Below are 72,089 nucleotides of genomic sequence, written 5' to 3'. Positions count from 1 at the left end.
CAGAAGCTTGAAGAGGAATATAATCCTTACATTCTGGAGCTGGAAAAACTGTCAACCACTGACATGTTGCCCTTGGGTGTTGAGGAGCCTCAGTAAATCAAGACTACCTTCTTTGGCATTATTGACTTTTACTTTATGCGTGTGTGTGAGTGTATATAGACTTGTAAATAGCGAATTATCTAAATTTAATTATCTGTAATCTAGGATATAAAACCCACAGTTGAATTTCTGAGATAATTTAATGCCAAAGAATTCAGAGCTGTTAATTAACTTCCTTTCGAGGGTAGATTCAGTGAAGGTGCTTGGCTCATCCAAATGGAATACAGAATGAGTCAGGAATTGAATCTGGTCTGTTTGTATTTTCATATAGCAATACTGTAAAGAAATCACCTTTAGCTTAATGCCAGACTGTTAAGTCTCTGCTCCGTATAAGCACAGAGTCTCCAATCACTGTTCTCATAATTTCCTATAATTATATCACTTAAGTCTGGATTGATACAAATGAACTGCCTTATACTTGTAAGTGGTATTTTTTTCTCTGTATGATAGAATGTACAACTCTGCATAAAATAGTAATATGAGATGAAAAAAGAGAAGGGAACACCACTGATTTTCTCCCAGACATTATTGTAAATATATATAAAATATGCTAATATATAATGATTCTGTTTGGATATATGCAAATGAGCAAAACAAAAATGCAATACTGCCACCTGGTTTATTTTGTGATGGAGCAATTTGGTGTAGGTCATGGGTGTGTAATTAAAAGATGGTAGAAGCAAAGTGGAATTATTAAATACATGGAGAATAATCATTAATTTATTGGTACTGTATTTTCCTATTCTGTCCCATTATAGAACTTCTGAAGGGCTGCGTACAGCCTTGGAGCCTACAAATATATTTATTGCAAATATCCTGAATGAGGTCCTCTCAACTGTCAACTAAACCTTCAACAGTTTATTAAATATTGATGGTAGATTACAGTCATGTGTGGCATGGTGGCCTAGTGGTGAAGATGCTCATCTCCCAATCCTAGGTCGCGGCAGATATTTCTCTCCTAGGGTGCAAAGAAAAAAATATCTGCTGTAAACTTCACGTGGTGTTAGGGAGAGCATCCAACCAGTAAAATGCTCAGCTCCATCGCCCTGACTCTACCCCAGATTAAGGGATTACAGGTTTGTAAAAGGGAGCTTGGTGGTAGATTATAGTCAATAGATACAGAAAAGGTTCATCGTAAGATAGCTTACTTTTTGTATACAGAGTAATTTCTTTGTTAATGGCTATCTTTAGAAAGATAGCAGGATTCTGTTGTGCAGAAAGAGGGCAGCAGTGCAAGACAAGAAGCAGGCGATGGGAAATGACCGAGTTTACTAAGCATTCTTTTCTACAGTTTTGCTCATATATCCATCATAAAGGCACAATTTAATCTAGCAGAGAGAGAAAATGTGAAGGGTCATTGTGTGAGCAGCTGCCGGTTGCATGAGGAGAGCTTTGCGTGTGTGCATGTGCTCACCCGCCACTTGCGCAGCCCGGTTCCAAACAGGTCACACAGCAGCTGAGGACCCCTGTTCTAGGATGTAAAAAAAAAAAAAAATCCAGTCTTTTGTAGTAGCTTTCCAGACCCCAAGTAAACTTAGAAGCTGGAAAGAGGTTAGCCTGATCTATCAGCATAATTTTGTTTTCTCCAACGGAGCCAGAGGTTTGGTTTTAACCAGCAGAACCAATTGTGTGGGAATTCGACACCCCTTGCTCAGAAGATTTAGCCATTTTTATTTTTGCCAGAGGGATATGGAGGAGAATTCCATTTTGGACCATTTTATGATAAGCTTTCCAATATTTCTGTGTCTCGAGACAACTGAATAATTGTACAGCTGTAAAACAAGTTTGTTTGCAGTATGCCTCTTATATTGCAAAAAAATGTTTGCACTAAAATAACATCAGGTATTGATGCTATTACTGGGCAGTTTCAGAGAGAAAATGCTGCTTTGCTTATGTACTTTTGTGTGCCTTTTAAAAAGTGTGGAAATTTTTCACTGTAATTTTCGTAACATTCCAGTCATACTTGCGATTTACTAACCTAGGTGTGATTTCCAAATGCTATTTGCTCCTTTATTAGTGATTACATTCGATAAGTACTGATAAGGGAATTCGGTTAAAGTTTTTATATCTTCCTTTATCTGCATAAAATACAGATATATAGGTGCTTGGTTCAACAAAAACTGATATAATAAAAATCTTTCTTTATTATCAATGCAGGGTATTGGGGCAAGTTGTCTTTTGCCAAGGAATGCACTTAACATTTTTAAAGAACAGTGGGTTTTTTCATTGTTCATCAAATTTTGAAAACATATCTTTCTTACTTAAAAAGTTGTCAGGGTTTTAGTAACAGTTTTATGTTTTAATGTGCCTGAAACTGCACCACTAATTTTGAACAATTGTGGTTGGATGCAAAAAAAAAAAGAGAACTGGAGGTCGTCTGTAAGCTACCTCGATCTATAATAAAATATCTTAAAAGTCACTGCTGTGTGTTATAACACTGGAGATAGCATAAGATAGCTCGAACTTTGGTTTGTAGTATTTTTCTAGTCAGAAACATTTTCTACATTTCCTAGCAAATGAAAGTTATCATTTCTGGCATTATTTAAGGTAGTTTTCTATTCTATAGCAAGAAGTTGGGAATTTTCATTGGGTTCTCTGTATATTGAAATATGTAGTTTTGAAGATGGAATGGGGGAACAGGAAAACCCTTCATCTTAGCATGGGTCCAGAATGGGGCTAGCATGTGTGCCTCAATGATTTGGTAAGATTACTGATAATTGGGAATATTGTAATTTACCTTGTGGCATCACTATGAATTTCTGCATATTCTGTAAGAATTCTGCGAATTCTGCTAACAGAAATTTAAAACCCAGGGAAGCAGATTTCATTTTGTTTGACTTGAGTGGATGACTTGATTTAATATGTGGTTGTATTCCACACATCCATAGAAGACTGATCACACAGTATGTTTTAGCAACTCTTCTACCAGGTTTCCAAGTGAAGTTTGTAAACTGAAGCAAAGTGTTTTGCATGTGAATTAGCGTAACTTAGCTCTGAGCAAGATAATTGTGCAATTTTAGCTAGTCGTACTCCATCTTCACCTTTAGGTATAGTGTAGTTGTGGCAGTTACGGAGTTTTCATTTACTTTCTCAAAATATATATTTAACTGTTAAAAGAAAACTGTTTTGTATTACTTGATTCAGCAGATCAGTCATTTTAGGCTTCAGAATGACAACGTGATTACAAAAATCCACTTAAAGAAATAATTGAATGTTTCAGAGGTTATTTGCAGGCATAATCCATTTTCCTCAAAGTGTCCCACAGGCAAGTAACCAACTAAAGTGAAAGAACTACCTTGCCTGAATTATATTGTGTTAATAAATATATAGTGCAGTGAAATTCCATGTACTTCACAGTTAGCCCAGCTGGAATTGTTCTTTTGAATAGGCAAAAACCAAAGTCATTGGTCATGGAATTCATTAAATATCAGGTAATGCAGTCATGCACATCATGTAACATTGTTTTTCTTTTTCTCAGCATGGGGATATTTACCGAGTACTTGATAGCAGCACTTCAGTACACACTGTTCATATCAGCTGGTAAAGCAACAGGCTATTTTCACTGCTGTCTTCTGCTCTAGAATGATTGATGCACAGGTCATACCTGATCTAGTTCGATGTCAGAGTATCTTTTTCAAGAACAATTTTAGCATCTCACACTGTGCCATTTTTGTTGCAACTGTCCTAAACAAATATGAACCAGAAGAAGCCTTTTAATTATAATGAGTCAATATACAGTAATAAATTTAATAGCTTGTCCCTGAGCTTGCTGATCATAAATCTTACTTTCTACATGGAATTAAGAGTTTGCATGTTGACCTCAAATTCTCAATTTCAGTTCAGTCTTTATTATAGTCACGGACCACTACAGCAACTTCTCAATAAACTGGTAAGTATGCAATTCATAAAAGTGCACTTTGAACTACTACAGTCATATTAGATTGCTGCGGGTCCTTTGAATTGGCTCTGTGAGCATTCTGGAATAAGGATTTTATGATGAAAGTGAGCTAACAATATGGGGTTTCTTCAGTGCATTTGCTGCTTTTGGCAATATGAATACGGTGGGAGTGCCTAAGGGTGAATCATGAAAGTACAAGAAAGATGATCTGGATATAGAAAAACATCCGAACTATCTCTAGCAATTGCCAATGTGGCAATTGAGAAAAGTTACAGGTTGGTTTGCCAGGTTTCAAACTAACTAATATGAATTTAGAAGTGGTAACTGAGCAGCCCAAGACTTCCCAAATAAGATTGTACTTTGTGACTTGCAGTGTTTCTGTTTTGTGGCAAAAATGCTAACAGGGCTGCACTAAGACAGTTCTGACCATTTCTTCTAGGCACCCTGCAAAAATGAAATGCCCTTCCTTCATCTAAACAAAATGCAAATCCACCTGCCCTGTAGGTAACACCTACCAATGTATTTTTCCAATTTTCCAACAGTTTCTCATGATCACCAATAACACTTCTCCAGCTAGCAAACTCTCTTGACCAGGTGTCTTGATAGTTGCTACCTAAAAATAGTAAGCAATGGAGGGAGGGATTTGGGTTAGGTGCTTATTAAACACTCAAAATATTTATATTTTTTAAAATTATATAATCTGTTCCCTTATAAAGATCTAGGGCAAAGCATATGATGCTATGAAAATATTTAACATTTACATAGCAGTTCAAATAATCGACTAGCAAGGATGTTGCTTATTTTGTAAGCTTTATTTAGATAAAAAGGGAGTTATCTAAAAGCAACTTAGTATATTGTGCAATAGCATTGATAGAAAAATATTTCTAGGTAGAGCCCAGGCACCCACACGTGCTCATTTCAGCATTTTTATTTTGTGTTAAATTATCCGGAGGCTGCCAAGTTTTCTTCTGCCTCAGCAACAATGCAGCTGCATCCTTTAACCACAACTGCTAATTTTGCATAGATGCTAATTTGCTCGTGTTGGAACAAGTCAGCATTCTTGACTTCATTAATCTGTGTATTCCAGCTAGGTCCCCTTTAAGTTACCTGAAATGAGCAGCCAAGCTAGCCCATTAGGTTTACTCAGCTCATGACTTTATGCTTCGGGGCTCTTTGTGAGTAGCATTGGTTTTAGAGCTCTGTGTGACATCTTGAAATCTGGAGGAAAAAAAAGTCACTGCCCAACAGAGACCCGTTACCTTCTACAGTGATAGAAGAGGTAGAAGCTTTGTTCCCAGATTTTGAGATCAGCAGGCAAGTGTATTCTGAATTGTGTGCTATGGCATCTTTCACCCAGCTTAAGAGATGCACTCGCCCATTGGACAGCACGTGGGTTTGCTCTTTCACACAGTTTGCCATTTTTTGCCCATTTCTTTTCCATACAAAATGTGCGTCTCTGGACCCTGTGGAAAAGTGGTCAGTCATACAACTAGGACAAATGCAAACTCAAAGATATTGCAAAGTCTCCCTGGAACAGGCGGATACTCTATATTTTTGCACCTTCTAGAAATCCTGAGATCTTCCAAACCAAAGTCTAGTGAAAAATCGGTAAAAGAAACACTGTTTCCCAGATATTTTGGGGATTAACTGAACATCCAATGGAAATGCCCTTGCCGCCCTTCACTCACCTGCATGATGTCATAATCCCATTGGCATGCCTTCTGCACTCATTATCTTCTAGATTTCTTAAAAACAGCTTTGAAAGGTTAGGGTTAGGTCCAAGCTTATTTCATTAGTTGAACTATAACTGGAAAGTATTTTTCCCCTCTGGAAACCAGTTGCTCCATAAACTGACAGGAGCCACCATCCAAAAGCCATAATTCGATGGTGCTTCCCTTAACACTCAACAGCTTTCCACTGTTATCATCTGAAGACTTCAGTTTAGCTGTAAGCATTCTTTCTCCCGATCATTTCTTGAGCCCTTCAATTGAGATAATATAATAGACGTATATCCTACCTTTAATCCAAGAGCTCAATATGGAATACTGTACAAGCAAGCCACTTTCAATCTATCCTTTCTCCAAAGGTGCAAGGAGAAAGACATATTGAAGATGTAGTACAGTGGTGGTGAACCTATGGCACGCATGCCAGAGGCGGCACTCGGAGCCCTCTCTGTGGGCATGCGTGCCGTCGCCCCAGCCCTGCTTCCCCATGGCCCCCTCCTCATCAGCAGACTCCCTGGAGGAGAATCGCCCCCAGGTGCGGCCCACTCAGAGCAGCGCAGCCAAGGACATAGCCGGGCAGCAGGACACGACTCCGCCCTCACACCCCATAGCATGCAGATGATGATGCGGGGTGTGGGCGGAGGGCGTGGCTGCCATGGTGCTGCAGGGCTGCCTGGGTGATCATCTGCAGGCCATGGAGGCGGTGCATGTCCCTGCAGGTGGGCGGGGCAGGGGGTGGGTGGGGGCAGAGCAGGCAGGGTGGAGGCGGAGCAGGGGTGGTGGTTTGTGGGCACTAGGTCTATAAAAGGTTTGCCATCACTGATGTAGTAGAACGAGCACAAAATCTAAAGCTAGAAATGACAGCTCAGATCCTCACAACTCCTCCGAAAAGTGCTACCAAATCATCCTTTTTATATATTTAATTTTATTGTCCTGAATTAGTTTCTTTTGTCTTGACCCCACATCTGTTTTGGTAAATATGATCCCTGATATACTATTTTAAAAAAATCAGACACTGAAATAATCCTCTAAGCAGAATTTTGAATATATATAGGCAAAATACGAACACACTAATCATGGAATCGGGTTGAAATCATTTCTCATTTTCTAGTATTTTGGGAGAGGTTTTCACCTAAGCTTTGAGAATTGAAGAAAGAAATTCATGTTGAATGTAAACCATTGCATTGCGATTCCAATGGCACCACAATCTCAGGTTATTTTCACACATTGTCAGTGCTCTTGGAAGCCATTGAAAAACAATTCATTCCTAAAACTCCTTTCTCAGGCAAGCTATCCCAAAGAAACATCTTCTGATCCAGCCCGCAGATAACTTCTGCAGCCGACGCCCTTCTGGTAGCTTCCCAAACAGCATCTTTGGCTGTGAATGAAGAAGGGCTAATCAGGCAGCTTTCCTCATTTTCCCATGAAGGTTTCAGAGTCTCCAAAACAGGATTTTCCCCTGTTTCAGCACAAACCAATTTCCATTTTCTCAGTAGCAGCAATTTTCTTTTTCTTTTGACTTTAGATGAAGGTCTAATAAATACTATTTTTGATTCCATAAATACATTCCTCACAACGATTATAAAAAGAGTGAGCACAATTAATACCCAAAAAATACTTCACACTGACACGTAACCATTATCTCTTCTGCAACTTACGGTATTCCAGATATATTAGTCTGCAACTTCCCATGTTCCTAAAACACCATAGGTAATGGCCATGGGTTTTGTGGTTGGCAAATAGTATGTAAAAAGGAAAAGTGCAATGAACTTTTTTTTTTAAAAAATGTAAAATTCAACATGCAGAAAAATATTGGTGAACAGTGATTGTGTATACTCAGATCTCTAAGCCATACTGGCTAAATTGCTAAAATTCCTAAAATGTTTTGTATTTACATTTCTATCTGCAGTAAATGTTTTGGCAAATTAAATAGACACCCAAAGAGTTGATATAGAAGTTAGTTGGTATTGTGTTTGAATGTATGTTTGTAAGATATAATTCATCTTGATCAGGGGTGTCAAACGGCCAGCCCGTGGGCCGGACGCGTCACGTGGAGCCGCGCCCACCCCATTGCCGGCAATGGCAAAACCGGCCCAATATGTTGCGGGATGTCACGTGACCTCGCGGGTTTGACATGCCTGTTCTTGACGAATGGCATTAGTAGAAATGATTTTATAGATCAGGACATGGCAATAAACCATTAAGCTCAAACCACTTGCATGGCCTTGAATACTTGTATGTTTCATTAAAGGAAAATCAATGTTACTTACTCTCATTTTTCTTCATGTTTCAACGATGCTTGTAGAATTAAAAAAAATATTAATGGTTATCAAATGCAGAAATCACGTCAATTTAAAATACTCATTAAAGTGATATCTCAAATTATAGGCCTGGAATGCCTACAGACCATCCAGATACTGCTCAATGACTCTCAGCAAAAGGAAAACATGTCAGTATATTTCTTCTAGTGTTTACTGGCATATGTACCCCACATTTCCTTTGCAGGTACATATGCTGCATGAAATAGAAAACAGGAGGGGGAAAAGGCTTCTGATCTGAGGGTAATAAATTTGCAGAATATGGAGGCATACGCTTTCAATATAAAACAGGCACATTTATAGTCCTTTAGGCATTAAATCAGTGCTGAATTTAAATACAAAGCTGATTATATCTAAAAGTCTATTAGGGCTCCAGCATTGCACACCAACATCTGAGCCAAGTACTCCTTTTCACACCAGAAGAATTCCAGTGCAGATACGATTTAAGCTGCGCTCCATGTCATAATGCAGAAGCTAACCTCTCACTTTTAAGGTTGCAGATCTATCTGTATTTACATGAGAGCAAAGGTTATTGTTAAATAAACCAAAATGCTGTCTGCCATTTTCTTCATAGGTTTCAATGCAAAAGTTTCAATTCAAAGGTTAAAGTTTTTTTAAGTCCTCATTCCCATTACTGATGATGAACTATTAATACAAATGACACTTTGCAGAGCTGCATATGGAGAAAATAAGGTACTTTCTATTACAAACAGAACACTACATTTCTGTATTGTTCTGAAATGACGACGAAAGAACCTGCAACTAAGTTACAGATTTAGAAGCACACTTTAAAGCACCATTCACTTTAGAGCAAAGATTGAAATGATGGAGTGCTAATTATTATAAGTTCACAATGTTTTGCCCAGGAAAAACCATTATGATAGTGAATCTTCTCAAAAGTAAAATTATTGGGATGCAGATCGGTTGTTACCCAGTTCAATTTATAGTGTAAGATATTGCTGGAGTTAATCTAGTTTCAGTTGGATGAGGTCTCACTGAAGGTGAAGAAAACAAGATTATTGAGGATGGAAATCAACATAAGAGATAGGAGTAGAATCAAGGCAGAAGCGTGAGGTAAAACGCCAAGAAGAATAAAGAGATTAAATGATTATGCCTGAGTGCTTAAAGTCACTTTTTGTGTATAAGTTCAATGACCCTGATGGAAGAATCCTCATCCCAACATGGAAAAGTAGCACGAGTGAAAATTTAATGACTAGCCAAGGATTTTTCATTAGGACAATATTTGAGCCTTAACTTCTCAGTAAATATATCACATATTAGCAATGCAGATGTAGCAAACAGCACTTTCTAGAAAATATGCTTAGGAGCACCATATCCCCAAGTAGATTGAAAGAAAACCAAAAAGATTTTTAAAAATCAGCATTCTCAGACTAAAGTGGCTCCAGGAGACACATCATGAAAAAAGCAATCTAAAAGATATGCTTCACCATAACATTTAAAGTGAGAAATAAAAATTGCATTTGAAGGAATTCGCTAACATTTTCAATTTTTTTTCACATTTTGAACCGCACATCTCCCTCAGAGAGGGACTCTCATGTTGCATGTGAGCTGAACCACTATGAGAGAAAGAAAAAAGCTATAGCCCTTTGAAATTTGAAAGCATTTTTCATACAAAAGGATCATTTGCTGTCTCTTTTTCTAACTTCTACTCTGGGCATGTGGGAAGCAGGCCAGCAATTCTTCAAGGATGTCCACGGGGATTATAGAAAAAGACAAGATGGTGGCCATGATGGCTCCACTTGTTTTTTATGTGTGACACATGATACACATTAAAAAAAAAGTGGAACTTTCATTATGCCCTATGGCCACCATCTTGGGATTTTTGATTGCCCAGCAATTCTTGAACCCCAAGAATTACTCTCTTCCTATTACCTTAAAAATGCAAACTGGCATTATTCAGGAATTGTAAATGCTTAATTGGTCCAGAAGATAGTAATTAAAAATTATGCTCCAGGAGTAGAAGAAAAAGGAAGAGCCATACAACTTTAATCCTCTTTAGGAAAGGTTGTAGTGAGGAAAACTGCCCTGGGCCCCACATATGGAATGGGCCTCACCCAGAATATGGTTGAAAATTTAAAACAATCAAATGGATTTATCTATTTCCTTCAAGGCACTACATCTATTGCAGTAACATTCCAGTAATTATTTCAGTATTTTGGGTTTCCCAACATACTTCAGTTTTCAGCGGATAAAAACACTGTGGAAAGAAAATCACCTTATTTCATTTTACTTTCAATCTGCCTATTAAACGAGATCTGGTGGCAAATTAGTTTCAAGCATTTGTTTTAAAGAAATAGAAAAAAAATAAATCAAATAAATATCTCTATTGAACAGTACAGGGAAGATAATCATTTAAAATCCTTGATCCAGTATTTATTTGTTTGTTTGTATGTATGCCACCCATCTCCTTTATAAGGAGAAGATTAGTTAGTTAGTCCCTACAATCTTCAAAACTGAGAGGAAAGGACAGTTTTAAACTGGGACCATAAAGCTCTCAACATAGAGCCAGGTGACCTTTCTCTCTTTGCTTGGTGGGAAGTGAAGTTCTAAAGAGGATCAAAGAACACAGGCTGGGAGAGAAGAGAGGACATATTCCTTGCGATCTTTTTACATATATTGGAGTGAGAAGAGAATGAGGTTGAGGCCAGAAACATCCTATAAACTTCCTACTCCCGAGTCTCTCTGTCTTAGAAACTCCCTGACAAAAATAGACAGCAGAGAGAAAAAACAGCAACCTCTGATTCAGCATAGCTGATGACAATGACGAAGCCAGCCATACAACATCATCTGAAAATCAGAGCAGGAGACTCTACACCCAGCATTAACTTGAGAGATAACCAAAAAGCATTTAGCGATCCTTACAATCTCAACTCCCACCATCTCAGAATTTTTTTTTTTAAATGGGCTACAATCAACAGTTCAATTTTCTGGAAATCAAGTCTACCTATAATTTGCAACTGTTCAATTTGACACCATGATTCTGAATGGGACTGTGCCCATTTTGGGCCAATTGTTATGTCTGAAATATTGAAAAACTACCATAGGCTCTGTCACAAATTAAGGCATGGAAATGCTCATTCACAGAACAATGGGTGTAGTTAGCTATAAGGCTCCCATCTCCTCAAATACCAAATTGATGGAGTTAAAAGAACAAGAACTTGAATACAAGAAAGAAGTGGAACTTGAGCAACAAAACACAGACATATTTTTGAACCACAGTTCAAATGTCCTGGAATCCCCCCCCCTTTCTTTTTCTTGCATTCAGGAGCAGATGCTGGTTTTCTATTTGTCTCTCACATACATACACATCCTCATCTTCCACTGGGCTTTTCTCAAACCTTTTCTAATCCCTTTTATCCATCTGCGCTTCATCCTTTCATGTTTGAACAACGTCCTATCCTTATTCCCAAGCATTAGACATGTCACTGTCTCTTCCCCATTCCTTTATGTCACTCTTCACCACCACTAGTTCCTCTCGCCTCCATATCTCATCAGAGAGCTGTACTGAGATGGGTTTCTTACTTTAAGGGGGTTGGCAATAAAACTGCAGAATGAAGTGTTTTGGATCCAAAGAGTCTAGAGGCATTTGTAGAAATAGGGATGGCAGGAAAGCAGAATTCAATGCTTCACTTTAAGAATTCAAGGCAGAGCAATTCAAGGCATCTTTGCATTGGAAGATGTGGAAACCACAGACTACCTGAAACCCTAGCTTCAGTTCTAGAACTAAAATAAAGCTCTAAAACCAATTGTTCTTTTATGCACAATATGAAAAATTAAGTACTGTACTTTTTAAAAATGTATTTAGTTTACATGACAGTTTTGGGTTCTCAAGGACTACAGAAATATTGATATGGCAAGCAATGGAGATATCCTGTGCTGTTTAATACTATGCATCCTAGAGAGCTTCCAAGAATCAAGATTCTGCCATTTTGGCTTATGTGTAATCATTGTTTGTGAAATAAATCACACATCTGTGATGACACTCAAAACAATTCATGAACACACTCCTAAAAAGAATCACTTCATACAAACCAGCACACATCCAGTTGATGAAGTATGTCAAAATGTTCTGATTTGGGATACCTAATGATTATAAAAAGTGTAGATAAAATCTTTTTGCAAAATCTGCAAAATCAAGTAGGGGTTGACGTGAATAACATTGTCTGCACCTGCTAATAAGCAGAAGATTGAGAAACACTTTCTGGGAGTGGAAGCAAAAAAATGCAAGACTACAGTGGGTATAAAAAGTTTACACACTCCTTATTAAAATGCCCGGTTTTTGAGATGAAAAAAAAAATCAAGATGATGATAAATCACTTTAGAATTTTTCCCACGTTTAATATAACATGTAAGCTGTAGAAATTGAGAAACAAACTGAAATCTTTTAGAGGAAAAAATAAAAAACCTATAATAATGTGGTTGTATAAGTGTGCACACTTCTCTTATACAGTAAGTAGAGATGTGGCTGTGTTCAGAATTAACCAATCGGATTCAAACTGATGTTAAATAGTGGTCAGTACACACCTGCCATCAATTAAAGTGAATGTGTGGAACATGAAGAGCTAGAACTCTCAATGCAGGAAGGTGACTATAGTCGGCATTATGGAAACCTGGTAAGATGAAAATCATGAATAGAATGCAAGAATTGTAGGATGTAACTTATTCAAAAGGGGCAGAACAGACTAAAGGAAAGAAGTGACATTATGGGTAAGCAAGTAATGTAACAGTATGTACTGGGATCCAGGAATTATACACAAAGGTTCTAAAAACATCTTGGTAATACAAGGAAGGAGAAACAACCAAGATATTATTGGAGCCAGGTGCTACAGATTGTCAAGCCTGGTAGAAAATGTAGATAATGCTCCTCTAGACACAAGGATGACTGGCAACACGAATGGTTTAAGCCAGCCAGAAGCTGGAAGAAGCAGAACAAATTATTCTGGGAAAAGAGAGGGGGAGGTTGAAAGATAAGAACATCAAGACTAAAGGCTAATTTACAAAACAATGAGTCAATAAAGTATTAACAGAGATAAATTATCAGAGAGGATAGAGAGACCAGGATGCATGAATGGAGCAATTTAATTTTTCAGCAAAAAAAATATATTTAAATATAAAAAAGTTTCAAAGATAGTATTGCTACCTGCTTATATTCACTCAAAAGAACCTTCAACAGATACCGTGAACTTCCTGATGTGATAAGTGAATTTGTGCAATCTGAATCATGAATAAAACCAAATAAATGCTGTAATTTTGGATGCTTTTGACAGGCGGCTTTGCCCACAGATTTAGTTATCTCCTAACATTCATTTTGGAGTTTTGCTTCCTGATTTGCCTGTGCAAGCCTCATCAGCTTTAACAAATTCAATCTTTAGTTGCTGGAGATCTTCTGGGGATTCAGGGCCTTGCTGTTTGACAACTCCCACCTCAGTATCAAAATTCAGAACTTGACAAACTGCAACAATGAGCAAAAAGCATTAAAATGTAAATGCAAAGCCCTTCATTACCACAGGAAAGGGCATAAGAATAGGATCTAGGAGATTATACAGGGCAGTGATGCACATGAAAGAGATCTGGGTGTCTTGCTGGAGCACTAGTTAAAAAGATCCATTTGTATGAAGCATTTGCAGAAAAAAAACACAAATGGAACTCAGGTAGTTCTCAACTTACAACCACAACTGAGCCTAAAACGCAGGGGCTAAGTGAGACAGCTGTCATCAAGCAAGTTTTTCCCCATTTTATGACCTTTCTTGCCATAATTTTTAAGGGAAACACTGCAGCTGTTATTCCCTACATAATGGAGTATTTGGGAGATCCTTAGTAGACTTGCCTCCAAGGTCCCTTCCAACATTATTATTATTATTATTATTATTATTATTATTATTATTATTATTATTATTATTATTATTATTATTATTAAACAGGATGGATAGTTCTCTGTTGGAAATACCATAGCAGTGGATTCTTGCACTGTATGGAGGGTGGAACTTCCCTAGTCCAGATTTCTCCAATTTGTTATGGCCATTTTTGAGAATTCTGGGAGTTGAACTCTATACATCTGGAAGCTGCCTATATTGCAAAGCAATGGCTTAGGTAATTGGGGTCCCTTTCCACCCTTACGTTCTGCAATTCTATCAAATTCTAAATCCTTAATAAAAAGAGCTCTATTCCTATTCCTATAAAATATATCATTGACACCTCACCAAAAGCTAACTTAATAATTCTATCAAATATAATTGTTTTTAATTCAGATACAGTATGAGCATGTTATTAAAACAGCACTAAGAATCGCGTATGTACATTCAGGTGTGTGTGTGTGTGTGTGTGTGTAAGTAAATGTATGCAAGAGATAAAAACAAAACATAACCAAGAAATCAAGATTATAGAATATATTCTGGTCAGGGAAATGTTTTAATAATATCCCTACAGTTACATTTATCTGTTCAGAGAAGCTTAAAAGCAAGTGCTGAGCTATACTCGCTCTCCTGTAGGACATTGAGTAGCTCAATGGTTTTCAACCTTTTCTTCACCACGGATCCCCTTTAAATATCTTTGGTAGCCACGGACCATGGACCGCCCCCAAAACAAATCATATCAATTCTTCAAGCCTTTGTGGACCCCGTGACATCATAGCCCCCCGGGGGTCCATGGGCCACAGGTTGAGAACCACTGAGGTAGCTTGAAGAAGTTAATGGCCCAACTTCTTCCTAACTCACTGAAGGCTTAAGATGGCATGCTACAAAAATGTAAACAAAGGCACTTTGGTGATTAAACTGACAACTAGGCAGTAGCGATCGGAAGGCTCTTCTGACTTACCTGTGGCTTGACAAAAGAGGAGGAAGGTGCTATGAGCATTAACATGCAGGATCTGGTCACTTAGGAAAGGTGGTAGCAGCGTAACTGGAGCATGATCTGTGATAGACCAAACTTCAGACTGGGGACAGCTGGGTGAAGGGAAATCACTTCCAACACAGGACAAAGAGGTACCGGTAGGAGGAAAAGCTACAGAAGCAGAAGCTGTGGCAGAAGGGGACAGAAAAGGAAAAAGAAGAAGAAAAGGGCACTAAGGAAAAAAGTCTGCAAGAAATACTTCACATGCCAAAGGAATAATGTGCATAGGAAAGAAAAAGAAGAAAAAATAGAAAACAGAAATATAAAGGAAAGTCATGTGGATTCTGTCTTCATTCCTTTGTGTGTCCACCAAACAAGGAACCAAACATTTGTGGATTTTATTGTGATAAAATTAATCTCAAATAATAAAGATGGAATGCAATTAATTTCAATATTTATTCCATAATCTTTTCACATATACATAGCTAAGATAGAAAAATAAAAGCAAAATGAATCATACAAAATATAGAACTATTCACAGCAATACCATCTAAGAGAGGTTGGGGAGTTAACAAAAAAAAAAAACCTTGGGAACAACTTTGCCTACTGAGCAAGGAGATTTCTTGCTATTCCTAACCTCCCTGTTTCTTGTAACACAAAGGAGAGACACAGAGACAGCAAAATACAAGTATTAAAACTGTACATCACAAAAGAATTTTACATACAAATAGTGCCACTGTGAACCACATTTAATGTATTTTAATCCATGAAGAGATAAAACAGTTTGGGGGCAGTTTTGGTTTGTCTGTCTTGTTTCTTCACTTGCTTTTTTCAAATGATGGAAGATGTGACAAAAGTGTGAAAACATTTGGCAAAGTTGACAACGGGTGGTGTAATCTGATTACTTTCCAACTGTGAAAAAGATTGAAAAATAAGTAGTCTCTATCACCTCTTCAGGGACATCCATCCAATGTTTGTCAAAGTCTGCATTGTAAACACACAAGGCTCTCAGAATGTGTGCAGTTTGGTGACAGTGCCTCCCCATCATCCACTTTAAAAAAATCCCAAAATGTAGTTAGTGTGGCAGTGTCTAATACCTTTTTTTAAAAAAACTCTTTCTAAGCTACATTTCCCCATAATCCAAAATTGAGCACTTATAGTGATTACCATAGTAGTATCTCTAAAAATAATAAAACAAAATCATTTAACCAAAACGTATCCCTGAGAACCTTATGCAAATCTATCCAGACCTGTCCCAATATACAGCATATTCTACAAAAGGTACACAAACTGTTTGAGAAAACTTAAATGCTTCTTTCGTCAACTATAGTTAACAGACAAAATACAATGACGGCAGTACATTAAGCATTATAAATCACTAAATGCAAAGAAATGTCCAAAACTGGACAAAAAGCCTATAATTTACCAATCTGATAAACTAAATATTATTTCCAATTTGGAATTAAACTGAAATTAGATTTTTTTAACAGCAGTTAAATATATGCAAGCTGTAGCTACTTAAATCCTTTTTGGCATGGATCTGCAAAAAGAGTTAATTTTACTTTCTATGAAAACAGGAAATAAAGTAGTATGTGCAAATGTTAAATCAACCTCAAGGGGAAAAAAAGTTTGAAATTTACAACTGGCCATTTAAAATAAAAATTCAACGAACAGATGAGAAAAATAAATGTGGAACAAAATGTTTTTTAGAACACAGCAGATGGTTCTTTGTTCAATCCAGGTGTGAAATGACAAAAGTATCACACATAGAACTAACAACATATAGATAGCCCTTTGCGGCCCAGTTATCACATTTAAAATGCAGTGTATTTAAAAAAAAAACAATTTAGAACAATCAAACTTTCATCAGAAAAACTGGGACCTGTTGCCTTTAATCAGCTTCAGCATCTGAGTCAGCAAATTTCAGTTCACACTTAACATCAAAAGGTTTGTCCTTGACATCTTTGTAAGATTGCGAATGGTCCTCATCATGCTGAATGTGGCCATTTCCATAGTCTGCTTCGGTTTCATAGCCTGTGTCATGTGATGGCTTTGGATGTTCTCCACTTTGGGTCAGGAGACTGCCTGGCTCCACCAAGGTCTCTTTCACACTTTGCTCACAATCAGAAAAATCCGCCTTGGGCTTCTTCTTCCCAAGTAACATAGCAGAGCGGAACTTCAGACACTGGTCTGGTAAATATCCTTTGTAACAATTGTAGACAAACAGACTCAAGAACAGCACAAAAAAGAACAAAAAGAGAAACATCAAAAGGGAACTATCATTCGATTTTAGAAACATGGTCTTTTCAGGGACCTCAAGAAGTGATTTGGAGCGTTCAATATTGGAGGCAGTGCTCATTAACATTGGGACAAGAGGATTTGTTTCTATCCTGGTTGTTGTGACTGGTACAACTGGTGTAGTTGGAATGTGAAGAGCTATCCCTTCAGTAGGAAAAGAAGCCATTCTGGATGTCCCTTTGTTACCTTCTGTTTGTGGAATAGGCTGCTTTGGGCTCAGAGTGGTATGCTGGATTTTTTTCAGTTCCAAAATATGCTTAGCCAACACTTGTGAAAATTTTCGATTCTTCACTTTTTCCTCTGACAGGCATTGATAAACACCACTGTCACCCTCAGACAAATTGAAGATGAGCAATGCTTTCTCCAGAAGACGGTACTTAGGACTTTCCACCTTTAGCACATCATCCTTGAATTTCCAAACCACCTGTGCCAGTTTGGATTTCTTTGAACATTTTAACTCTGCAGTGCTCCCATGCCCGAAAGTGTGCTGCAGAGAATGCTCTCTGACTTTATCTGAAATAGCAAAATAAATGTGAAACCACATCAGAAATGACTTTTTGAAGAGAAGAGGAGACCAATTCAGCCATGTTGGAACATCAAATGCTCATAATGTGAGTGCAGGTAGCTTATCACATCACACCTATGGCAGTATCCAACTGGCATCCTTCTGTTGACAGGAAGCATCAGTCAGGGTAATACAATGGGGCCCTTCAAATACTAGGCGTAGTTTGGAAGATGGCACAAGGCCTGCAGACTTATATGGTATCACTGAAAAAAATCATTCTTTATCCTGTTAATGAATGCCTCCGTCAGAAGACTTCACAATGGATATGACCATTAGTAGTGTGATACAAGATACAGTTACAATATAAATTATAACCAAGTTCAACTAAACAAATATGTGTAGAACTTCTCTGCTGCTATATTTGGAAGTGGAAGGAAGCACAGGAAAAAAGGTATGAATGATCCTATCAGATCAGAGGGGGGGAAAAAAGTCTAACAAATTTAAGTTGTACAATGAGCATATCACAGTAACAAACATGGTACACAGGCTTAGCCTAAAAACAAACAAACAAACAGCAAATACAACAACAAATATAACACAAACTTGGAAAGATAAACTATCGCAAAAGAATTATAATCTTTGAAACTGAACCTTGTGTTTAAATACCCTTGTATAGAAAAACCTGTAGCTTAAAACAGTTAATGCTTTTAAAACAACTCTTATGATTCTTGGTACTTTTGATAGATTAGTAAATATGAAATCTAAACCAGGAACAGCATCACTGGATAGACAGGCTTTCAGTGTTCAGAGCACAGCCTAATTAAGGAACGTTCGTTATTTTAAAAGCCAGATAATATGCCAAAAATTACTTTTATCAACTCTGACCACAAAACAGGCTTAATATGCATGTACTGGAGTTGATAAGATTTTGAAAAAAGTCTGCATTGCAAAAAATGATTTGGAGGTTTGATCAGAATTTGGAAGTAGATTACAGCTACAACAGTACCATGTAACAATAATTATCATCCCTAGACATAGAACATTTGTTTTGGAAGGCAAGATCGCTCAAGTAATTTTATTTTGTCAGTTTGGAAAGTCTTGCTCAGTGGACGAGGGACAAGAATCTAAAACCTAAAAAAACCCTCTTAATTAGGGTAACTAAATAAGAACACTGAAGCCATACTAGATGAAAAGTCTACTGTATGCATTGAGCCATATGTAGACAGATTCACATAAAGCCTTTGTGTAAGGCTATTGTTTGGTATTTCTCAGAGTTTCCCTTTATAAGACCCCATGACTTCATGTGCGGCCTATTCCTGGTTTGTGCAATTGGGCAATTCCATAATGGACTTGGCTGTGAATCCAGAGATGATCAGTCCCATTTCTTCAAGATTTTTAAGGATAGTTACAGAATAAAAAATGGAACATGTTAAAAATATAAGCAACGGGATAACAACCTATATATTATATGCAAATAGAAAATATTGCCTGTAGTAATCATAAATGAATACAGGTATCAAACATTTATTCTGTGTTATTGTTCAATTATTTATGAAAACCAAAGCTTACCTGAGCAAGAGGAGGCATCTCCAGTTATATTCTGAATCCAATCCCTAAAAACAACATATAGTATGAGATAAAATAAATTGTCATATTCCATATTTATAGCCCTACTACAAAATCATCAGAACTTTTTAAAGTTACACAAATGCACTACTAATTATAGCTAATAATATTCAAATAAATATTGAGGTAGGGTAGAAGCATGTTTGCAGAGGGTTATGCTGCTTTTTGATAAACAGCTGATCCCTGCACTAACAAATTCATGAAGTTATCATGCTACTGGTAACTTGTCTGTTATGGTGATAGTGACATAAGTAACTGAATGAGTTACTCATTATGATTTATCAGTGAAGGAAAATGTTGTGCTCTGCTTACTATTTTCAATCGCTAGCCTTTGGTTTTCTTAGCATTCCTGCCAAAAGTCTGTTGTCACTTAATCCTGGGATCTATTATCCACCTTCACAGAAAGGGGAGATCTGTAGGCTGCTTTCCAACACATGGAAGAGTCTCCATGCACCAGTGTGACATTAAGCTCAGAAAAGCAAACAGGAAAAGATATAACATTTGAAGCCAATGTGAGTATGTGTCTGTGTACAATCCTTTGATTTGTCAATCTGGTTTGAAATAATTCTTCTCAGCAAATCAGGACAATCCATAATAAACAAAAAATAATATCCCTTTTCGGGGAGGGGAGGGGAGCAAATGACCAAGGCAAAATAAGACAGGAGTGTCTAGGATAGACAAAATGGCTGATATCTTGCCATTTTTATAACTTCCTTGTTCTCCATTTACACTAGGCACAAATAGGTGATTCCGATTTAAAGTAAGAAACTGTTTTTTCCTCCTAAAAATATTGTAAACAATAATTATGTAGATAATATGCCTTACAGTACTGCGATGAAATGCAAATAAATATGAAAGTTCCACTTGGTTTGGAAAGAACAGTAAGGCAGGTTAGTGTAGTCTGTAATTGAAAAGTTGGGAGACTGATCTAAGAGATGTGTTCTGATTCATGCAATTTGTTCTCTTATAGCCTAACTTCTGCTTTTGCATAAAAATAAATATGTAAAAGGGCCAGAACACAACAGTCAAAGCTGGGATGACAAAATAATTACAGTATTTAGACAGAAACAATCCTAGTTTCTTTTTTCTTGCCTTCTCCCTTCTTCTCTGATACAATTAAAAGTTGTATTTTTCATTTAAGATAGTTTGCCAAATCATCCAATTCTGGCACTCTGATTAATCTGAAATAGGGTTTATTCAAAAGCATGGTTTATGAAGCTGTCTGATTTCCATAAAATATAGTTTAATTTAATCACATATTAGAATTTAGATATGATATTAAAACATTACTAAAATCAGAAAGTGAGTATTTCCAATGTATTGTACACAGAAAGACAAACAAATGCACCCAGGGGAGCATAACTGGAATTGTGTCTAAACCACGAGTGCCTGGGCTGCACTGAGTGAAGAAGAATTGTCTTGGGCCACATACAAAATATATAATTTTATATAAGTTTGTATAAATAACAAATGTCCTTTGTTATTTTGTGGGTCCTGTCCAGAACTGCCTGCAGCCTGAGGACTACAGGTTGGACACACCCAAGGTAAACTAATCATGACCTGATTTCACAAAGCAAAATATTCAAGATATTTTTTACTTTGCATTTTACATATTCTGCATTATATTTGATAGAGTTTGGTTTAGAATTAAGTTCTGTTAAGTTGCATATATTTTATGAAAATCACAATATCCCTATGAATCTTCAGTTCATATTATTTGTTCTAGTTCTACAAACAAGTTAAAGTTGCAGTTTATATTATAGTTCTTTAATTATGAGTAAGATCCACTGAGGTCAGCTGGACCTAGTTCTTATAAGTAAACATACACAAAACTATTAAGTGTTCTGATCCCACTGTTCACTGAAAAGTTGTTGAGTTTTTTCTTTTCTAAAGTGTTTTTCAGAGATCTTTTCTCTTTCATCCCATCCCTACTATTTTTCAGATTTCACTAACTATCCATATGCTTAAAGTTCTTTTGCCAGAGGAAGTAGAAGGAATTAGAACAAGAAATAAAAAAGATAGGACTCTCAAGGATGTTGCATTTTGTGCAACATGCATGCTTGGAACTGCTCATTGAATGACATTTTCTTTATTAGTTGATCCACATAAATACATTTGATCTACATTGCAATATATAATGTAGATGCATCTCAGTACTTTTACCTGTTATTCTCACTTTCTTTGAAGATATCAGTACAAACGGATTTATGGGAATTCCAACCACAGTATGGATCTCTTGCCAGGACACAGTCCACACAAGTACTATACTTCTCACAAAATGCAACAGGTGACTGGACTACTCCTGTATTGGATCCTGCATAGAGGTATTGCTTTCCCTGCAGAAAATACAAAGGCAGTTGATAGAAGAGGGCATATTTCCCTTCCCACCTCCAGCAAGAAGGAAGCTTCATAAAAGATTGAGCTATAGTATTTCTCAAAAGAAAAAGTGTGTGGTGTAAGCCAAGGTATACAACTATTGTTAAAACTAACAATATTGGGCTATTATGGGGTTCAACTATTGAATACAACTTCTAACTTCCAATGTGTACTGCCAAGGAGCTTCATTTAATTCAGTGGTTCTCAACCTGTGGGTCGGGACCCCATTTGGGGTCGATCGACCATTTCATGGGGGTCACCAAGCAAGGCTGTCCGCCATTTTTTTTGTCCGCCATTTTCCCCCTTTTCCAGCGGGTGCCTTACCTCCCTTGGGCTGGGCCAGCTGGTGGTCGGCCTGCTCCATCTCTGCTGCTTGCCAGCTACGCCTCAGCCGGCGCAGGGGGCGGAACCACGCATGCGCGGCGCTCCCAGGCAGGGAAAGTCCTCGACTTACGACTGGTTGGGTAGTCCTCGACTTACGACCGGTTTAGTCCTCGACTTACGACCGGTTTAGTCCTCGACTTACGACCGGTTGGGGTCGCGGCATTAAAAAGGTTGAGAACCACTGATTTAATATAATAAATTGTGCATTTTTTTTACTGTAAATGGGAGAAGCAATAGAAGAACCAAACATCTATGGTGTCTTCTGGACAGTGTTAAGACAACTATAGACCTTACTATATATTCCTACAGCTGTTGATGCTGCAACATTCTTTTCTCCATTAAAGAGATGATTGGGACTTTAATATAAGCTCCCAGCCCTAATCTTTTTAAAAGAGATAGTTTATCATTGTTTTATGATATGTATCACTTGGTTTAAAAGCAGGAGATAGATAAAACAATGGGAATGAGCTTGTAACATATTCTGCAGGCAGGACTCATCCATAATGCCATCATATTTTTCTGAGTTATGAATGCAGTTGGTGAATGGTGGTCACAGATGGGGACCAATTTTTTTTTTTTTTGTGCCGAGTAACCTCTGGGAAGTCTAACACACTTTCACTCTTAAGCCCACTTCCCAATCAACTTGCTGCTTAAATTCAGTAGCAAATTTGTCACATTAAGGTAGCTTGATTTCAAAGATTTGGAAGTAAGGATGGAAATGGGAGGGTCTGTCTGTTCTCATTGCTAGCATTATTTTTGAAAAACAAAATAAGAAAAATTCACATTGCTTAAATTTGCCACTGAAGATGTCAAGTGGTTTATTCAATGAAGTATGATAAATTGTGGCTCAGTACTATGTGGGGACACAGGAAGCTGAATGTGTCAGATTATTTGTTATTTGTCCATCTTGCTCAGTAAATCTGCACCCTCTGACATTAGTTCTCCAGACAGAAGATAAGACTTTTCACTCCTCATGCAAATATAGGCTTATCTCTCTGAATGATTACATCCCTTCCTGCCTATAGTCCCAAATCCAAAAGCTATACAGTAATCCTCAATTTAGGACTGCAACTGGGAAGGGATGCAGTTGTAAAGCATGACATGTGTAACTACACTGCTTAGCAACTGCAATCCTGCATTCACTGTTGCCATCATTAAGTGACACTTCCTGCTGCTTCCCAACAACAAAATCAATGGGGGAAGCCAACAGGAAGTTGCAAGTGCCAGGTGGATTACAAGTAGGCTGGCAGGTGGGTTATGTGGCTGTTGCTGGGTGGGAAAGGGTGAGGAAGTGGCAGAGGAGGTGTGGCGCGAGCACAGCTACTGCTGCATGGGAGAGGATGTGTGAGTGGTAGAGTAGGTGAGGCACAAGGATAGCAAGTGCTACTGGGTGGGAGAAAATGCATGTGTGGCTGGGAAGGTATGGTATGGGTGCAACAATGCTCAGGAAAGGTGCATGAGAGTATGCAAGTGGCTGGTGATGCATGGCACTAGCACAGAGGGGCGGGGGAAGGGTGCATGTGTGAGGGAGATTAACCAAAATAATTTGGTGTCCTTCCCTATCAGCTTTCCCTCTGGCTTTGCTTGTAGGAAGATGGCAGGGAAGATCACAAATTATGATCACATAATTATGAGATGCTGCAAGCATCATAGTGTGAGCCAGTTGCCAAGCACCCAGATTGCAATCACATGACCCTGAAAGAGCTGGGATGGCTGGAATATCAAAGTGGTTGAAACCACCACTTGTTCGAAACCACCACTCACTGTAACTTTGGTCACTGAACAAGTGCTTGTTAACTGAAGACTGTCTGTAGTCTCCGAAAGGCTGCATGAATACAAATAATTACAACTGGATGCTTCCAGATTAAAAGTGAGCATATCAACGGTCTATTTGGGTTTTTGAGTCTTGTACATATTTAGAGCTACCCACCACCTAGGGATCAGCATCAGTCTTGCAGTTTAACAGACAATCGAGTTCCCAGCCATCATCTCTGAATTCAGCAGCTGATTTTTCCCCATCTTTACATATTGCAAGCTTTGATTCTCCCAGGCCTCGTCTTTTTTTTTTTTCTGGATTACTACAATTTTCTTTACCTTACCTTTTTCGAAGAAAGCAAGAGAGTCTGAATAGAATCAAAATTTGGGAAGAGCTGAACTTCTTCAATAATATGCATTCCATTTTCATAGCTGATTGCTTTGTGAAGAGCACCTTGATCTGAAATGAAAGAAAGCAATCTTTTTGGTACCCGTGTAAAAATAAGCACCCTTTGGAGTCTACAGATTCCTTCTTCATAAGAGGTATCAAAACCTTTCAGCTTTCTTTGCTTTTTCAATATTTTACATATTGCTTTTTACTATATAACTGCCTACTTCAGCAGTCTCACCTCTGATCTAATTTTTGCTTCATCTTTTATCTCTATTCTGTTGATTTTAGTTTTAGGTAAACTGCAGTGATTTATGTATGCAGCTCTTGAAAAGTAGAATTACATAACATACCCCACCTCAACCAAATAAACATGCAATATATATACAGGTAGCCCTTGACATATCACTACAACTGAGCCAAACATTTCTGTTGCTAAGTGAGACAATTGTTAAATGACTTTTGTCCCATTTTATGACCTTTTTTGCCACAGTTGTTAAATGAATCACTGCAGTTGTTAAGTTAGTAACATGGTTAAGTGAATCTGGGTTCAACATTGACTTTGCTTGTGAGAAGATCACAAATTGATCACATGACCTTGGGACACTGCAACCGTCATAAATATCAGTTGCCAACCCTCTGAATTTTGATCACATGACCATGGGGAATGATGCAATGGTAATAAGTGTGAAAAACGTTCATTAATCACTTTTTTCAGTACCGTTGTAATTTTGAATGGTCATTAAACAAACTGTTGTAAGTTAGGGATTATCTGTAGTATCAGCAGCTACTGCGTTTCCCAGAAACACTCAGAGAAAGATAAAATTTTATCCAGTGATAGAAAGCTGACAATGATGCAACCAGGATATTTTGTAATAATTCCCAGATTGAAAAGATAATCTGTCTTTTACTTAATTGCTGAATTTCAGTTAAGCACTTCAAAGACACAAAGGAGAACTCCTGAAGATGTATACAGGTAGTCCTTGACTTACGGCCACAATGGAGACTGGACTTTAAGTCTCAAGTTGTTGGGGTCATAAGTCAAGGCACCACCTGAAAGGACTTGATTTTACAGCCATTTTTACAACGATTGAAAGTGAGTAATCATGGTCATTAAGCAAGTCACATGGTCACTAAGAGAACCATGTGTTTATTAATCGAATCCAGCACACCCAATGGGCATTTTTGCTATTTTCTATTGGAAAATGGCAAAAAAGTCATACATTGTGGTCACACGGATATGGAATACTGCAATCAATTGAAAAATTAAGCTGGTTGCCAGGTGTCTGAAATGTGATCACATGACTAGGAGCGTAGTTGTAATTTCAAGGACTGAGTTGTAAGTAATTTTTTTAAAAAACCATAGCAACTTTTAATGGTCATTAAACAAGTAAGTCATAAGAGGACTATGCAAAGAAGCACTTTTAATTAATTCTGGGCCCACTTTTCTCCCACTTTCAGTACCCTGAAATTCACAACACAACACTGGATTGATCTATTCAACTTCACTGAAAAGCTACCTCATCTCAATACGATGTGGTCTTAAAACCATGGAAAACTCACCTGTACTGAGAAACATGACATCATATAACGTGCCATTCAATGCACGAACTTGGTCCACCACAATCTGGGTATACTTCACATCACGCTTGATCAATCTGGGTCTGTCTCCTATTGGAGTCACAGAATCATCCATCAAAGGATGGTCTTTGACAAACTGTAACGTTTTGTCAGGTAAGTTGAGTGTACTCTTGAAATTTTCTGCTTTGGCCTCCTTGTTTATACACTGTTCCATGAAAAATAAACGAAATAGACACACAATATGATTAATGAACACTTAAAAAGGAATAATACAGGTAGGTCCTCATTTAGTGATTGTTCAAAGTTACAACGTCACTGAAAAAAGTGACTTATGACCGCTTTTCAGTTACAACCTTTGCAGCATCCCCATAATCATGTGATCAAAATTCAGTTGCTTGGCAATTGGTTCATATTTATGACCGTTGCTGTGTCCTAAGATCAAGTGATCCCCTTTTGTGACATTCTGACAAGCAACGTCAATCGGGAAACCAGATTCACTTATCAACTGCAGTGATTCACTTAACAACTGTGGCAATAAATGTCTTAAAATAGGGCAAAACTCACTTAACAACTGTCTCACTTAACAACAGAAATTTTGGCCTCCATTGTGGTTGTACATCAAGGACTACCTGTATAAGCTTTAAAATAAAGTCTCTGTTTCAAACATTATCTAGCTGTATGAAGTAATTTCTGTATTTTTTCAAGAGGTAAAACTCAAGACTTTTCTAAGCTGGATGAAATTAACCTCAACAATGGGGAAATCTTCTCATAAGCCTTTTAATTCTTTTAAAAGATATTCTTTGGAAATGAAATAGCACATTAGGAATCTTGAAGTTATTATAGCAATAGCATTTAAACTTATATACTGCCCCACGGTGCTATACAGCACTCTCTGGATGGTTTACAAATATCAGCACGTTGCCCCCAATAATCTGGGTCATGTTACCAACCTCAGAAAGATGGAAGGCTAAGTCAACCTTAAGTTCATCAGGATTGAACTACAGACTGTGCACAGATTTTGCTTGCAATATTGCATCCTAACCACTATGCCACCATGGTCAACAATAAAAATGGAATCTATCATGCTTTTAATGGTTTGCACTGTTTTCTTTTGTAATGTATGCCACAAAGAGTTACATCATCTGAGTTGGACAGTTATATAAATGTTCTAAACAAATCAAATAGATAATAAGCATTTTTCTTCCTCAATTTTTTTCACCAAAATTATTTTCCATATATGGCTAGTTATTAACATCAGACAAGCAAACCTAAAAATATACATTATAATAATCTTAAACTAGCTAAATTGAGGGATCCTTGTGCTTTGTGAGCTTGGTTGTTTTCTTATAGACCAGGGGTGTCAAACTGCCGGCCTGCGGGCCGGTTGCATCATATGGAGGCCGCCCCTATCCCAGTGACATGACGTGGCGAGTTTGACACCCGTGTTGTACACATTTCATTACCCAAACTAGGGAACATCATCAATGCTAGGTTGAAAACAACCAAGCTCAATGAGCACTAAGGACCCCTCATTTCAACCCTGAGCTACAATATTCTTCTTTATTGGTACTAGCTAAATTTTCCTTAATTAAGCCAAATGGCCAAAAGGATATCCCTATCAATTAAGACTAACCTAATAGATGTTTAGAACCATCAGTGAGATTCCAGTGTTAAGACCAAGACTATGGTTCTCTTAAAATCCTCCCCTGTGGTCTTCAAAGATCCAATTTAGCACTTATCAATGATGTTATTCCAGCTGTTTAAATAAAGAATGAAATTGCAGCAGTCCGTTTGGTTTTTATCCACCTTGTCAAGAGGTGTAATGAATAACTCACTCAGACTGGTGCTACTATTGTTTGGGGATTATCACTATTAAAACTAAACGCCATCACAAGTGCATCTAACATTGAATAAAAACTGTCCTTACAATTGTTTTTTAGAAATCAAGATGAGGGAACAGTAACCAGTTTATAGGTTATCCAGAACTTACTGCTCCAGGCCGTGGCTTAGGAATCTCTCCATTGTATCGCAACCATTTTGTATGGGATTGTTCAACTGTGGTGCTTTGCATGTACTTTCCTTTGGCAAAAACATCTTCCACTGTAGAAATATTGTAGGCACACACTGCTGAGAGACCTACATTATTCCTTTAAAAAAAAAAGGAAATGTATTCAACTTTTTATACTCCTATGGTAACAAATGGGGCTCTAAAACAAAAAGCTATTACTTACAACTGAGGAGTAAAAACCCCATAAATCACTGGTTCTTTTAAATTTGAAGTCTTTAGAATAAAAATATCGTTGACAACGTTGAAAAATAAATTTTTCTCTGGGACTGAACAAAACAACCGAGCCTTGAGGTAGGTAGTCCATTTTTTTTGTAAAGTTCGATGTCCTCCTTGGTCGCCCTTGGGGGAAAAAAAAGTATTTTCATTGTCTAAGAACATTTTTTTTTATAATAGTTTTGCACTTTTACAGCATGAGTAGATACAAAATATGAAATTCTGCCAGGCCACTTTTACATTTTAAAGCACACTGAGGAAAGGTTCCAACCTTAAAATATCCATATCCAAACTTAACTAGAAATGTTCTGATCACAAAATGGACATTTCAGCTACAATATGGAGGTCTAAATGGTCTGTTTGGAAGTTAAAACAATTCTGGAGCATGTCTTCGCCAAACTTTCAGCGTGATATTAATAATCAGAATGGCAGATTTCAGAACTGAAATGTTTTGACTTCAGAACATATTGTATACACACACACACCACCACCACAATAAAACTTTTCAAATAAATGAGTAAGACCCTGTAGGCAGTCTCTGCTTTCACATCATTATATATTAATAAAGGCCACTCAGGGTCTCTATAATGTTAATGGTTTGAGGGCTACTGTGATAAATACAGCTTTTCCCCACACCACAAACAACTTTGGCATTAGGAAGAATTGTATCTTCTCCCTGTGAAACTAAACTGGGGAGCAGTTGAAAATGTTTCTGTTTCCCTCTGCCTTTGTGGCACAGGAAGAATTGTAGTCCTGCACTGCTAAGTAACAGGAAGCTTCAACCTCCAAATAATGAATTTTAAGTCAGAGCTTCTAAAGGAGAAATGTGTAACCCTGAAAGAACTAAAATTTAAAACATCCCTGGTCTCCAGCCTTTGCTGTGACTGCACTTTTTCAAAAAGTAGACATCTTTTCCTAAGTACCACCAGCAATGCAGAAAGGTATGCTTATTTTTGTGCATGTATGTGTGTGCCTTCAATTTATTATTGGCTCCTGACAACTGCTTCTACTAGTCCCTGCAGTTTTCTTGGCAAGATTTCAAAAGTAGTTTGCCATTACCTCCTTCCTAGGGCTGAGAAAGAGCAACTGGTAAAAGGTCACCAGCTTTTCTGCCTAAAACAGGGCTAGAATTCATAGTCTCTCAGATTCAAGCTTGCTCTCATATTTCCCTACCCCCTTCCATATAATTCCATGTAAAAAAAATGGGAATCCAGATCATATATTAGTTGTGCTACCACTTCAAAGTAATGACAAGCTGTCATTGGGTAAAGAACCATCATTGCCACACCAAAGTGCATTTGGTAAAACTGCTGGGATTTCACAAATCTTGCAGGCTTCATCAGCTTGTATTGCTTAATTACATGTTGCAAGTTAAAAGCAGAGCCTAATATTTTACAAACTCCCGCACCCTTCCACCCACAATAAAAGTACAAGGCGACAAAGCATTAAATGTTCTTGGGGGGGTGGGGAATCACATTGTTTCATGGTAAATAGATCCCCAATAAAAGGAACTTTTTTTTACTGCACTCACATAGAGTGGTTATCAGCAATTTTCTCTTGGCACAGAAGGACACATTCCAGTCAAACAAGTTTGATGTCTTGATGCCAAGTGGTCCCTATTTCCCAATTCCCTCAGGCTGACAATGACCGATAAGCATATATATAAGGAGAGAAATGTGTGATAGCATCATAAAAATCCTTGGTTTTTCAGGATACCACACTAAGCCTTTGGTCTTTTTTTTCTCCCATTTTTCACAGACATTTAGCAATTTTAGTGAGCAATTCTGTTACCTCAGCAAAAAAACTCATCAATAATTATCAGTTGCTGAAAGTAATGTTTCCTTCCCATGGAGAACTATATAAGATGCCTATTATAGCCTTCAAGATGATGATGAACAATGTCTTGAAATCCCTCACTTTAGGCTATGCTGGCTGAGACTGCCAGGAGTTAACAACATTTGGCAAGCCATGAAAATTATGGCTGTCTACAAACAGTCCAATTTAATGTTATAGTGCTCTGTTGGAAGCACAGCAGATCTAATTTAAAGAATGGCAAGTTTGGCTCCTAAGCAGAAAGGACAAATAAACTAACACTGTTGCCCTTGGGGATAGACTGGAAAGAAAAGGCATGTCTGGACTGACAAAACAAATTCTTGTTTCAACTGTTCCTTCCTCCATCCCAGAAAGAAATAGAAAATGTTTTTACTATGACCCACCTTACAAACTCTAGCTATCCTTGGAATCATCAGTTTGTTAAGGAATTCATATTCCACTGATACCTCGGTGAAAAAGAAGTACACTTTGTCGTCATCTTCATCAGGGCTTTCTGGATCAGCTCTTATCACATCAGCAAAAATAAAACTTGGTTCTATATAAAGGAAATATAAACAAAATTGACTACCATTTTAATTATTCTTCTGTGGCCCCCATTTCTGTAATGGTTCATTGGATACTTTTTATTATTTCCATGTTTCAAAAACCTAACAGGAAAAGCTTTGAGACACCACAAACTCTCGCCATGGATTAAATTCAGAGATCCAGATTTACATATGCATGATTGAATTATTGATTCCAATCTAAATTCCTTGTTTCTCAAAATAAGTTGCAAATACATACATAGCTCCCAAAACATGATGCCTGTTTTGATAAAACAGCATTGGATGCAACCCAATGGAATATTCTATGGGGCAGTGAGTTGCAAAAACAGTATGTAAATAACAAGTTGAGCAGGTTACTTTTCTTGCTGTTTGCAGGTTGAAAGGTTGAAAGGTCAGTCATAATCAAAGGCAAATTGCCTAAATCAAAACCAGCGTTTAGCTAAAGAGTCTAAATATTGAAATCATAATTGGAATTTTGGCATCTCTTTCAAACATAGATGGAAAATTCAGGAAAAAAAGGTTATTTTCTGCAGCTATAGGTTTGAAAGAAAGTTTTTTTTTAAGAAAAAAAATAGGAAAACATCTACATGAGATAAAATTTGATAGTTTGTTGAAGAACATTTTAGTGTAGATTTTTTTGATTCAGGGCCATTTTTTGTATTTATCTAGGATCAAACCCCCTCTAAATTTCCTCACCATTAAGCCAAGGAATTGCATATTCTGTCCTTAGTGGATTTTGCAGTGAGTTCCTAGAAATAATAGGTTCACTTCCTAAAAAATTGTAAGATGTTGCAGAGTAAAGATCCCCATCTGTAGAACAACAACAAAACAGAATAAAAATAAATGTATTTCGCTTGAAACATTATATCACATGCTAAAATACTATTTTGCTTTAGCATCCTGATTAAAATTGTACAAAGCTTAAACTGCTTTCTTCCTACCCGTCAAATCCCTAAATACCATTTCTCTATTTTTTTAAAAATATATTTATTTTGTATTGCTTTTAAAATAATGATAGAGAAATGGAAGAAACTCACAAAAGATAAAAAATACATGCATTGTTAAAGAAAAGGGGAAAAAATTAACAAAAGAAAAATAAAACAGTGCAATCTTTTAAATGTAAATAGTTACAATTCTATATGTAGTTATTTAATGCAAATATTATTCCACTACATATTTATTTCTAATGTATCTCTTTTCTATTCTTATAAAACTTTGCATTTGTTGTTGAGTTCTTTGATGTACAAGTAGAAGACTTTAAAAAATCTTCTCTCTCATGAAGAGACAGAGATTTTAAAAAATTATGAGGAAAGCAAAATTTAATAACAATTATTTGTGCCAATTACCTTTTTTAAATCAGAAAAATTCAGTTCTAAAAAAATAGCTTGAAAGAAACTTGAGTACTACTGCTAAACAAACATGTATATCTTCTTGATTTTGTTTAAAGAATAACATTGTTGAAATTGTATACTTACCAACCATGACTGATGTATAACTTTGTGCAGGATCAAATGGGCATCTTCCTTTACCATCTTCATTTCTCCCCATAAGCTTAAATGTTGCCAGATTCTACAAAACAGTTTAATTTTTGTTATTTTCTATAACAAATATAACATTTCATTTTTGGGTCAGACACTGCCCAAAAGTATGCTCTCATGATTATTCAATTTATTTTTATTCCTGCTAAAGGCAATTCAAAGTGGCAAACAACAAAAACAAAATAAATAAATATAGTTACCCTAACCTCTATGTGTTTCTGGTTTGAGTACGTTAGTAAAAACTTTAGTAGACGACTTTATAAGTATTGACAAAGTTGAGTAAGGTCTGAAGTCAGATAATAGAGTACCACTTATAGGGTTCTGAATTAAATTTATTGTTTACTCTATAATAGAATCTACGATGTTATTATACCAAAGAAGGGGTACGATGCATCTCAACATAAAAGAAATAAATTTAAAATTATTAAGAAAATCAACTTTTGATATCTTAAATAAGCCATTTTTAAAATTACAGAATAGCTGTAATTATTTTAATGAAACTAAAAGGCCTGTACTTAAAAAAGGAACAAAATCCAGAACTGTTTAATTTTAGCAGGTTGTACATATTTACACTGTATGAAATCATTGAATCTTATCAACCCTGTTATATTAATGAACAAATGAACCAAAATCAAAATTATGAGTGTGCTCTGAATGATAAAAAGCAGAGGCGTAGCGTGGGGGGTGCAGGGGTGGCCGGCCGCACCGGGCGCAACATCTTGGGGGGCGCGCTCGCCCTCGCAGCTCTCTGCCCCTGCCTGGCTCACTCACTCTCTCTGCAATGCTGGCTGTGCGAATCCGATCCGAGCCGCCGGGTCGCCGACGCCGCCCACTGTGGAGGGGGGGGGTGCCTTGCCCCGGGTGCTGACAACCCACGCTACGCCACTGATAAAAAGTATTTGCTTTTGAAATAAATTAGCACTGTTACTTTCCATTACATATACAGGAATATGTGTAAGGAGACTGTTTCAAACAAACCACAAGGCTCAGGTCAGTTGTCTGGCAAAGACCTGGAATTGAATGAATCTCTGCCCCTTCTTCATTCACATTCTATCTTTTCCCTATATAGGAAGGGCAGAATGGGACAACTTGCCACAGCTAACTCACCGTGGCCAATTTGCCGAGACCAACTTGCCGTGGCCAGCTCACCATGGGACAACTCGCTATGGGAGAATTCAACAATTCAGTTTAATTATTTAAAATAATTAAAAGAATATTTTATTTTTTGTCATTCACATTTCATTTTCTCCCTTCTTTGGCTTCCTTTCTTTAATAATTCTATTCCACTGTTTCTTCGATATTAGTGCAACTCTTGTCCTGCGGTGAGTTTTCCCGCAGTGAGTTGACCATGGCAAGTTGTCCCGCAGCAAGTTGGCTGTGGCGAGTTGGCCACAGCGAGTTGTCGTAGAAAGGGAATGCTGCTGCAAACCGCCTATGCTCTGTTAATGTTTTTCTGCACTGTATGGAATTCTGGACACATAAAAGTATAAAGAAACTCCACTGGCTCTAGACAATATTTGCTGTAAAAAGTTGCCCTCTATTTGTGGATGGTGATCAAACAGAGGATCACCTCTATTTGAGAATGCTCATGTCTGCCCTGTTTTCACAATGTGTAAGAATCTATAATTATCTGCAATCAACGAAGAAGGGTTGAGTCTTCATTTAGAAGCGAAATGAAGGAAAGGTTGCAGTTAGAATAAAATTAAGAGTGACAAGAGAGGATGTGAGCAAAAATTCAGGAAAGAGTAATATGGACAACTGAAGTATGCAATAGAAATAAAGTTGATATGTTATGAAGATTATTGATTATATTCATTCATGTCTCAGGTAGACATATGCAAAACTCTTTTGCCTAAATATGTAGGAAGCCTTTTATTACCGTAACTTTGTTTCCATCCAAATCAGAAAATTAAGTAGCATTTTGAAACAAATACAGTTTATAACTATTTTGACCTCCTGTTTTGTTCTGAAGAAAATATTTAGAGACCTGGATTAAATGTGAAGCATACTGAGTTTGACTATACATATGAGGGAAAAAGAGGTATGCAAATTCAATTTTCAATATGCCAAGAAATTATTATTCTAACTCTTAAAGATAGATGGATAAAATTATTATAAAAATTAAGAGACAAAAGAGTGAAAGTGAAAAAAAGCCAGAATGTCAATACGTGATTCAGAATGTTAAAGAATGCTTCTAATAATAAAGAAATCCATTAAAGCAACAAAACTGCAGCAGTGTAATTTAGAAATGGGAACTATGTAGCTTTAAAAAGTTGGCATTGTTTTTGAAGTGTTGTTAAATAAAGAAGTTCACAAGAAGAAAAGTTCACAAGAATTTTGTCCTTGGGAACAAAACAAGATCCAAATAAATGATATATAGAATAACAACAACAACAATAGAGTTGGAAGGGACCTTGGAGATCTTCTAGTCCAACCTCCTGCTCAGGCAGGAAACCCTATAGCATTTCAGACAAATGGTTGTCCACTCTCTTCTTAAAAACTTTCAGTTTTGGAGCATTCACAACTTCTGGAGGCAGGTTGTTTCACTGATTAATTGTTCTAACTGTCAGAAAATTTCTCCTTAGTTCTAGGTTGCTTCTCTGATTAGTTTCCATCCATTGCTTTTTGTTCTGCCTTATATCATACATTTTCTAAGAAATTTTAAATGAACTCCAATCATGCAACATGGGGTTTTGCTCTTTTCACTACTGAACACAATTTTCCAGTTGTTCCTAAATAAACTGTATTCCCACACTTACCAGATGATCACAGATAGGCTGAAATGCATTTGTTCCACACACATAGAGCAAAGTATCATTCAAATATTGTAAGACACGAACATAGTTAAGGCACTCTGTCTGTAAAAAAAAATTGACAGGAGAGAAAATAAAGAAGGCAATCAATCAAAAAATATATATCAAAATTAGTAACACAAATGGCTTTAACTTGTGCACACAGGTAAGTTTCATCTCAACCATCCTGAGCATCCTGGTGCTATTACAACTGGTTACTAAAAGGATTAGTAACTCTATTACCTCTTTTCCCTCTTGCTATCCACCTTTTCTTTTGTGCACTAACTTTTTAGACTATAAGTCTAAAGGCACAAATGCTCTTCTTTTTATTATTCTGTCGCTCTGAGAGCTTTTTCGGATGAAAGAGAGTACAGATTATGTTGCTAGGAAAAATAAAACAGCTAAACTACTGTATTAGTAACAAACTGCTGCTAGGAAATACAGTTATTTAGATGCTAGATCACTGAGCCTGTAACCAATTCAATAAACAATGTTCTAAAGAATTTTGTAATAGATTATTAGGATTTTATAAAATCAATAATTGGGGCAAATAGCCAATATTAAATATAAGATGCTAGATCATTGAGCCTGTAATCAATTCAATAAAAATGTTCTCCTAAAGAATTTTGTAATAGACTATTAGAATTTTGTAAAGTTGGCAAAAATACAATAAAAAGGGAAGAAAATTTGTTTCATCAGTAACTGGGGCAAATAGCCAATATTAAATATAAGTTTAAAAAGGTTAACCATGGGTTAAAATAATAGCCAATCAAACGTAGTGGTTAAAAAAAAATAATCCTTCAATATATTAGCTCATGTCCATTCCTGTTAGTAATCAAACTGCCTACCTTGTTTGCTACCATATAAAATTAGGAAATGTGCTATACACTACCCAAATAAGAAAACCTTTCTACCTCAAGTCACTGTGATCCGAGTGTAATTCTCCATATTTGTGGGGTGGAGCTCACATACATGATTTTCAATTTCTTGGCACTCATCCTGAGGCTAGTTATGCTGCCTGATATGCTACCTAGCACAGGAGGATCTAAGCCAAATTGGTTTTTTTCTGATATCCTACGTCTATATATACACTGCATGAACCTACCAAAGAGATTGCATGTGAAAAATGATTATTGGATCCTCCTTTAATTTTGAGGCTATTTCCTCAGACATCCATACACTCAACAGCCTCACAGCACGGAGCTGGGAACATTCATTTCAACAAAAGTGAAGGAAGGAAAGAGAGATGCCAATTGATGGATTCCACATTTGTGCTGTTAATCAAAAACTGATGTTAACAGCAAAGGAGAGAATTTTATCATCCTAGTAGGGGGAAAAAAACACTCCCATTTGGTTCCAAAGCAGCAAATGTAAAGAAGATGCAAACCAAATGCCTGACTTTTTTTCAATAGGTTAGCAATCCTTCAACACTAGTGTTTCCAAAGTGTTGCAACAAAAAACTAAGCCTGTATATATACTGGAAGGTGAAGACAACAGATGGAAGCAGTAGCTAGTTTAGGGAGTGGCTGTCCCAGTTTAATACTGCTTCTACCACATTTAAAGAAAAGTAAAAACACACAGGAGTATGCTTTCTTAGAAGTACTTTGTGGTTAAAAAAAATCAACTACTGTCATACATATGTACACAAATATGGAATGTTTAGCATTATGAGTTACCATGGAAAACTCACTCTACTACTTTTTTAGGACCACCTAAAATAAAATTTCTTCATACCAATGCTTTCTTCAAAGTCAAACAGATAGGTGACAAACAACAATATTTACTCACCTGTTTTGATTTGCCCTTTTCTGCACATTTCGTTTTCTTGTCTTCTGTTACCTTCCAAAACACCTGGGCGAAAACAGAAGAACAAATCCAAAGGTTTTCCTGATGCTATTGCTCACAGCAATTAATACTAAAGCCAGAAAATAGACAGTGTTCCAAGACAAACACAAATGAAAATTCAAGACTAAATAGGCACTGTCTTGACAAAAGACTTTCTCAAACATACCTGCCATTCTGGAGCTATGTCAATATAAACTAAGCTTAAGCAACAACAAAAAAAGGCAAAATTATTACATATTATGTATTCTATTCTATACTGAATGGATTTCTGCAGTGACTCATTATACCCTGAAGACTAAAAGGTCCTTCTCCATGCTTGAAGACATTTCCTACAGTGAATGGGCAATATAAGCAGCAGGAAAGCAATAATATAAAAGGCTACTGTGAATCAAAGACTCAGCAGCTGGAAAATAGATGACAAGTTCCACCCAATAAAACCATATAGATTTGAGGAGTTTTTAAGCTTTTCATATATCTATGTCAGAGTTAGCATGCTAGTAGAATTTCACCAGCAGTGTGCGTCTATTCAGAACATCTTTATAACCACAGAAATCTTAATATCGCTCTAAAATGGTACTAGGGGAGCAAATGCTATTAAATTCAGTGAGTCTTATCTCTGAGGAAGCATTTGTATGGCTGCATCATTGGTCAAGGGCAGAAAAATCTGAGAACCATAAAACTGCATACCTACCTCTTCCTTTTTTTCCACAATGTTGAATGAATTCAAAGCAAATATAACTTCTCTAGCCCCCACATACAAAGTATCTCTGTCTTCGTCTAGTAATAAGGTTGAGTAGTTAGATATTTCTGGCTCTTGAAAGTGTACCAGATGAACTTCTGTTAATAAACAATGATTTCAGAACAAATGTTAATTCAAAGCATAGCAATCTTAAGGCAAATATTAATCAAAACAAAGATCTGTTAGATTCTTCATTTTGAGTCATACAATGTTACATTAAAACAGCACAATTTACTAACTAGGATTTACGGAAACCTAAGAGGCAAAAAGTAACTCAAATATTTAACTGAAATTTGTAATTCAAAGTTATATGAAGAAATATGATGTTTGAGAATGGGGGTCTTCCTGAAAAGCAAGCATGAGAAAAATGAGGATTTGATACTGAAAAATGAACCAGAAATACTGGAGTACAAATATTAGCGTGCATATTAGGATTAATATAAAGGTCAAAAATCATTTGAGACAGACTTTAGAATGCTACTGGGACAAAGCAGTAATTGTTTCTTTAAAGCGTAACATATAACAATTATATGTATTTGTTCTCTGACCATACTTATTCTTCACAAGTCAAAAAGCAAATGTGAAGAGAATCAGATTTCATTCAAATGGTCCTTATTCAAGAGACCAGATCTTGTGACCTGCAGTGAAAGATTTCATATATCCAATTTTTTAGATTAGTTTTTGTCACTTTACAATAAGCAGAGAACAATCCTTTACTTAACCATATATTTTTTCAAGGACTTGTTATTCACAGGTTTATGATAAGTAGTTTCAATGCTGGAATAAAACCCCAATGGAGTAAAAAGGGCCACCTATATTAGATGGAAGATTAATCTAAATAAATAAAGTCTATTTATTTTATATAGTACAGCTATTCTTTTAAAGAAGTCTGATTTTTATTGGGGAGACAGATGCAAACATTTATCAGATTTAGTTTGCTTTAACCAATTTTCCTACTCTTTTATTAAAACTTCTTTACAAATAGTTTGAAGAATCAAGAACTTTAATTATCTGTCTTATTGTTGAAACTCTATTCATATTTTGTTGTTTCACTGTGTTCCTGAATAGCAATATGAACTGTATTCTGAAATAGGGGAAATGAAAAGTCATGTGTAACAATGAACTGCCTTTCAAGGTTGCCTCCGAAAAAACTGAATAACCAAAGGCAAAGATAAAATGGCAGCATATAATGTTGCTTTCTATACACTGTCACAGTTCCAAGTCTTGTTAGAACCTTCTGAATGGAACTTGCATTCCCATTGATTTCATTTTGGTTTTGTGCCAAGTTCTATGGATATATAAATACAATACTGCCTTGTTTCAGCACATTTAATTCTCCCTTCCATGATGAATGAAAGTATGGTTTAAAATAATTAAGGAAACCTCAAATTGTTCAAACTAGCTGTATTTTTTTAAAGAAAGCTATTTGTCAATTTGATTTGAAAGCAAAGATAAGCAATTTGAAAGAGCTATACAAAAAACTGATCCAACATATAGATTTAAGGGTATGTTAGTCCAAACCACAGAAACTTTATCTTGGATGTAATGAATTTCAAAGAAATAAAACCTGCATAAGCATTTCAAGATATACTGAGAGGGAGACTCAGGGGCAGATAAGTACAGCTGGACACCACAAATATGGTGCTGACAACCATGGAACTTAATGAGGCCACCCAGGTACCGTGTATTGAAAGGAAGAGCAAAGGGCTGAAAATGTATCTCTGAGGGACTACAAGAGATTGCTGAAACAGCTTTCCTTGCAGAAATATTGAATAAGCAATTAAACAAGTAATAAGAATGCCAGCTGAGGACTAGGTTACAGAACCCTTCAGCTTACAGTACATGGTCTTTTGAATAGCAACTATTTGAGAGCAACTGTTTGGCAATGGACGTAATGTACAAAATGTGTCATTCTTTGTATTCTATTTGAGAACTGCAGTGGGTAGAATAATCTATAGTTCTGGTTTTTCTTTTCCTTTAGAATGGCTTATGAAGCCAACCTTTGAAGTGGACAACTTAATAATGAAATATTTCCCTATGAACCAGATAATGGATTGGACTATCATCATCGCTCAAATGAATATCCACCAATTGGGTTACGTTTATCTATCAAAATAACTGATCACTTGAAAATTTCTCCTTAACCAATACAGTAACCAATGTTTACTATATTCATATTGAATTTCTGGGAAGAAAATAAGAATGAAATTCCAGGTCTTATTAAGTAGAAAATATTTGCATTTAACTCTTACCATTACATTAATGGAACTCATCATGCTTTATATCTGTTTGCTTTTACACGTACATTACTTCTCTCTTTAGTGAAAACAATTATATGAAATAAGCTCTAAATAGTGAGTTCAGGAATGAAACATTGGTCACTAAGCTACTTCCCAGCCAAGTTTGCATTCTTTCCTGAATGAACATTATTTCTAGTAGTGTCTTATCACAAAGAGAATTAAATAAGGTACACAAATGACCTAAATTAAATTCCCACTTATTTATGTAAATGTCACATTAAAACAGTTTAATGTCATCCATTCAATGTATTACACAGTACTTGCAAATTTACCTAGTGTTTTTATTTCCATAAATTGTAAAGGTAGGCAAGCAGCATGATTAGAATGCATTAAATTTATGTATCATTATCATTACCTGAAACTATTTCTTACCTTTATGTTCCCAGGTAATTCGGGGTACTGGACCTAATGCCGCTGACATTCCAAGATATAAACTCATGATCCCATATAGAACAAGAGCCATGTCAAAGATTTTTGTTCTACAATTGTAGATAAGTAACTGCAGCAGCAAAATGTTCATTTGGCAAAAAAAAAAATGCCTTTTAACTTAGAAAGCTTGTGCAAATATAGAAATCCAATTAAATATGCTGTTGATTTCTTGCAAATGTCTATTATTGGATCACTTCTTCCAACAAACATATATTTGCCACAATGGTGAACAGAAGAAGCTTCCAGAATGAGCCTCAGTAATTCTTCTGCTTCTTAAGCACATGCTTCTGATTAGTTGGACTAGAATATAAAACTGCAGAAAGAAAAGAAAAGGAAGGAATGAAGTGGGCAAAGGTTTTCACAAATGATTTCCAAACTACTCCATTCTTTGTAGTATAGCAGAAGATTGTGATCTTACAAAAGGAAAGACTAGTTCATTTTCAAAAACACTCAGAGGAGAAATTGACAGTAACATTTTCCATGTGGTCTTGTCATTTATTTATGGATAGAAGTTCAATATATTNATATCAATGGGATTGGAGATACACAAAGACCAAACTCATGCAATCATTTTTGAAATCATCTGCTGAAATATTCATAACTGTTTCAACTCATTCCAGACTTCAGTCTATTATCTCATGGTGAATATCCCAAGACTTAATTTAAATAACAAATGAGATATTATCTTAGATGCTACAATAATATGGTTTCTTCCCCATGCTATCATCTCAACATAAAAGAAATAAATTTAAAATTATTAAGAAAATCAACTTTTGATATCTTAAATAAGCCATTTTTAAAATTACAGAATAGCTGTAATTATTTCAATGAAACTAAAAGGCCTGTACTTAAAAAAGGAACAAAATCCAGAACTGTTTAATTTTAGCAGGTTGTACATATTTACACTGTATGAAATCATTGAATCTTATCAACCCTGTTATATTAATGAACAAATGAACCAAAATCAAAATTATGAGTGTGCTCTGAATGATAAAAAGTATTTGCTTTTGAAATAAATTAGCACTGTTACTTTCCATTACATATACAGGAATATGTGTAAGGAGACTGTTTCAAACAAACCACAAGGCTCAGCTCAGTTGTCTGGCAAAGACCTGGAATTGAATGACATCTCTGCCCCTTCTTCATTCACATTCTATCTTTTCCCTATATAGGAAGGGCAGAATGGGACAACTTGCCACAGTTAACTCACCATGGCCAATTTGCCGAGACCAACTTGCCGTGGCCAGCTCACCATGGGACAACTCGCTATGGGACAATTCAACAATTCAGTTTAATTATTTAAAATAATTAAAAGAATATTTTATTTTTTGTCATTCACATTTCATTTTCTCCCTTCTTTGGCTTCCTTTCTTTAATAATTCTATTCCACTGTTTCTTCGATATTAGTGCAACTCTTGTCCTACAGTGAGTTTTCCCGCAGTGAGTTGACCATGGCAAGTTGTCCCGCAGCAAGTTGGCTGTGGCGAGTTGGCCACAGCAAGTTGTCGTAGAAAGGGAATGCTGCTGCAAACCGCCTATGCTCTGTTAATGTTTTTCTGCACTGTGTGGAATTCTGGACCCATAAGACTATAAAGAAATTCCACTGGTTCTGGACAATATTTGCTGTAAACAGTTGCCCTCTATTTGTGGATGGTGATCAAACAGAGGATCACCTCTATTTGAGAATGCTCATGTCTGCCCTGTTTTCACAATGTTTAAGAATCTATAATCATCTGCAATCAACAAAGAAGGGTTGAGTCTTCATTTAGAAGCGAAATGAAGGAAAGGTTGCAGTTAGAATAAAATTAAGAGTGACAAGAGAGGACGTGAGCAAAAATTCAGGAAAGAGTAATATGGACAACTGAGGTATGCGATAGAAATAAAGTTGATATGCTATGAAGATTATTGATTATATTCATTCATGTCTCAGGTAGACATATGCAAAACTCTTTTGCCTAAATATGTAGGAAGCCTTTTATTACCGTAAACTTTGTTTCCATCCAAATCAGAAAATTAAGTAGCATTTTGAAACAAATACAGTTTATAACTATTTTGACCTCCTGTTTTGTTCTGAAGAAAATATTTAGAGACCTGGATTAAATGTGAAGCATACTGAGTTTGACTATACATATGAGGGAAAAAGAGGTATGCAAATTCAATTTTTAATATGCCAAGAAATTATTATTCTAACTCTTAAAGATAGATGGATAAAATTATTATAAAAATTAAGAGACAAAAGAGTGAAAGTGAAAAAAAGCCAGAATGTCAATACGTGATTCAGAATGTTAAAGAATGCTTCTAAGAATAAAGAAATCCATTAAAGCAACAAAACTGCAGCAGTGTAATTTAGAAATGGGAACTATGTACAGTAGCTTTAAAAAGTTGGCATTGTTTTTGAAGTGTTGTTAAATAAAGAAGTTCACAAGAAGAAAAGTTCACAAGAATTTTGTCCTTGGGAACAAAACAAGATCCAAATAAATGATATACAGAATAACAACAACAATAGAGTTGGAAGGGACCTTGGAGATCTTCTAGTCCAACCTCCTGCTCAGGCAGGAAACCCTATAGCATTTCAGACAAATGGTTGTCCACTCTCTTCTTAAAAACTTTCAGTGTTGGAGCATTCACAACTTCTGGAGGCAGGTTGTTTCACTGATTAATTGTTCTAACTGTCAGAAAATTTCTCCTTAGTTCTAGGTTGCTTCTCTGATTAGTTTCCATCCATTGCTTTTTGTTCTGCCTTATATCATACATTTTCTAAGAAATTTTAAATGAACTCCAATCATGCAACATGGGGTTTTGCTCTTTTCACTACTGAACACAATTTTCCAGTTGTTCCTAAATAAACTGTATTCCCACACTTACCAGATGATCACAGATAGGCTGAAATGCATTTGTTCCACACACATAGAGCAAAGTATCATTCAAATATTGTAAGACACGAACATAGTTAAGGCACTCTGTCTGTAAAAAAAAATTGACAGGAGAGAAAATAAAGAAGGCAATCAATAAAAAAAAAAATCAAAATTAGTAACACAAATGGCTTTAACTTGTGCACACAGGTAAGTTTCATCTCAACCATCCTGATGCTATTACAACTGGTTACTAAAAGGATTAGTAACTCTATTACCTCTTTCCCCCCTTGCTATCCACCTTTTCTTTTGTGCACTAACTTTTTAGACTATAAGTCTAAAGGCACAAATGCTCTTCTTTTTATTATTCTGTCGCTCTGAGAGCTTTTTCGGATGAAAGAGAGTACAGATTATGTTGCTAGGAAAAATAAAACAGCTAAACTACTGCATTAGTAACAAACTGCTGCTAGGAAATACAGTTATTTAGATGCTAGATCACTGAGCCTGTAACCAATTCAATAAACAATGTTCTAAAGAATTGTGTAATAGATTATTAGGATTTTATAAAATCAATAACTGGGGCAAATAGCCAATATTAAATATAAGATGCTAGATCATTGAGCCTGTAATCAATTCAATAAAAATGTTCTCCTAAAGAATTTTGTAATAGACTATTTGAATTTTGTAAAGTTGGCAAAAATACAATAAAAAGGGAAGAAAATTTGTTTCATCAGTAACTGGGGCAAATAGCCAATATTAAATATAAGTTTAAAAAGGTTAACCATGGGTTAAAATAATAGCCAATCAAATGTAGTGGTTTAAAAAAAATCCTTCAATATATTAGCTCATGTCCATTCCTGTTAGTAATCAAACTGCCTACCTTGTTTGCTACCATATAAAATTAGGAAATGTGCTATACACTACCCAAATAAGAAAACCTTTCTACCTCCTCAAGTCACTGTGATCCGAGTGTAATTCTCCATATTTGTGGGGTGGAGCTCACATACATGATTTTCAATTTCTTGGCACTCATCCTGAGGCTAGTTATGCTACCTGATATGCTACCCTAGCACAGGAGGATCTAAGCCAAATTGGTTTTTTTTCTGATATCCTACGTCTATATATACACTGCATGAACCTACCAAAGAGATTGCATGTGAAAAATGATTATTGGATCCTCCTTTAATTTTGAGGCTATTTCCTCAGACATCCATACTCTCAACAGCCTCACAGCACGGAGCTGGGAACATTCATTTCAACAAAAGTGAAGGAAGGAAAGAGAGATGCCAATTGATGGATTCCACATTTGTGCTGTTAATCAAAACCTGATGTTAACAGCAAAGGAGAGAATTTTATCATCCTAGTAGGGGGAAAAAAACACTCCCATTTGGTTCCAAAGAAGCAAATGTAAAGAAGATGCAAACCAAATGCCTGACTTTTTTTTCAATAGGTTAGCAATCTTTCAACACTAGTGTTTCCAAAGTGTTGCAACAAAAAACTAAGCCTGTATATATACTGGAAGGTGAAGACAACAGATGGAAGCAGTAGCTAGTTTAGGGAGTGGCTGTCCCAGTTTAATACTGCTTCTACCACATTTAAAGAAAAGTAAAAACACACAGGAGTATGCTTTCTTAGAAGTACTTTGTGGTTAAAAAAAATCAACTACTGTCATACATATGTACACAAATATGGAATGTTTAGCATTATGAGTTACCATGGAAAACTCACTCTACTACTCTTTTAGGACCACCTAAAATAAAATTTCTTCATACCAATGCTTTGTTCAAAGTCAAACAGATATGTGACAAACAACAATATTTACTCACCTGTTTTGATTTGCCCTTTTCTGCACATTTCGTTTTCTTGTCTTCTGTTACCTTCCAAAACACCTGGACGAAAACAGAAGAACAAATCCAAAGGTTTTCCTGATGCTATTGCTCACAGCAATTAATACTAAAGCCAGAAAATAGACAGTGTTCCAAGACAAACACAAATGAAAATTCAATAAATAGGCACTGTCTTGACAAAAGACTTTCTCAAACATACCTGCCATTCTGGAGCTATGTCAATATAAACTAAGCTTAAGCAACAACAAAAAAAGGCAAAATTATTACATATTATGTATTCTATTCTATACTGAATGGATTTCTGCAGTGACTCATTATACCCTGAAGACTAAAAGGTCCTTCTCCATGCTTGAAGACATTTCCTACAGTGAATGGGCAATATAAGCAGCAGGAAAGCAATAATATAAAAGGCTACTGTGAATCAAAGACTCAGCAGCTGGAAAATAGATGACAAGTTCCACCCAATAAAACCATATAGATTTGAGGAGTTTTTAAGCTTTTCATATATCTATGTCAGAGTTAGTATGCTAGTAGAATTTCACCAGCAGTGTGCGTCTATTCAGAACATCTTTATAACCACAGAAATCTTAATATCGCTCTAAAATGGTACTAGGGGAGCAAATGCTATTAAATTCAGTGAGTCTTATCTCTGAGGAAGCATTTGTATGGCTGCATCATTGGTCAAGGGCAGAAAAATCTGAGAACCATAAAACTGCATACCTACCTCTTCCTTTTTTTCCACAATGTTGAATGAATTCAAAGCAAATATAACTTCTCTAGCCCCCACATACAAAGTATCTCTGTCTTCGTCTAGTAATAAGGTTGAGTAGTTAGATATTTCTGGCTCTTGAAAGTGTACCAGATGAACTTCTGTTAATAAACAATGATTTCAGAACAAATGTTAATTCAAAGCATAGCAATATTAAGGCAAATATTAATCAAAACAAAGATCTGTTAGCTTCTTCATTTTGAGTCATACAAGGTTACATTAAAACAGCACAATTTACTAACTAGGATTTACGGAAACCTAACAGGCAAAAAGTAACTCAAATATTTAACTGAAATTTGTAATTCAAAGTTATATGAAGAAATATGATGTTTGAGAATGGGGGTCTTCCTGAAAAGCAAGCATGAGAAAAATGAGGATTTGATACTGAAAAATGACCAGAAATACTGGAGTACAAATATTAGCGTGCATATTAGGATTAATATAAAGGTCAAAAATCATTTGAGACAGACTTTAGAATGCTACTGGGACAAAGCAGTAATTGTTTCTTTAAAGCGTAACATATAACAATTATATGTATTTGTTCTCTGACCATACTTATTCTTCACAAGTCAAAAAGCAAATGTGAAGAGAATCGGATTTCATTCAAATGGTCCTTATTCAAGAGACCAGATCTTGTGACCTGCAGTGAAAGATTTCATATATCCAATTTTTTAGATTAGTTTTTGTCACTTTACAATAAGCAGAGAACAATCCTTTACTTAACCATATATTTTTTCAAGGACTTGTTATTCACAGGTTTATGATAAGTAGTTTCAATGCTGGAATAAAACCCCAATGAAGTAAAAAGGGCCACCTATATTAGATGGAAGATTAATCTAAATAAATAAAGTCTATTTATTTTATATGGTACAGCTATTCTTTTAAAGAAGTCTGATTTTTATTGGGGAGACAGATGCAAACATTTATCAGATTTAGTTTGCTTTAAGCAATTTTCCTACTCTTTTATTAAAACTTCTTTACAAATAGTTTGAAGAATCAAGAACTTTAATTATCTGTCTTATTGTTGAAACTCTATTCATATTTTGTTGTTTTACTGTGTTCCTGAATAGCAATATGAACTGTATTCTGAAATAGGGGAAATGAAAAGTCATATGTAACAATGAACTGCCTTTCAAGGTTGCCTCCGAAAAAACTGAATAACCAAAGGCAAAGATAAAATGGCAGCATATAATGTTGCTTTCTATACACTGTCACAGTTCCAAGTCTTGTTAGAACCTTCTGAATGGAACTTGCATTCCCATTGATTTCATTTTGGTTTTGTGCCAAGTTCTATGGATATATAAATACAATACTGCCTTGTTTCAGCACATTTAATTCTCCCTTCCATGATGAATGAAAGTATGGTTTAAAATAATTAAGGAAACCTCAAATTGTTCAAACTAGCTGTATTTTTTAAAGAAAGCTATTTGTCAATTTGATTTGAAAGCAAAGATAAGCAATTTGAAAGAGCTATACAAAAAACTGATCCAACATATAGATTTAAGGGTATGTTAGTCCAAACCACAGAAACTCTATCTTGGATGTAATGAATTTCAAAGAAATAAAACCTGCATAAGCATTTCAAGATATACTGAGAGGGAGACTCAGGGGCAGATAAGTACAGCTGGGCACCACAAATATGGTGCTGACAGCCATGGAACTTAATGAGGCCACCCAGGTACCGTGTATTGAAAGGAAGAGCAAAGGGCTGAAAATGTATCTCTGAGGGACTACAAGAGATTGCTGAAACAGCTTTCCTTGCAGAAATATTGAATAAGCAATTAAACAAGTAATAAGAACGCCAGCTGAGGACTAGGTTACAGAACCCTTCAGCTTACAGTACATGGTCTTTTGAATAGCAACTATTTGAGAGCAACTGTTTGGCAATGGACGTAAGGTGCTGACTATCATCTTTAAAGCGCTCCATGGCATCGGACCTGGCTATCTTCGAGACCGCCTCCTGCCACAGATTACCTCCCACCGACCTGTACGCTCCCACAGAGTGGGTCTCCTCAGGGTGCCGTCGGCCAGGCAGTGCCGGCTGGCGACCCCAAGGGGGAGGGCCTTCTCTGTGGGAGCTCCCACCCTCTGGANCCCAGAGATCAGGGTGATCCCTGATCTCCCTTCCTTCCGCCGCGCCCTCAAGACATGGTTGTTCCAGCTTGCGGGACTGGCCTAAGGGATTTTAAAGGGGTTTTAATTACTTTTAATCAGAATAGTTTAAATATTTCTTTTTAATTAATTTTAATAGGTGTATTGTATGTTTGTATTTTATCTAATTGTTAGCCGCCCTAAGTCCGCAAGGAGAAGGGCGGGATATAAATGTAATTAAATAAATAAATAAATAAATAAATAAATGTACAAAATGTGTCATTCTTTGTATTCTATTTGAGAACTGCAGTGGGTAGAATAATCTATAGTTCTGGTTTTTCTTTTCCTTTAGAATGGCTTATGAAGCCAACCTTTGAAGTGGACAACTTAATAATGAAATATTTCCCTATGAACCAGATAATGGATTGGACTATCATCATCGCCCTGAGTCCCGTAAGGGAGATAGGGCGGTATATAAATTCAATAAATAATAATAATAATAATAATAATCGCTCAAACCCAATTGGGTTACGTTTATCTATCAAAATAACTGATCACTTGACAATTTCTCCTTAACCAATACAGTAACCAATGTTTACTATATTCATATTGAATTTCTGGGAAGAAAATAAGAATGAAATTCCAGGTCTTAAGTAGAAAATATTTGCATTTAACTCTTACCATTACATTAATGGAACTCATCATGCTTTATATTTGTTTGTTTTTATACGTACATTGCTTCTCTCTTTAGTGAAAACAATTATATGAAATAAGCTCTAAATAGTGAGTTCAGGAATGAAACATTGGTCACTAAGCTACTTGCCCAACCAAGTTTGCATTCTTTCCTGAATGAACATTATTTCTAGTAGTGTCTTATCACAAAGAAAAGAGGATTAAATAAGGTACACAAATGACCTAAATTAAATTCCCACTTATTTATGTAACTGTCATATTAAAACAGTTTAATATCATCCATTCAATGTATTACACAGTATTTGCAAATTTACCTAGTGTTTTTATTTCCATAAATTGTAAAGGTAGGCAAGCAGCATGATTAGAATGCATTAAATTTATGTATCATTATCATTACCTGAAACTATTTCTTACCTTTATGTTCCCAGGTAATTCGGGGTACTGGACCTAATGCCGCTGACATTCCAAGATATAAACTCATGATCCCATATAGAACAAGAGCCATGTCAAAGATTTTTGTTCTACAATTGTAGATAAGTAATTGCAGCAGCAAAATGTTCATTTGGCAAAAAAAAAAAAGCCTTTTAACTTAGAAAGCTTGTGCAAATATAGAAATCCAATTAAATATGATGTTGATTTCTTGCAAATGTCTATTATTGGATCACTTCTTCCAACAAACATATATTTGCCACAATGGTGAACAGAAGAAGCTTCCAGAATGAGCCTCAGTAATTCTTCTGCTTCTTAAGCACATGCTTCTGATTAGTTGGACTGGAATATAAAACTGCAGAAAGAAAAGGAAGGAATGAAGTGGGCAAAGGTTTTCACAAATGATTTCCAAACTACTCCATTCTTTGTAGTATAGCAGAAGATTGTGATCTTACAAAAGGAAAGACTAGTTCATTTTCAAAAACACTCAGAGGAGAAATTGACAGTAACATTTTCCATGTGGTCTTGTCATTTATTTATGGATAGAAGTTCAATATATTTAGAGACACATTTGCACAGAGGAAAAAGATGTGGTTTTATCTTTTTGCAAAAGACTAAAATAGAATAAATCATATATACACACAGATGTTTGAGATACAGGAAGCTTGAGGTATTTCTCTGAAATCTGCACAAATATATCACAAAATGATTTCTAAACTACTAAAAGTTTCAAAATCTATCCACAAGATGGTCACACTATAGACATTCTCACAGAATGATTGCCATGGGGTGTTTATGAGTGTAAGCAGTTATATAATGTCCATAAAATTAACGGGCTTGCAAAGACCCATATTTGATCTAATAATGCCACTTATGATCCAAGATATTGTTGGAAATAAATATTATTCCTGAAGCTGGTGCTTTGTGTCACAATATGGAAGTTTCCATTCTTTTAAAAAAAAGGTAGTCCTCAATTTACAACCATTTGTTTAGCGAACATTTTGCATTGAAAAAAGTGGCTTACAACTGGTCCTTGCACCTGCAACTGTTGCAGCATCCCATGGTCATGTGATCAAAATTCTGGCCCTTGGCAACCTGCATGTATTTATGAAGATTGCAGCATCCTGGAGTCATGTGATCACCATTTACAACCTTTCCAGTTGGCTGCTGATAAGCAAAGTCAATGGGGGAAGCCAGATTCACTCAGTGACCTCATGATTCAATTAACAACTGCAGAGATTTGTTTTAACAACTATGCCAAAAAAGACTGCAAAATTGGATCGACTCACTTTAATAACCACCTTTAATAACCAACAGTACTGGTTAAAATAGTAGTTGTAAATTGAGGATTACCTGTATGCAAGATTAGAAAACATGGTGGGTACTAGGAAACATAATGGTGGACAAATTACCATCCCTGGGCTCCAATGCTGGGGATACAAGTTACAATTAAACCTCTGTGTGCTACATGCATATTAAGGGCTACTTTTGTGACTACTGTGAGTCAAGGCCTGCAGTGTTAAGATTCCAACTTCATCACATTACTGGGCTGACTGGAATTAGGTGAGATAAAAGCAGTCATTGTTTTTATGGGAGGTAAGTCTTATAAACAAGAAAGACTATCAAGTGAAGTTATTATTCCTCTTTTCACAAGGGTCATTGTTGCAGTTCATAAAATATAGATGTGTTAAATACACATGACATCATCTACTGGAAAGGCCTACCCCTCAACAATGTGTTTTAATATTTCTGTGACCAATCTGTTGTCTATTCAAAGTTGTTTTTATCCATTTCAACATCATATATGTCATATCATACTTAGAAATAATCTCAGAAAATTTACTGAGAATGCAATTAAACATGTACAGAATTGTTGCTTTAATACGTTACTCAGTTATAATTATGTTTCTAGGCAAAAGCATATTCTTCCTTATTTTGTTTGTTCTGGTTCGTTTTCTTTTATACCTCCATAAAAGATGAACTAGGAGAAGTAACCAGAACAACTAACAAGTACTGTGGTATTGTAGCATACAATGGATATGAGGAGTCACTGAAAGTCAAGTAGCACACAACATTATTACTGTTATTGTGATCACCATTGAATCTACTAAGTTAATATGTATATTACACAATCTGCCTAATGGATGCCCAGCCTGACTTGATGATGATTCTGGAACATCAACTGGAGAAAAAAATTCAGAGTTCCACCTTCCATAAAAACATAGGAAAATAACTAAATTGATGTCTCCATATTTTTTCCCAACTGGAACTAAATCTGCAAGAAAGCTACACTCTTGAGGATAAGACCCAAACTTTATAGAAATCGGTACAGAGATTTTGAGGCACATTACATTTTTGTGAACCATCCAGACGTGTTTTACGTGTTTTGAATAACAATGTATTCAGATCAGTGGAAAATCCAATTAATTCTTTGCTAGAACAATTTAACCAAATCCCACCTTCCATTTTCTCAGGACCAGTAGTAAACCGAAGGATACTGCTAATAAGGATAAAAGACAGAAAAAAGACATTGACACTTCAAATGTTATTTACAATTTAATATAGTAAAAGTAACAGTGTAATGAAAAAATAATCTGCAATGCATGATAAAACTGAAAAAGCACAGTGGAATTTTTATACTATATTTAAATTTAATTCTGTGGAGACTCAAACCACAACTACACTGTTCTCAGATGCACATTCCGTCATCCTCCCCCTTCTCAACACAGTTCCTCCCGTCTCACAGGCTGTATATCACCAGTTTTTGTCATCAACCACAGCTGTGGTCCACACATAAGACAGCTGGTTTCTTTCCTTTGCCACATGCAATACACAAAACCAGACTCTTCCTGCCTTCAAACACGTCTAGCTTGCTTAGCAGCATAGAGTGTGATGAGTCCCTCCCTCCCTCTTCATTTTCCATGTGGAGGACAGTATTTGTGTGCATGCATATGTGTGTCTCCAAAAGGTTTACTTAATCATCAAGGTGGCATCCTGAGAATTCCTATAACAAGTAAGCCCTACTGAGCTGGGGGAAATTAATAAAGAAATTTAGGACTACACTACTCAGCTGCAATACCTTCCTCAGAAGTGGGACTTCTCTGGAAGCAAACATTCATGAGGATCAGGTTAACACAACCAAGCAGGAGAAGAAGGCTGCTTAAGAGGTTCCAGCCTGGCATTTTACAAGAAAAACTATCTGTGCCATCAACACTGATTCACGATATATACCATTCTATATATACATTTTTGTTTTTTTTAATTAGGCCTCCTAGGTATTTATGCAATGTGAACAGTTTTCCAGATACAGCTCGATGTCTACAAACTGATATAGTTGCAGATGGCAGCCAAAAAGCCAAATTAATTTGACATAAATTTTGAAAAATTAAAATTAAATTCATCTGATTTCACATGACAAATATTTCCTCATGTGGTAAAACTTACAAATTTCTGGATAAAGATTTAAAAGAATATCCTGAAACTGCTAGTCAACTACAGAAATGTTCTTTGTGAGAGAAATTTCTCTTTATATTGCATACAGAAGCAGGCTAAATACAGAAGATATTTACAGTTAACATCAATCTCTCCAAATATTGACATTTTATCAAAAAAAAAACAAGTACACCCAGTCACAGAACACTGATTTATTTTGCAGAACAATACCCCCCCCCAATAACTGTGAAATTCAAGGGTTTGGGGGGAGGGGATTGGGGATACTGGAAATTTAAATTTTGTATTTAGAATAAATGTTTTACTTTTTATTTTATTGCCAATTTTCTATCTCTAGAGCTTTGCCTCTTGAAAAAATAACAAAACAAACAGGTTTTGTGGTCTGAAAACCCCTATTCCACTTCCCTGTTTCCATAGAATTCTCAGGGTTTTTTTTAGAGTTATTTGCTGGGAGACAAAAAAATATTTTGAAATATACTAAATGTTAATACAGCACAACAGCATAGCTTTCAATGCTATCCCTTTACTCCTACTAACGAGCACAAATCTCGATATGTTAATACTTCTCAGATAATTATGTATTTGTGTTACATAGATGATTTAGATCATAAACATTTTATTATGCAATATCCTAAATGTTTACAGTTCTTTAAAATCACGAGGCAACGTGGAGAGAAGTCCTATTTACCTCATCCATGAAACCAGTAGTTGACAAGCAACTCAATGGCAAATTCAGTTATGAAAATAGCTCACAAATAAATGTTTTTTGTGTGTTTTATTTCTGGAGTGAACCTCTGGGTGAATGTGGAAAAAAATCTTGGGATACAAGGAAGAAGATAGAAATAATTTTTTTTTTAATTTATGAAGAAGCTGATTATTAGTTGGAATTAGGACTTCCTCTGAAGTTGACTATAAGCTTTGAATAGTATGTTTTAGTTCTAATTCTTTGAAAGATTAAAAATTCTTATCTACTATTTTACTTCCTTTTCTGATAGCTATTATTTATTTAATATTTATTTATTTATTTTCATCATCACCGACAACCATATTAATGCTTTATGTTGAAAACTGGGATAAAATGATAAAAAAATGTTTTTTGTAACTTTGCATTGATTTGTATTACTTCTAAAAATATTGCTGGCATTAGACAAATGCATAAAATAATATATAAAGCAGTGAACATCAAATTTTCTAAGAAAGTGATCACTAAATAAATGTTCAGAAAATTTGAATACTATCCCTTTCTGTTTCTGTTTTTTAACAGCGGAGAAATTCATATTTTCTGGTGAATAAAATAATGATTACTGTGTGACTTCCCATCTTCTTTCCCATTTTGAAGATCTTTTAAAACTAAACTTTGAACCAAAATTATTTTTTAACCTCTTAAATGTAAACTTTGTCTTAGTTTGTGTATATCATAGTTTATAAGCAACTCTACCATGAGTCTTCTCTGCTCAAAAAGAATATTCAATAGAAATCCCCGAACACTAAAACTTTCATCTCAGAAAGACTAGCCAATTCAATAGCACTGAACCCTGGGACTGAGGTGTATAAACTGAGTCAGACTAATAAATGTGGTAGAGACTGTGGCATATCACCTGCTAGACTCCTCGGACATCTGAAGTTCTACATATTCTGAGATTTGAGAAACTTTAAAAAAAGCATACATGTGGTTAAGCCTGCCTACACTGAATAATAAAAATGAGAAATGAGACCAGAAAGAACAAGGGTAGGTATTAACCAAAGTTTTGCATGCAACAAGCAAAGACATTAAAATAACAGAGAAACATTTAGAATGAAATCCAATTCTCTTCTCAGTTGTATGACAGGAGATCTGTGTTACTGTATAATCTTCTACTGCACATAATTGGAAGCCAGGCAGATGGATATGGAGTCTGCTCATCTCTCCTTTTAAAATATATTTATCTTTTTTATTGTGGAGTAGTTTAATGGCAGAACTAATAATCTTTGTGTTTTGGGATAAATTAGTATGTGTCACCCAAGGAAACAGCTGCTATAGTTAAGCAGTGTTATCTAATGCAAATGTTCTACCCATTTTGAAGTCTCCATAAATCCCTCCAAAACAACATTATTTTAAGATGTTGGTTACATTTTATTAAATATGTAGATGACCACCCTATGTCCATAGGTATATATATACCAATCTATAACTTGAATTAAATCACCAAATATTTCAAATATGTTGTAGTGATCAAAATAACCATAAATTGGAAGTGCTTGCATCTACTTCAGGCTAGCACAGACCAAGTGTGCAGGCAAGTAAATAATTGAGAATGGAAATGTCTAGCTGGATTAAATTACTACTTCTTTATATAATGACAGAAGAAATGGTTCTGGGAAATTTGCAAACAAATAAGGCTATCAACAATGGTTTTTTTATATCTCTGAATTCAAATGCCAACCCACAGTTAATAACTGGAAAGATGAAGGGAGCAATAACATGGGCATAAAAGAATGTTCACCATCTTCTAAGGACATCTTTGTAAGAAAGTTCTAATTTCTTATGGATGCAATAGTATCTTTAGAAGTACCTTAAAAAGTACAGTCTTAAACAATGGATCTCCAACAAGCAGGAATAACAGATAACACATTTCCTTGAAGGAAACAGTAAGCTTGTTAATAGAAAGAATGCGCTATATTGTAGTCTCCCTAAGAGCTTGCAAGGGACACACTCCTCATAAGCATTCTTGGTCCAGGCAAACTAAAGGAAGGAGATCTTCTTGTCGTCTTCTCCACATGTATAGCCAATACCGGACACAAATAGCATTAAGAAACAAAACATGGTGTTTTAACTGATGAAGTTCAACATATATCTTTGATGAAGATGTAGTGTGGCTCTGAGATATGTAATTATACAAGATTTATAGGTTGCCAACCAGAGAACAACACATCACTATAGCAAGCTTATCCTTTGTTTGCAAAGCAGCTGCATATCTACAATATAGCCATACAATATTATTGGTGAGCAATCTGCCAACTGCTGATCCTTAGTAAAATCTGTTTGACAAATCCTCTTCCAGCCAAGAGCTTGTTTAATGTGCCCCTTGGGTGTGGAGTACCTTTTTTCAAGTTCGCATATCAAGTGCTGCTAAAGTGATCTAGGACAGAAAGACAAAATAATGGGCTTTGCATCCCTAAACTTGGCTATGAAAGAAAAAGTTTCAGACTGCAACAGTTAAACTTTGGAATGCTTCCATCATAGCTTAAACACATGGTAATAATTTTGTTGAAAGGATCTTTTGTGAAAATGGGAGTATCTTGTAGTGCTTTCCAGTTAAGTAGCCGCATACTGAATGTTTTATGTTTAAGTGCAAAACAAAACATAGTTGATTTGTATGAAATATTGTAGGAGGCAATTACTATTTAATACTATTAAAAGCTACTGTTTAGAAAATGCTAAATAAATACAAGTAGTCCTTGACTTATGACTATTTGTTAGTGACCGTTCAACATTACAACATGATGAATGGACTTATTTGTGCCCAATTTATGGCTGTTGAAGTGCCCCTGTGGTTACATGATAAAAAATATTTGGCAGTTTCCTCACAATATGACCGCATGGGCATTGCAATGACCCCCATTTACCTATCTCTCCCCACCATCTTAGCCGCCCACTCGGATCACCACATCTGGGAAGCCCAGGCCTGTTCCCAGCCTCTTCAGGCCTGAAAATCCTTAGCCAGTAACAGGACCCACCAGTATGCATAAACTGCCTCACAACCTCTGAAGTTTTTCTGCAGCTGTTGGCAGGGACGCCCAGTTTATTGTGACATGTGGGTTTTTTGAGACTACCATTCTGCAAGTAGGCACCACCCTCGCAATTGTCCAGAAGGCTCCTTAACCAAATTGCCCAATTTGAAGAAGTAGCCTTCTGAATGATCACATGAATGGTACCCACATGCAGAATGGTGCGAGACGGCTTTGTTAAGAAGACTGCACCTTGCAATAGATAGGGCATGCCTGTCAGCAACTGCAGAAAACATGCAGAAGTGGGGCAACCTGTGCTTGCTGGGGGGCCCTGTAGCTGCCCATGGCCTCCTGGGCCACAGCAGATTTTTGCATGCCAGTGGGCCTATAGGTTATGCTGGGCCTCTCCCACTCCCTGAAGCACCCCCGCACTCCAAATCTCTGACTCCATCCACTAAACAACTCATGAGATTGTTTACTGACAACCGGAAATGTAGTCATTGAGTAAAATGGTCAGCGACTGAGAGTCCAGTCCCAGTTGTAGATGTAAGTCAAGAACTACCTGTCTATACAAAATATTTTTTTAAAAAACATCTAGCTATGCATCCTACTCAAACAATTTTTTAAAAATACATCAGGTGAAAATGTTTAAAAATGTAATTTTTTGACTTTTTTCTTGCTTTAATACAATTCCTGGTCATTTTGAAGGATATCAGTTGTTGAATTTGTTGGCGATGACCAGGCTGAGCCTGAGGGAGGGGGTCAAAACGTGTTATCAGTCATGAGTTCCTGCGTGCCCACAAATATCTAAATCCAGCTCACCTTGAATTCCTTTAACTCCTGCTAATTTCCCTTAATCGTTAGTAGTTCAGATTCTTGTAGAGTGTTTAAGCTTGCAATTAATCTTTATACTCATTTGAACTGCCTGAATCTCCTGATTTCCTCAGCACTTGACATAATTCCATATAAATCTATTCTCCCATCCATAAGTGGTTGATAGTATTACTTTGAAATGATGACAGGTTTCCAATTGTAATACAATTCTAAAATGAGCAGACTAGATAGCTGTTGAAATGAACCTTCACAAGGGAAGTTCTCCATTGGCTTTTCTCTTGTAGAAACCCATTTTTCCTCTTAAAAGACAAGCACATTATTTTAATCTTGGAACAGGTGGTCTTTCCATTGTCCTGATCTGTGACCACTGAAAAATTTATATATCAAACCCAGGACTTTTAATTATCACCCAAAACATATACTCCCAGCAGATGTTGTAAGGCAGGTTTTTACACTACAGTGTAATTTTATCTAGCCAGTCACTGATCGTGACTGAAAATTATGAAAACTAGGTACTTCAGCAAAAATGCATATTTCAAAATCAATATTAGTTTTCTTTAGAAATATATATGTATTTATTTATTAAATTTATATACAGCTTAGTTCTCATATGTTGATTGACTGCTTCAGCTAGCAGACTGACATATTGAATGGCTGAAGCTTCTCTTCATAAGCAAATATTGTTGCTTTATTAGTATATGGAGGCACATCCTCTCATAAAAACCTATATAAATCATACAAATACATTAAAAAAATAAATCTTTCATCTACAGGCTGAACTGCTTCAGCTCAGACACAGATTTCTTATGTAAGAAAGAAGCATTCCTATGCAAAATGCATCATTCCTGCCTCTCAGGGGCAATTAGTCACCATTTACAATGCATGGAAGCTTACCCCACTTTGGTTTGTATTTATTTATTTATAATTGTAATTTAGGGGAAAAAAAACTTATTTCAGTTGGGGTGATTAAGAAAAAAAAACCTGTTCCCCCTTCCCAGCACCTGTCATTTTCTTTTAGAAAAAATCTGCCTGCCCTGTAGGGCATGCCTACAATAGAAAAAAGGATACTCAGTCTAAACTATCTGAATACCATTAAAAGGATGAATTTTATTGCTGGGCTTTAAAGGAACAGACTCTGAAATCTGTACTCCATGCAATACTGTGGGATTATCCAGGAGAGGTTGAGAGCCAGGCTGGGGGGAGAGGGGTTGTTAGGAGATTGGCAGTTTGAATTCAAAAGCAGCCATTCATGAAAACAAAGCCTTAAGTCCTTTGCCTTCCTAAGAGTTAACAGAATGTTTTGACAAGGATTCCTCAGGCAGCAGGATTCTTACATGCTCCTAAGAAGAGTAAAGGGTTGTGGAGAAAGGAAAATGCAACCGATTTACACTGTTCAGTGTTTGGCCACAAGGCCTTCAGTGTTTTTGTCTGTCAAGATCAGTTAAGGGGCTTAAAGTTAACTATCTGTCAGACATTAGTTACCATGAAATACTTGTCATCCTTCATTCTCATGCAAGAATGACAGTCTTTTCAGACAAGGAAATACAGCAAGCCATTTCCCCAAATACAATTCCAGAATGGTAATTGTTTAATTATATGGTTGTCAAAACCATAAGTTCAAAATGTACAGGCAGACAGGTTTTCATGATGTTTCAGTGGAATGTTTTCTAATGGCAGAAAGAGAAGCAGTGTTTTTTAACAGTCAGAAGAAATTACTGCTGATTTGTTTGGGAAACATGTCTCCTTTTTCTGCCTTATTTCTGATATTTTCAGCTTGTAGGCCAAGGTGCATGCAAATCTGTTAGACAGGATTCTCAAACCTTGGCCAAACAATAAATAAAAGGTAAAACAGTCTGCAGACTGAATGTATTTGCATGTACAAATATATGATGAGACCTCTGACTGCTTGGAAGATCCAGACAAATTGTAACTGATGGGTGGGCTAGAACTCACAAATGGTCTGATTTTAGCAAAGTTGCACAATTGCCACTTTTATTGTTAGAGCAATCTCTTCAAGACCAGGTTTTATTTTTAACCAGCAGGCCACAGGAAGAAAATAAATAAAAGCCAAAATAAAGCACTTCAACATAAAGAAGTAGTTATTTTACTACCTCTGTTTAAGAATATGATTTCAGAGAAATATTAAAAAATATTGTGTTATAATCTCAATACCAGAAAATCCACTGTTCATTTTGAAAAACGGCTCTACTCTTTTTCCTCACCCCAACCTTTTCCAAAGATTTCCTATTAAAGGAAACAAATTAAGGATAAAACTGCCTTTTGTCCCAATATTTCCATTTTCTCCTCCAAATTATTTTTATAGTTTTCCATGCTAAATTGGAGTAGCACATAAAACTATTTTTAAAAGCAGGAAAAGGGTTATCAGAAAGCCACTTGATAATTTATGTGGATTTATCTTTGTGGGATAACACAAAGGTGTCAGGAAAATGCTTACAGCAGAACCAGCCTAAAACAGGTAAGATGTTAAGAATCTTTATCTTATCTTATCTTATCTATCCATTTTTTAATATTATACCTTAACATCAACATGCAATCATATGTCATTTGCCTTTTAAAAATTATTTTTATCATAGATAAAGAAAAGGGAAAAAATAAGATCAGAAAGGTAAAGAAGAAATATCATCACCAAGCAAAAAATTATGGATAAAGAAACTTGCTGGAAACTACTCTCTATATTAGTAAGCTAGTAGCAAATTATCCTCATAAATTTTTCAATTCTGAATCAAGCTTTTGGGAGATTCTGAGTTAAAATTTATTTTATTGGACAAAGATTATTATATAAAAGCATAACTTTATGATTATTTTATCCTGGTTTAATGCACTGTTATTGAAGGATGCAAGGCATCAATGTATTGACTATTTAGATACCGGTATTATAATATAAAATCCCATGAAAAACACTTGTTACTTCAGATATTGTACCACTTGTGACATTAAAAGTGACAAAATACATTTAAAGACAGACAGACAGACAGACAGACAGACAGACAGACAGACAGACAGACACAGAAAGAAAGAAAGAAAGAAAGAAAGAAAGAAAGAAAGAAAGAAAGAAAGAAAGAAAGAAAGAAAGAAAGAAAGAAAGAAAGAGGTACCTGTCACCATTTGGAACTTTTCGTTTTCTCCCTCATGAATCAACTACTTTTAAGCATATGTTTTCTGTAAAAGTAAAAGATAAAGATTTCCCTGTTAGTTGTGTCTGACTCTAGAACATGGTGCTCATCTCTATTTTTTGGCCAAGGGAGCCAGCATTGTCCAAAGTCCATTTCTGTGGTCATGTGGCCAGTATGGCTATATGACAAAGACACTCGGGATGCTGTTACCTTCCCACCTAAGTCGTACTTATTAATCTACTTGCATTTGCATGCTTTCGAACTGCAGGATATATTTTCTGCATAGTATACTAAATGAACTCCAACACTATAGCCCACAATCTTCAGTGCTACTGTTAAAAGAGAAAAAAAGAGGTACATTATTTTACATTTATTTTTCTTGACAAAATTATTTTGCTTTGTAAACTATGAGAAAAAAAGTGTTGGCATTTCAGTTCAGAATTAAACAAATCTCCCAATCACTTTCCTTGATAGAATGTACACACTATTTTACTACTCATTGTGTGTTTTGGTTTCGGTGGAGGTGTCTTTTATTGCAGTGCTTTAACATCGAAGTGAGAAATTCCAAAGTTCAAACAACCCTGGAAGCCCCATCTCCCTGACACAAAAGCCTTGCTTTCAAATCCCAAGGGCTATATGATAAATTAGAGATGGATGGATAAATTAGAGATGAAAGGATATGCAATGAAAGAAAAACTGGTTTGCCACTATCTATTTGAAAAGTTGAGTAATCTAGGGTTGCAAAACCTCTGCTTTCTATATTTAAGAACCTATCTTGAAAATGAATCCTGAATAACAAAGGAAAATTTATCAAGCAGAAATTTCTCCTTCTACTGTGAATAATCAGGAGCTAGCATGAGTCAATTCCCAATAATGGAGGTCTGCTCTGCCATGAAACTCCCATATGAAACTCCCATTTAATATAGGATATGTAAAAATCCAGTTCTGGAAGAGGCAAGATTCAGTGAAACCAAGTGTCTCTTGTTTGTCAGAATTATGTCAGTTGTTTTCTACTTGACAAAACATGCAGGGCATTTCTGCCATAAGCATCACACTGGGAAGCAAAACAAGAATTAGGTGAATTTCTCTTCCCTGTGAGCCTTAGTACTTGGAAATGGTCTGACTCTGGAATTTGTCAGCATAGCCATAGCCAATTATTTCCCACCAATTAGCCATCCTTCTCCAGTGCTAATAAAAGAACCCACAAGAAAAGGATAAGGAAAAACTAAAATGCTGTTTAGAATGGATAGGGAAGGGAACCCTTCATTAGCGTCCTACCTCCTGTAGATTTATTGCTACAGAACCTGAAAAGTTTACTTCTGAACAAATTGCACAGATAGAGAGTGGAATTCTTTCCAGAAAAATGAGTAACTGAAATACATAGATAAGAATTATCCAGTGTCTAATGACCTTCCTCAAGGGCATTTCTCAACACTGACTTAAACAATTCCTCTAGGACAGTGATTCCTAGAGGGATTCTCAAACTGAGCTCGGAAGTCTACCAGATGGTCTGCTAAAATTTCCCTACTTTCACTGGCCAGAGTCAATTTGCTTCTTCAGTCCTGTCTCTGCATGTCATGATGATCAGCTGGCAAAAATATCCTTATTACACCAGTTCCTACCTAACCATCTGTCTCAACCGTCATTTGCTGACATGAACGAAATTCTTAGTTAAATTTAGAATACTGACATTTTATTGTAAGATTTTGGAACTAACTATAAAAAGTAAAAGAGCTTCTTGTGGGGGTCAGAATTATTTTTGGCTAAGATAAGCAATTTTATGATTTTAGAAACTGGACATTATAGGGGACTAAAGATTCTAAGTAGAAGGAAAAATATACAAGCCAACTTTTGGTGTCAGTTGGGATTTACAAAATGATATCATATATCGTAACACATCATAACACTGGAAATATTAAATGAGATCTTTGAGCAATGGAGCAAAAATTAGTAGCTACAATATCAACAGTGTCAGTAATAATGTCTGACTCAATTAATATATTATCTCTAAAAGATGTCAATGAGGGAATGACAGATTAGATCAAAATGATCTGACAAGGCTTAGAAAGTACTGAAAGTGGAACTACAAATGACAGGCCAGGAGAATGATTTGGAAAATGATGCATTATAAAATATATAAAAGAAAATGGCTGAAATTTTAAAATTAAAGAAGAATTAAAAATGACAAAGAAAATAATCTGAAAAAATGTTTTCTTACAAAAGAGGATTGTCATTAACTCTTGAAGAAGTCTGTGTGATGAGATAAAAAGAACTGAAGAAATAAAATCTTACAATATTTGAATAAACTAAAGATTAAAACATCTAGAAATAAAAGGAAATATAAAGTTGATTTATTTAATCAAAGTTAAATAAGATATTTATTTGCAAAGTTCTGGTAATTCTTTATACACTTTTTGACGAACCAGGGTTAAAAAGTTGTTGTTTTATGGATTTGTTAATAAATAAGAGATAGAATATGGGTAGTCCTTAACTTATGACCACAATTTAACCCAAAATGTCTGTTAAGTTAGACATTTGTTGAGTTTTGCCTAATTTTACGACCTCTCTTGCCACAGTTGTTAAGTGAATCACTGCAGTTGATAAGTTAGTAACACAGTTGTTAAGTGAATCTGGCTTCCCCACTGACTTTGCTTGTCAGAAGGTCGCAGAAGTTGATCATGACCTTGAAACAAAGCAACGGTCATGAATATGAACCAGTTGCCAAGCATCTGAATTTTGATCACATGATCATGGGGATGCTGCAAAGGTCGTAAAGGGTTTGTAAACTTATGGGGTGAAAAGTTATTAAATTTGTCTATACTTCTAATGAAGGTTGGAAATCACCACTTTATATATTTTTCTTTTTCTGTGTCATACTCTTTTTCTTCTACTTTTTTCTCTTGCACTTTTTATTCTTTCCTACTGTTGTACCAGTTTTTGCTATTTCAATTAAAATCTTAATAAAAATTATTTATTAAAACTGGAGATTGGAAAGTCATACATAAATATAATCAAACTCATCATCTGCTGTAAAGTATGGACCAACAACCTAATGGACTAGAACCTAAATGGTATGCTACAAACCACCTGGTGGTCCCAGTCATTATCGGCACACTGGGTGCCACATCAAAAAATCTTGGATGGCAACTTACAAGATCACACAGCTCTTCTCTATCTTCTTTCTTTCTGCATACATTCATGAAGCTTTAATATTCTTATTACATAGAAATTCTTTTACTGTTTCATCTCTAACTATAGTTGGTAGAACTGAATAGATTCTTGCCCACAAGTTTAGTGTGTTGCAGCATATATACATATATATTTACTGAATGGACAAGGCAAGAAAAATTTTCATAAATTAAATGCATCAAGAATTCATTTTAATAGCACAGCACAATTTCCCACTTAACTCTTAACTCCATTCTAGAAGCCAAGCAAAGCTAAAACATCAGCTGCCTCTACGATGAGCTAACTAGCAAAGCCCATTTTAAGAATGAAGTAAAAGCAATCATTGTTCACCACTTTCAAGTTAGTAGCTGTTTAATTTGCAATTATGTCTGCAGTTAATGTTCCCCATCCAAGGTGGTTCATATTTTTTTTAATCAAAGCATTTTATGGCTATTACAAAGGTAATAGACCTTTTTAAATAATCGCACCATTAAGTATTTTAAGGCCTCCTGAATATCTACAACAGTATCTGATTGCAGTAATTTGTGACAAGATTGATCATAAATGGTATGAAACAGCTGCTGAAGAATTGAACTTTATAGCATGACTGCATAGGAGATGACTAAATTCAAGTAAGCTATTGCTTTTCAGAAGATAAATGTACTTGCTAAGATATTTTTTTTTTAGAATTCATCTTACAACCTATAATTTTGGATATTGTTAAGTTAAAAAGTAAGAGCAGTTGTTTCACTTTAAATTAGTGAACACAAGCTGGAGATGTCTTTGTGTGTACTTGCATATACTGTATGTCTTTATTTTTCCAGATCATGGTATTTTTTTTCCTTTTTACATTGACCAAATTGCTGCATTAACAAAATGTGAACAAGGAAAAAAGCAAGAACTAACATGACTTAAATTTGGCAATTCTTTCATTGTGAAATGAAATAAATGCCTTACACAAGATCGCATTCTAACCCTCTACAGTAATAATAGGATAATTATCATTTGTTAGTTCCTATTATCATAGGTTTGAAATACTTTTATGTCTGCACTGAAGGAACAGAACAGAAAAACCTCACAATATTCTTCTCTATAGCTAGTATAGACGTTATATAACATGAAACAAAATTTCTTACTATATATACAATGCAGCAATCATCCACAAACTTATTTCTTCCCTGGTATGACTTGTGATTATTCAGCCACATAACCTTATATTCCCCCCCCCCCTTGAAAACAGAAATAGGGCAAATTTGTATCACTTCTATTGTTGTTTGATGATAGCACTAACATCTGAAAACTTAGTTTCAAATGAATGATTAAATATGATTGCTGTCTTGCATTTGCCACTGCTATTCTTCATAGGAGAGATAACGACCAGGTAACACTTTAGGTACCATTGTATCTTCAATAAGCAAAGAAAGCAAAATGAGTAAACTGAAACAAATAAAAATAAAAATCGTTTATTTTCATTCAATTCTGTATTTAGGACAGATACAGATTTATTGCATCCAGAATATCAAATACAGAGAAAGCTTCAAAGTCATCTTATTATTTGGCAATGCAGAATTACTAAGACTTTATTTGCTGGTAATTTCCTAATAAAGATAGTCAAGACCAGAACTTCCATTGCTAAGTGATATGGTCGATAAATGAATTGCATCCAATTTTTCAATCTTTTTGCTAGTCATTAAATGAATCACCATGACCATTAAGCAAATTCTGTAATTGTTAAGTAAATTCAGACTGCCCCAATCCTTTGCACGTCAAAGAAAGCCAGTTTGGTCTAGTGCACGGGTCGGCAACCCATGGCTCCAGAGCCGCATGCGGCTATTTGAGCCTTCTCCTGCGGCTCCCAGCCTCCTTCGCCATTTGTAGAGACAGAAGAGGCACTTGCGCTTCGCTTCCCTTCCCTTCCCTCTCTCTCTCTCTCTGTGTGTGTGTGTGTGTGTGTGTGCGCGCGTGTATGTGTAAAAAAGAGTGGCCTCACGCTGTTCTCGGACAAGCTGACAAGCTTGTTGGGCAGGGCTCCTGCCTTTGCTGCATCTCAGCAGGAAGCAGGACTCTCTCTCTCTCCCCCCCTCCGCCCCCTCCTGCGCACGCAGGTTTTGTGGCTCCCAGTGTTTTCTTTTCTCTGGGAAACGGGTCCAGGTGGCTCTTTGAGTGTTTAAGGTTGCCGACCCCTGGTCTAGTGGTTAAGGCACTACTAGATTAGAAAGCAACAAACTATGAATTCAAGTCCTGCCTTAGCCATAAATGCCAACTGGGTCACCTTGGGCCAGTCACTCTCTCTCAGCCCAACTCACCTCTCAGGATTGTTGTTCTGGGGAAAATAGGAGGAGGAAGGGGTATTGGATATGTTCGCTGCCCTCAGGTATTTGTAAAAATAATAAAGGTGGAGAATAAATAAATAATAAAAATGTCAGAAGTCTGTTAAGAAGGTCACAAATGGTAATCCTGTGGTCCTACGCTGCTACATAATATATGCTGCCATCATAAATACATATTGATAGCCAAGTGCCCAACTTTTGATCACATGACAAGGATGCTGTGATGGTCATAAATGTGAGGAACCTAAGGCATCTTTTTCAGTGCCATAACTTCAAATCATAATTAAACTGAGGACTATCTGTACAGGATAAAGCATCCTATATAACAAAATAACTCCACTCACAAAATACCATTTTACAGATTGAATTTCCAAAAATAATTGCACATAATTGTAAGAATTTTATCTTCTTGCCAGAATTAGATATTAAACGTCTGCCCCTCCTCAGGCCTACAAATTTTCCTCCTGCAACATATTTGCTCTTAAATCAAGACATACTTGCCCAGAAGCTGTGCTTACTTGCATAAATATTTAGTTGGGAACTGCACAAGTTTCAAGTTCTGTTTTAAGTATTATATTACTAATTTAAAAAACTGCAGAATAGCATGAATAGGCTATGTATTTTTATCTGAAATCCTTCCCATTTGATGCATTTGTTCATTCATCATAGAATGCAATTGATTTTTAAAGAGGTTTCAAGAAAAAAAAAATCTTATACAGAAAAACCAGCTATTTTTGTCATGCACACATTTATCTGTTCCTACAAGGTTATGTAGTCCTACATAAAATGAATCCTGCACAAAACAAAGAAGTGCCTTTTGAATAGCAACCACATAGGGTGGGATGGGGAATTCTGGTGGTTGTTAACCTAATACATAAAAAAAAGGAACCAGCTTAGGAAATAAAATTATACCTAAATTAATTGATGGGAATATTAATGACACTGTTACACAATGGAACTCCAATTTACCAGACTTCAGCACAATGAGCTTTACATTCAAAGGAGCAAGCTAAGCCTTCCAAAGGACGTGACTGCTTTAACACTTCCAAGAAAGGTACTTTGCATTAACACCTTTTGTGAAGCACCTCTTCCAATCCTTTGCACAGCCCTGTCATATATATATTAAATAATTAGAAATGGTTTAAGAAATGTAGAAGCAGCTATTTGTGCTCAGTCACTATGCCTACTAACCTGCAGATAAACTGTACTGAAGGAATCATAGACCAAACAAGGCTAAGAGAAGTTCACCTCTGAAGGAAGGGACAGTGTTTCAGGAGCCAACTCAGGCATATATCCGAATGCTTGAATTTTCAAAGGGAATGCAATCTTTTCACAACAGGCTTAATTTCAACTGACTAGAATTTCCCCCATATTAAACTCAACATAACATGTAAGATCACATGTTAAGATGAGAATTTTAAGTGCCAAAATATATCCCTCAAAATTTGGTTTGGCTTATCCAGGAATATACACAGGTAGCCCTCGACTTTTGACCAGAACTGGGACTGGAATTTCCATTGTAAGTTTGATGTGGCTGTAAAGCATCATCATGACCTGCACTGACCTACAATGGCAATTCTGGCTTTCCCTAGTGCAGTGGTGAGAATTACGGGTTGTTAAATGAGGACCCAGTCCATTCAAGACATTCCAGGCTTGGTCCCTCAAAGTCTTGAGCCTCAGTAAGGTAAGGGACTCTCGTACGTGGATGAGCTTGGGGAAGGAGGGAAAGCATAGGAAGCAACTGGCAGGAGCCCCCAGTGGTTTAACAGTCAGAGGAAGAAACTTAGGAAGGCCCTGCCCTAATGGATCAAGCAGTTAAAAGTGGCAGCAGGAAGTCTGCATTTTCAGTCTTATAAGATTCTGCTAATGTAGTCTTACGATAAAGAAGAATTAGTTCATCTTGTTCTGTTTCCTATCTGATTTACCTGGAAGGCTGACAAGGACTGCTTCTAACTCCCCCCCTCTCCCTGCCATCTATTTCTGCCTAATCTTTGCCCTTTTTGGCTGGCATGCACCCTGCCTTGCCAGGTGGCAAGCAGCCCCAGAATTGCATAGCTCTGCAGCTGCTTACCACATTCTCAGCAAATGCCAGCAAGCATTCTTTCGCCCAGTTGCCTTCTCTTCCCAGCCCCATGTGGCTCCCCAGGTCACCCCAGCAAGCAAGCATTCCTTTGCTAACGTTGCCAGGCAGACTTGCCCTCTGAGCAAGCAGAAGAGGTGGGGCAGGCGAACAGTGGTTGCTCTCTGAAGTTGAGGGGGGCAGAAATACCAACCTCTCCCAACGCAAGAGCTTGGCGGGCTACAAAGAGAGTAGAGCAAAGGTGCTTTGCAAGACTGCTCACACAAAAAGGATACTCACCCTGCTAAATGAGCTACACCAGGGCTGCTTCTATTAAAATGAATTTCGAATGGTTGCTAAACGAATGGGTGTAGGTTGAGGTCAACCTGTAGGGCGATTAGAGGTAGTCCTTGATTGACAACCACAATTGAACCCAAATTTTCTGTTGCTTAGCGAGACAGCTGTTAAGTGAGGTTTACCCCATTTTACATCTTTCTTGCCATGGTTGTTAAATGAATCACGGCAGTTGTTAAGTTAGTAACACGGATGTTAACTGAATTTGGCTTCCCCATTGACTTTGCTTGTCAGAAGGTGATAAAAAGTGATCGCATGACCCTGGGACATTTCAACCGTCCTATGAACCAGTTTGCCAAGTGTCTGAATTTTGATAATGTGACCATGGAGATGCTGCAAAGGTCGTAAGTGTGAAAAATGGTCATCAGTCACTTTTTTTCAATGCCATTGTAACTTCAAACAGTCACTAAACGAACTGTATTAAGTCAAGGACTACCTATATTGTTTAAAAATACCCATATGTAGGAATAAAACTGCAAATAAACTAACTCTCAAATTTTTAGCCAAAATATTATGAAAAATGTATAATCCATGGGTTTAGATAAGCCAAATGTAAAAATTAAAATGTACAAAAATTTAAAGGGTTGACTTATTTGTGGGTGGCACATTTACATAGTATTTTTGTTTAAAAAAGTTGATGATCAGCTTATCCACAGATGGGCTTATCTGTAAGTATATATTGTTGCTGTTAGTTGCGAAGTCATGTCCGACCCATCACGACCCCATGGACAATGTTCCTCCAGGCCTTCCTGTCCTCTACCATCTTCTGGAGTCCATTTAAGCTCATGCCTACTGCTTCAGTGACTCTATCCAGCCACCTCATTCTCTGTTGTCCCATTCTTCTATTGCCCTCAATCTTCCCCAGCATTAGGCTCTTCTCCAGTGAGTCCTTCCTTCTCATTAGGTAAGTATATATATAGTAAGTGATAAACAAGAGTTTGGGATTTTTTTATGCCCTCTTGTCCTACTCTGCACTGTTTACAAAACAATGAATTTGTTTTTAACCTGCTGCTGTACATAAATCTGGACTGCAATTCCCAGAACTTTCAAGCATATCAGGCATACTCTCTGAGAATTTAAGGGAAGCCCATAATGGTGGTAAATCCCTATGATGTTTTATGATATGCATAAAACATCACAACATCTTATGATACTGTTGATCAGAAACGATGAATGTTGAAGATCAAATTATCAAATAGTAATAGCTGTTACTGGTAATTTCTCACACACAGACACAAACACATACTGAAAGTGCTGTGCGTATTATCACTCATGAAGAAAAATAAACTGCTAATTATTTTGGCAACTACATACCCACAAGGATTCAAAGGAAAATCCATTTGAATATGAATGACTGAAAGCCTGGAACTACTTAAATGGAATAGCATAATTACTGTCTTCAAAAGAAACTTTTATTTTCTCAAGGCTCCATTATAAGAATTAAAACAAAAGCTCTAGGTTTATTATAAAAGCAGGAATTATTGCACCTTTACTATGCAATGTTCAGCAAGTCTAAAACATCCAAGTAAATTCAATTTCAAATGACAATTAAAGCATTTCTAGCCCTTTCTCACATACTTTGCTTCCTGTTGATGCCTCTTCACTGGAATGGCACAGGCATACACCCAAAAGCTAAATGCTACTCATTGCACTGCTTTTGAATTTGAAATCACTGCCAAATTAAAAGTTCTGGGAAAAGTTCAGTATTTGAGAGAGCAACTGAGCAAGAGAATTTATATAGTGGTGCTGTAAACCCTTTTGAAATGTCTATATTTCTACATAAATATGACCTAAAATATTATCTGTTCTTCATACAAGTCCTAAAACTAGATAAAGAAGACCCAATGTAACAAAGATGCCCAAAACAATATACCTGTTCAATGATTTATTGAAGAAATTGAGCAAAGCTACCCTTTTCCATGTAGCAAAAAGTATGTCAACCTTTGCTTTCAGTTAACTGGCGTGCCCCTTTTGAGTAACAGTAACTGCAACTAAACACGTCTGATAACACTTTTGATCAGTCCTCCACATCAGCTTAAGGAATTTTAGCCCATTCTGCCTTAGAATTCCACTTCAGCTCAGGGATGCTGGTGAGCGTCTTTGCATGAACTGCTTGTTTCACGTACTTCCACAACATTCTCTAGGAGAGGGGTCCCCAACCCATTCGGAACCGGGCCATGCAAGTGGTGGCCAGGGTGCACATGCAGCTGTACTTGCAAGTGTGGTCGTTGCTCATGTGCAAAGCGTCATTTGCATAAGCAGTGGGTACTTGTGCTCAAAGCTCCATTTACACGAGCGGTCTGCGTGCGCGCCCACTTGTGCAAATGTAGTTGTGCACGCTCGCGCATGTTCCTACCACTAACACCCCTAGGATGAAGGTCAGGACTCTGACTTGACTGTTCCAAAACATTTTCTTCTGCTTTAACCATTCTTTGGTCATACAACTTATGTGTTTTGGAATGTTCACTCACTGTATAACCCACTTTCTCTCAAGCTTCAGTTAACAGATAAAATACCCTGATTTTGCCCTATTTTCCTGAGGAACTGCTGGTACAATTCAGAATTATTAGTTCCAATAATGATGGCAAGTTGTACAAAGGCAGCAAAGCAGGCCCAAATCATGATATTGCCATCATGTTATAGATGGGATGAAGTTCTTATGCTGGAATGCAGTCTTTGCCTTTTGCTAAACAATGCTTTTTATTCAAACACGAATGTTCTATTTTGGTCTCATCTATCCACAAAACTTTCTTTCAATAGCCTTCTGCCTTATCAACATGGTTTTTCATAAACCACAGACAGGCAGCAATGTTCTTTTGGGAGAGTGGTGGCTTCCTCTTTGTAATCCTGCCATGCACATCATTGTTATTCAATGTTCTTCTGATTGTGATCTCATAAAGACTGGCACTGCAAGAGAGGCGTTAAGTTTCATAGATGTTACTCTGGGGTTTTTTGAGACTTCCCAGAATATTACATGCTTGCTCTTGGTGTGTGATCTTGGCTGACTACTTCATCTAGGTAATATAACAATAATGTTGAATTGTTTCCATTTGTACATGATCTGCCTGACAGTGAATTGGTGGCATCCAAATACTTTTGAAGTAGTTTTGTAGCTTTTTCCAATCTGGTGAGCATCAACAAATCTTCTTTAGGACTTCTCACTTACCACTCCACTGATCTGACCTAACTTTCCCTTCAAATGAACCAATAATCTACAGGTTCACATACTTTTGCCACAACAAATATGTAGCTTTGGATTATTTTCATCAATAAATAAATGGACAAGATATATGTGGAGAAGAGATCATATTTATATATTTACTTATATTTATTTTTTTCTTTTTACAACCCTGTAGTCCCTTGATATGGGGTGATGTCACGGTGACTGGATGGAGCTGAGTGTTTACTGGCTGGATGCCCTTCCTAATGCCTACATGGAATTCACAGCGGGGGTTTTTTAGCCCCTTAAGAGAGAAACATCTGCTGCTATCTAGGATTGAACTCTCAACGGTCAAAAGAGTTCACAAAATTTTGAGCACATCTCTCTCTTTCTCTCTATGTGCGTGCCCATGCAAAACAAACATCAGATGGAAGAGAACAAACATCCACATTTTCATTTACTGTCATCCTGATAGGCCTTTATTACTAACCTGAGATATAATAACTTCTGAATTGTCATCTATCCCTTCCTATCCACCCAATTTTTTATTCCATATTTGTTGTATAGTATTCAGCTTATTAAATAATAATACAACAGTGTAGGTGTGTAAAAGTGCAAGTGTGGCTTTTGTTGGTATTTAGTGTCAAGAAAGAGATAATAAAACGATTTGTTGATGTGAAACCTTATTACTTATCCATTTGGATTACCTGAACTCGCTCTCTTAACCCAAGAAGCAAAATGTTATTCTCTGAGACTTTAATATATAACTTAAACTTTAAAATATATATATATAAAACTTAAACTTAGACTTTAATATATAACCTAAACTTCCTGCCTGAGCAGGGAGTTGGACTAGATGACCTTCAAGGTCCCTCCCAACTTTACTACTATTACTACTACTACTACTACTACTACTACCATCATCATCATCATCATCATCATCATCATCATCATCATCATCATCATCATCATCATCATCATTATTATTATTATTATTATAAGAGAGCCTTGAGCAAGACTATGAAACTTTTATCCTTACTGACTGTTCTTCGTCTAATATTTCAGCCTTTGGACACCTACATGTACACATATCACACAAAACATTGGT

General features: G+C 36.2%; 2 protein-coding genes across 2 annotated transcripts in view; one reads left to right on the top strand and one right to left on the bottom strand.

Moving 5' to 3' along the window:
* The window catches only part of SECISBP2 (SECIS binding protein 2), a gene marked incomplete in the record, with an annotated part of 33,604 nt that extends 32,575 nt beyond the window's left edge, over nucleotides 1-1,029 (top strand). The window contains 1 exon segment of the mRNA XM_015823014.1: nucleotides 1-1,029. This exon segment is cut by the window's left edge and continues 14 nt beyond it. Within this exon segment, the coding sequence (XP_015678500.1) occupies nucleotides 1-96 (96 nt within the window).
* Nucleotides 1,030-15,338: 14,309 nt separating this feature from the next.
* On the bottom strand, nucleotides 15,339-40,204 carry SEMA4D (semaphorin 4D). Its single transcript, XM_015823013.1, has 14 exons — nucleotides 40,047-40,204; nucleotides 37,327-37,472; nucleotides 36,579-36,641; nucleotides 34,758-34,856; nucleotides 31,936-32,029; nucleotides 31,157-31,270; nucleotides 30,299-30,450; nucleotides 28,033-28,208; nucleotides 27,792-27,948; nucleotides 25,784-26,006; nucleotides 24,177-24,292; nucleotides 21,481-21,653; nucleotides 19,261-19,304; nucleotides 15,339-17,699 (listed from the first exon to the last, which is right to left on the bottom strand). The coding sequence occupies exons 1-14, from the start codon at nucleotides 40,192-40,194 to the stop codon at nucleotides 16,780-16,782; spliced, it is 2,625 nt and encodes an 874-aa protein (XP_015678499.1). The 5' UTR covers nucleotides 40,195-40,204; the 3' UTR covers nucleotides 15,339-16,779.
* Between the last annotated feature and the right edge of the window lie 31,885 nt (nucleotides 40,205-72,089).

The sequence above is a fragment of the Protobothrops mucrosquamatus genome, unplaced genomic scaffold (assembly GCF_001527695.2).
Source record: "Protobothrops mucrosquamatus isolate PMUCROS unplaced genomic scaffold, P.Mucros_1.0 scaffold1740, whole genome shotgun sequence".
In the NCBI taxonomy this organism is placed as follows: domain Eukaryota; kingdom Metazoa; phylum Chordata; class Lepidosauria; order Squamata; family Viperidae; genus Protobothrops; species Protobothrops mucrosquamatus.
The sequence above is the reverse complement of the archived record's forward strand: the minus strand, read 5'-3'. Positions and strand labels throughout refer to the sequence as shown.

Coding starts and splice junctions, on each gene's coding strand:
- SEMA4D (XM_015823013.1), bottom strand. CDS start 40,194: ATGAACATTTTGCTGCTGCAGTTACTTATCTACAATTGTAGAACAAAA. Junction 24,293..25,783: donor TGTCATGTTTCTCAGTACAG/GTGAGTTTTCCA, acceptor CTTTCATTTCAG/ATCAAGGTGCTCTTCACAAA. Junction 19,305..21,480: donor AAAGAAAGTGAGAATAACAG/GTAAAAGTACTG, acceptor TGTTGTTTTTAG/GGATTGGATTCAGAATATAA.